Source organism: Aotus nancymaae, unplaced genomic scaffold, assembly GCF_030222135.1.
Source record: "Aotus nancymaae isolate 86718 unplaced genomic scaffold, 86718_ANA_hifiasm-v0.15.2.pri h1tg000011l, whole genome shotgun sequence".
NCBI lineage: Eukaryota > Metazoa > Chordata > Mammalia > Primates > Aotidae > Aotus > Aotus nancymaae.
The window spans coordinates 77,976,918-78,048,706 of record NW_026988422.1 but is presented as its reverse complement, the minus strand read 5'-3'; the positions used below and the strand labels follow the sequence as shown (position 1 = coordinate 78,048,706).

Here is a 71,789-nt window from a genome sequence, read left to right as displayed (position 1 = left end):
ATCCAGAGCCTGGCTTCGAGAGAGGCGCCCTATTTTATAACAGAGCTGCTGTCTAGAAATAGTCCTGCCCTGTGGATGCTGTTTAGTTTCTGGCCCGACATGCCAGGGATGTGAAATAGGACGCAGTCCCCTGGCCGACGGCGGCTGCTCCAAGGCGGGGGCAATGTGCCCGCCCGCCACAGGGTGAAATGGTCTTGGTGATGTGTGTGTTCTCAAACTGGCATTTGGGGGCTGGGATGGATGGGTACTTATGAAACTTGAAAATTAGCCATAGTCTGCACTTTGCCTAAGAGGAATGCTGACTGCCCTTCCCGGTACACATGAAGACGGGCCGGGACGTATTAACGGTGGGGGCAGCTGGGATGACTTGGAGCTCTCCCCTTTCTCCCGGCTATTGGGCCTCCCTGGGCCTTCCTTCCAGACTGTTATTAACACAGCACCTCTACCCCTCCATAAGCAGTGCTGTGTGGTAGAGGGAGCACAGGTCTGGAGAGAGTCCTAGCTCTCCCCTCCTTACGTTCTGAGGGATGTGGTACAGTTTTCTTTTCTTTTCTTTCTGTTTTTTCTTTCTTTTTTGAGATGATGTCTCACTCTGTTGCCCAGGTTGGAGTGCAGTGGCGTGATCTTGGCTCACTTCAACCTCTGCCTCCTGGGTTCAAGCAATCCTCCTACCTCAGCCTCCTGAGTAGCTAGGACTACAGGAGCTGGCCACCATGCCTGGCAAATTTTGTTTTGCTTTATTTTGTTTTGTTTTGAGAGGAAGTCTCGCTCTGTTGCCCAGGCTGGAGTGCAGTGGCGTGATCTTGGCTCACTGCAACCTCCGCCTCCTGAGTTCAAGCGATTCTCCTGCCTCAGCCTCCCAAGTAACTGGGATCACAGGCACGTACCACCATGTCTGGCTAATTTTTGTATTTTTAGTAAAGACGGGGTTTCGCCATGTTGGCCAGGTTGATCTCGAATTCCTGACCTCAGGTGATCTGCTTATCTCAGCCTCCCAAAGTGCTGGGATTACAGGTGTGAGCCACTTCACCCAGCAATTTTTGTATTTTTAGTAGAGACAGGGTTTTGCCCATGTTGGCCAGGCTGTTCTTGAACTCCTGACCTCAAATGATCGGCCTGTCTCAGCCTCCCAACGTGCTAGGATTACAGGCGTGAGCCACCGCGCCTGGCTGTGGTACAATTTTCTTAACCTCATTGAGTCCATCATCATCACCCCATGGGATAAGTGCAGAGAGAGGCAGGGCTGTGCAGGTTCAAATCACATTTCTGCCACTCAAGTCTGTGGACTTCAGAAAATAATTTGACTCTGTAGTGGTGGCAGTATAGAACAGGTACTGCTCTATGTGCTTTTCACGTCTTGACCTATTTGACCTTTGCAACAACCTTGGCAGTAGGGCAGGGCACAGTGTGAGCACTTAGTCAAAAGCAGCGCTCGAGATTGTCATTATTTTGGATTATGGCTACCGTGAGCATTTCCAGTGAGGGGCTGAGCACCTGCCGATGCCTCAGAGGAGCTCATGGAGTAGGACGTGGTATTGGCATTTAAGGATCTCAGATTAAGCTCCTCTGTGATGCCTGGGATTATGGCTGGAGGGACCTGGACAAGGCGGAAAAGGGCCCAGGCATTCTGTGTGGACAGGAGTCCAGCCTCAAGGTTCTCTGGAGCAGGCGTGGGGCTTGCCCAAGGTCACACAGGGAATGGTGGTGGAAAGAGGAGTAGCTTCAGGCCACCTTCCCTTGTCCCAGGCGGCCTCGGAGAGCAAAGGAAGTTCCTTTTAATCCATAGCCCCAACTCCTTTTTTCAAAGGCGATTTGAACAGACACCCTCTGCATTCCTTCCTGGGGTGGGGACTGGAGATTCTCACTCCAGTCCCCCACCCACTACGGGGCACCAGCAGCCCTGAGGAAGCAAACCCAGCCCAGAGCCCAGCTGCTTCCAGCACCATCTGAAACATGAAAATAATTTAATACTTGAAAACGCAGCCCTCATTATCTCTCCCAGCAACAGGATCTGTCTACAAACCTGAGAAGTTCAGATTACCGTTTCCAGGCTATTTTATCAACTTCATCCAAAATCAATCCTGGTTTTATAACTCAATAAAAAAGGACCCAGGCTTTAATAAGCAAGTAGTGCAGGCAAGCTGAGGGGCAGAGCAGGGGAAATGATCAGTCCCCTGGAGTGGGGTGACGGCAGGGGGCAGAGGGGACTGCCAGGTGGTGGGACAGAGAGGGGGCAGAGAGGTGGGGCAGAGAGGGCACTCTGTAGGCCCAGAATCCTTGTCTGGGGAGAAAAACCAGAAACGCCTGCATCCATGTGCTTGGTAGGTTTACCCTCAGGACAGGCCAAGGGGCAGTAGTAGGTAACGCTCCTCTCTATTTGACAGATGGGAAAACCCAGCCAGGGTGGGGGCAGGTGCCAGGCACCATTGTGCGGGCCTCCTGGCCAAGGTGGGCAGTGGAGGCGACACTCACTTTGCCCGGGGTGCAGGGCTGCCTCCTCCTGGCTGGGGCGCCCACCTGCTCTCATTCACACACAGATGCCCTGGAGCCACCCACCTGCTTCACCTCCTCTGCTTGGGCAGCAAGTTTTTCTGCAGGTTTTCCATGGATTCCCCAGGTCTGGAGCTCAGGATGCCCACAGCACCTTTCGTCTTATGCTTCGATGGTTTTTTCTGCAGCCAGATGCCCCCGGTGGGCAGTTGAGTGGTAGAATCCACGGCTGTAAGAATGGAGCCTGTTTTCTCAGGGCATTGTGGGAAATGCCACTTTCTCTTTCCGGGTTTGGTGAAGATTAAATGAGGTGGCTGTAGCACAGGGTGCAGGAGAGGTCATCTCCTACCCTGGTGCTGAGTGTGGAAACTGGTTCTACCTTAACAACTTGGTGATTCAGATCAACAATAATGCCCATACCTTTTGACCCAGCAATTCCACCTGGTAGATCGATCCCGGGGAGTAATTTGAACAAATGGAAAAGATACATGAACGAGGAGGTTTGGGGTTGCCTTGTGTATAGGAGTGAAAAATGGCCAATATATCATCCATTGAGAGAGATTTGGTTCAGCAAAGTACCCCTCCCCAATAAAAAAAAAAGCTGCACCCATTGAAGAGAACCAGGTAGATCTACATTCAGTGACTTGGAGTGAAGTTTAAGGTTTTTTTTTTTTTTTTTTTTTTTTGAGATGGAGTCTTGCTCTGTCACCTAGGCTGGAGTGCAGTGGGACAATCTCAGCTCACTGCAACCTCCACCTCCCAGGTCAAGTGATTCTCCTGCCTCAGCCAGGATTACAGGCATGTACCACCACGCCTGGCTAATTTGGTATTTTTAGTAGAGACGAAGTTTCTCCATGTTGGTCAGACTGGTCTCGAACTCCCGACCTCAGGTGATCTGCCCGCCTTGGCCTCCCAAAGTGCTGGGATTACAAAAGTGAGCCACCGTGCCTGACTCTAAATTTTTTTAAAGTACTCACACAGATGCAGGGAATTTTGAAGGACTATGGAGGGAAGTATTCAATTTCTGTAAAATCTTTATAATATACATTTTTGTATATATTTTTCTTGATATACATAGATAAATCTGGAGGCACACATCAAACTGTTAATTAACAGTGTTTATTCCTTTGGTATGTAAGCGTGTGGCACATATTTAAAGTGTACTGAATTTGTTTTATCTTGTTTGATCTGTTTTTAAACATACCTGACTTTAACTTTATAATCAGAATGAAAGGTATGCCACCTCGTAATCCCAGCACTTTGGAACCCAGGAGTTTGAGAGTAGTCTGGGCAACATGGTGAGACCTTGTCTCTACAAAAAAACAAACAAAATTAGCCAGGTATAGTTGTGCACGCCTGTAGTCCCAGCTACTCGGGAGGCTGAGCCTGGGAGGTCAAGGCTATGGTGAGCCACGATGGCACCATGCACTCCAGCCTGAGCAACAGACCGAGACTTGTCTCAAAATAACAACAACAAAAAAAACACAAAATCCACACACACGCATGCACACACACACACACAGACACAAAACAAAAGAAAGATATTCCCATTTAGAAAGAAAGAAAGAAAGAAAAAAGACGAGAGAGAAATCAAAGAAAAAGCATTTAGAACAGGTGCACACATAGTAAGTGCTCAGTAAACAAAGTTCTGTTCATGGGGTCTCCTGAAACCGTCACTATCAGCCAGCAACTTAGAAGTTGATGTTTGTCTCATACTGAAAGTCCACGGTTCAGCTCAGCACTACTTAGCCAAATTAAAATGGAAATATACAGGCAAAGCGAATCCCACTGGTAAAAAAGAAAGGAGAAAACCTGACTGTACATGTATATAAAATACATATTACAACATGCCGGGCTGGAACCCATAAACTGGAAACATGTGAAGTTGCCCTGTATTGGCCTAAAAATCAATACATTTTTAATACACTGACTTGGGACTCCAGCCATCTTCATGAGGCACCTGCGGATGAGAAGGTGCGCACCGCATTTGGGAGCTGGGTGAGCGAGCAGGCGGCTGCCGGATATTCTCAGTCACATTTGTGGACTAGCACTTCAAGGCAAAGACATCACAAAGGACTTACCCAGCAGCAATTCCCTCCCCAGTGGTATGAGGCAAATGTCAAACAGATGTCCTCAAAGGGTGGAAAAATGAAATGAAAGGCATATTTAGAATATATAGAGCCGAAAACCACCAGTGGAAATTAGGACTCTGATGAGCACAAAGCTTGCCATTAATGGGTTTTTTTTTCACTATAGCACTTGCGAATTGGTTTCCTGATCCCCAAGCACACATCTGGAGATCTGCAGGGGGCGTGTGGCCACGGTTTGATAAAGTGATGGGTCTCAGCCAGGCATCCACAGCCCTTCAGGGTCTGGCAGTAACCCCCTTGTCTAGCCTTGACACCCACCCAGCCACCCTCTAGCCTCCCATCTTGATCTCCCCACAATATTTCTGTCCTCGATTCTCTCCTTGAAATTGCACTAGCTTCAAATATTCCTGTCCCACTTCCCTTCACTAGCCAGCATTCCCATCCTTGGTCCACCCATTCACTAACATGATCAGTTTTAACCCCCTCCTATCCAACATAACATTCCCTTTTTTTTTTTTTTTTTGAGATGGAGTCTTACTCTGTTACCCAGGCTGGAGTGCAGTGGTGTGATCTCGGCTCACTGCAAGCTCTGCCTCCTGGGTTCAAGCGATTCTCCTGCCTCAGCCTCCCGAGTAGCTGGGATTACAGGCGTGAGCCACCGCGCCCGGCCACATTCCCATTTTTGATCCCCCTTCCTGCTATCACGTTCCCATTGTTTTTCTGCGCCCTTCACTCTCTTTTCTATCCCTCAACTTTCCATGCTCTCCTCTCTTAATGTTCCCATCCATTACAGCTCAGCCTTTGAGGCCCTGCAGGACGGGCCCTTTACGTCTGTGTAGTCCATGCTGAGTTTCACTTATGCCCATTCCTGAAAGCTTCGTGCATTTGCAATGCTGTGCCATCTCTCTGGACTGCTCCCATTAGCTCTGACAACCTCTACCACCTTTAAGACCCAGGAGAAAGCCACCTCCTCCCGAGGGCTCTCTTCCAGCACTGCCTGAAGCATGTTTCCTTCACCATCAGGTCCGGCTCCCTCAGACTGGAGCCCCTAGAGATTGAGCTAGTAGTTATTTTAGCTTTGGCCAGATTCAGTGATGAGTTTTGGCAGACGTCTCCTTCCCTCAAGGTACATAGAATGTACCTGGGTACTTTTTTTTTTGAGATGGAGTCATGCTCTGTCACCCAGGCTGGAGTGCAGTGGTGTGACCTTGGCTCCCCCTCCCCATCCCGGGTTCAAGTGATTCTCCTGCCTCAGCCTCCCTAGTATCTGGGATTACAGGCACCCACCACCGCACTGGCTAATTTTCGTATTTTTAGTAGAGACAGAGTTTCATCATCTTGGACAGGCTGGTCTCAAACTCCTGACCTCGCTATCCACCCGCCTCAGCCTCCCGAAGTGCTGGGATTACAGGTGTGAGTCACTGGGCCCGGCCATAGGATGCATTTTATAGAATGAGTAGTGAATGAGTGAATGAGATGGGTTCCCTTCCAGATGCACTTTCCACGAGACAGCACCTTTGGGTGGCAGAAATAAAGGCATTGCACAAAGGGAGAAACTATTATTTCCCTAGACCTACTATGTACCACCCTTCCCTGCAGGCACTGAGCAGACATTATCTCATTTAATTCTCCCATTACTGTTTTATGGATGTGAATGCAGAGGCTCAGAGAGATGAAGGTTTTGTCCAAGGTCACATGCTTTTTATCAGGACTCAGGAAACTTGGGTTGGAGATGGAGGTGGGGAGAGTAGGACCCTGGACTGGGTGTGTCGGAAGTAGAAGCAAAGGACAGTCAGCAGGTTGGTCTCGGGAGACAGCCGGCTGACACCGATTGAATGTTCATTTAAAATTCATTATTGTATTTGTGAGCAAATGCCTGCTTATCTCCCGAACCCAGGATTCCCGGAATCCTTGAATTTGATGTGATTTTCCTAAAAATAGCCTGATAATCACCCAATGAAGTTTTATCCCCAGAAACACCCAGAGGTGTAGGTCCCATTTCAGATGGCGAAACTAAACTGAAACACAAAAGAATTGAATTCAACACTTAGGTTCCGCGGTGGCCATGGACGGTTAAGCCTGGAATGAACCTGGGACACCTGACTCCCAGCCCATTTGCCTCCAACTGTCTGGCACAGCTTTTCTTTCTCTCTTCCAGTTTGGTGACCCTGGTCAAGTTGAAAGTCACAGCTTGGTCTGACAGTTCACGTGATCCTTCCCTTGGAATGAGAGTCAGATTGACATGGGTTCAAATGCCCACCAGGGCCACAGAGTCTTTCAGATTTCAGCTGTCAAAAAGAGGACAAGCGACTGAACCAACATACACATGAACAGGATCATTGCAAGAGCAGCGTGTGCTACAAAGGCATTTTAGCCCAAGCAACCCAAGCGATGACCTGATGAGTAGAAAGTGTTGCCACTGTGCCTGCCAAGGGTCACCAGTGTGCCATTCTGCAAGTCTTAACTCATAGGCAGGCTAATTCAAAAACCTGTCTTTCAGGTCACTCTTCAGGACTTCTCCTGCAAGTACTGCATCAGTGGAGTGTGTCCAGGAGAACAAGCCACACGAGACATTGCAGGGAGGGGACTGATGTGGAGAGTGACTCCCCAGGTGACGAAAGAGTAAACAGTGCTGAGCTCAGCCAGAGGCCAACTCAGGAAGCAGCAGTCACGAGAGGGGAAGAGGACTGAGCGTGGGGACCTCCGATGCCCTGAACTTGGTGGAGGGGCTTGTGGAGTTGGGGACTCCCAAGATGGGATGGGGCTGCGTTGCTGCTGGTACTTCTCAGGGTATTCCACCACTCCACCTTGTGCAGTTGGGGTGAAGGACTAGTGCCAAGAAGTGCTAACGGGAGCAGTGGGCAGAGGGGGAAGGAGGCAGTGCCGCTCACTTCTTCCTGCCATCCAGTTTCCCACTAGTGCCCCGTCTTGGCAGATCCCAGCAGGAAGCTCAAGTGTCTGGAGAATGACATTTGCACACCCTGGCCCCAGATGGTGCAAAGTGCCTGGTACCTGATAGGCCCTCACTGAACAGTAGCTATTGTTCCTTTTAATTGAAAGGGGCCCAAGTACCCGGCGCAGTGGCTCATGCCTATAATCCCAGCACTTTGAGAGGCCAAGGAGGGCAGATCATCTGAAGTCAGGAGTTCAAAACCAGCCTGGCCAAGATGGTGAAATCCCATCTCCACTAAAAATACAAAAATTAGCTGGGCACAGTGGGAGGTGCCTGTAATCCCAGCTACTTGGGAGGCTGAAGCAGGAGAATCACTTGAACCTGGGAGGCAGAGGTTGCAGTGAGCCGAGATGGCGCAAATAAATAGTTTGAGACCAGCCTGGCCAACATGGCGAAACCCCATCTCTATTCTATAAAAAATAAATAAATAAATAAAAATAAAAATACATAAATTAGCCAGGCGTGGTGGCAGGCAACTGTAGTCCCAGCTACTCTGGAGGCTGAGGCAGGAGAATTGCTTGAACCCAGGAGCCGGAGGTTGCAGTAAGCCGAGATGGTGCCACTGCACTCCAGCCTGGGTGACAAGAGTGAGACTCCGTCTCAAAAAAAAAAAAAAAAAAGAAGAAAGGGGCCAAAGCAAAGTAGCATGCTATGTGTGGGATTTTATAGCTGGAAAAAAGGTGCTTTGAGGGCACAGATCAAATCAATTCCTGTCCTGTCCAGTGCTGTGACCGAGGTGGGGGATAAATTGCTCTGTGCCCTCATTTACTTGGTGATCAATTCACCATGGGCTATGCAACTCACTTAAACGTTTCTGGGTCTAAGATTACTTGTCTATGAAATGGGCTTAATAATACCAGTTGTCTAGGTTGCTGTGAAGAAAAGTGCCGAGACAAGTGGCAAGGGACACCCCCATGCCCGAGAACAGTGACCAAGAATGGGCTGTAGTTTTGGGCAATGTGAAAGGCGATGTAATTAATTAGTTAGCTAGCAAACCTTTCATAGCACTTACCAAATGCCATCTTCTAGGTGCCACTGAACTCTCATAACAGCCCTGAAGTAGGTACACTGCTGTTATGCCCATTTTACAGATAAGAAAACTGAGCATATGAAACTTGCCCAAGTCCACACGGAAGTAGAAGGCAGATTCAGGATTGCAAAAGAGGCTGCCTGGCTCCAGTTCTCCCATGTTTTACATTTTTTTTTAACAGATTTTTTTTTTTTTCAAAATAGAGTCTTGCTATGTTGGCCAGGTTGGTCTTGAACTCTTGGCATCAAGCAATGCTCCCTCCTTGTCCTTCCAAAGTGCTAGTATTACAGGAGTGACTCACTGCCCTAGCCCAGAGTTCCTGTCTTTTTTTTTTGAGACGGAGTTTTGCTCTTGTCGCCCAGGATGGAGTGCAGTGGTGAGATCTCAGCTCACTGCAACCGCTGCCTCCTGGGTTCAAGTGATTCTCCTGCCTCAGCCTCCCAAGTAGCTGGGATTACAGGTGCATGGGCCACTACGCCCAGCTAATTTTTGTCTTTTTAGTAGAGACGGGGTTTTGCCATGTTGGCCAGGCTGGTCTCAAACTCCTGACCTCAGGTGATCCACCCGCCTCGGACTCCCAAAGTGCTGAGATTACAGGCTAGAGTCTAGGCGCCTGGCTCAGAGTTCCTGTTTTAACCATGATGACATGCTCTGAAGAACAGGGACAATGGGGCTCCATACTTCTTGTAGCAGGATTTGGGGGGCAGTCAGCTGGAAGTATGGTGTTTGCAGGGGCTTGGACCTTCCCTTGTATCACTTTAACAAGACTATAAAAGGTCCATACCGAAGAGAAGAGGGGTCATCAGGGGCGTCTAAGGGAGACTCTAGCCAGTTCTTGCCACACACTTCTACCCCGTGTTAGTGCTAACGAAGGATCTGGAGGAAAGGGCTAGAAGGGAAGACTCAAGGCCAAGAGCTCTGTGGAGGGATCCCGGTACCCCCTGCCCTGCTCAGTGCAGTCCGCAGACCAGCAGCTGCAGCCGCACCCAGGGGCTTGGAAAGAATGCAAGATCTCGGACCCTGGACCAGACCCACTGCCTTAGGCCTTCCCTTGACTGTGGTCCCAGGGGACAGATGTGCACCCTGGGATGGGGAATGGCTGCCCCGCAGTGAGCACGACAGTCCCAGGCACGAATGCCTCCTGGTGGGGGGCAGGGCAGTGTCTCAAGTCAAGTCTGGGAGAAGGTGATCTCTGCTTTTGTATCACCTCCTGGGATAGGCCTTCCCTGACCACCTTCTTCAAGGCCCTCCCCCTTTTTATTTCCTTCTTTTCACTTCTTGCGTACACACACACACACACAGACACACACACACACACACACACTCCCTGGGAGGGCAGGGACATTGACAACTTTGTTCGGCATGGACTCCCCAGCTTCTTTTTTTTTTTTAATCCCTGGAAAATTAAAGCGATTAATTCAAGGACTCCACAGCTTCTAACACAGTGTAGAATGCAGTGAAATTCTTGATGTTATTTATTTTTACTTTTAGATTTTTTTTTTTGAAACAGGGTCTCGCTCTGTCACCCATGCTGGAGTGCAGTGGTGCAATCTTGGCTTATTGCAATCTCCACCTCCTGGGTTCAAGAGATTCTTGTGCCTCAGGCTCCCAAGTAGCTGGGACTATAGGCATGCACCAACATGCTTGGCTAATTTTTGAATTTTTAGTAGAGATAGGGCTTTGGCATGTTGGCCAGGCTGGTTTCGAACTCCTGGCCTCGGTCTCCCAAAGTGCTGGGATTACAGGTGTGAGCCACTGTGCCTGGCCAAAATTCTTGATTAAATGTAAACTTTGGAAAACATCAGAAATTTCTCCTTTGAATTTCATATGTCCTGGGCAGGGGCCCTGGTGATTGACTGGCCCCACGAATTTGGATGCAGGTGGAAGGAAATGCTGGGAAAGTGTATCTGAGCTGGAGTTGCTCAAGATGGCACCACTGGGCAAAAGTAGAAAAAAAAAAGAAAGAAATACAATAATTCCCTCTGAGGCTTGGTGGCATCGAGGGAAGCGGTCACAGTCCTGCATTCTGGATTAGACTTGCCACTTCCTTGCTGAGTGATCTGGAGCAATCGACTTAACCTCTTCTGAGCCTCAGTTTTATAATCTGCAAAATGGGGAGACTAGTCTGGGTCTTAAAACTGTCTACCTCAACAAATTTTGGCAGGCCTCTGTCTCCTCACACTGAATCTGAGCTCCTGGAAAGCAGGATGATGGCTTTCTGATAGCATTTCTCTTTTGTTTCCCTTATCACCTACATTCAGATTCAGTTTCAAGTCACATTTATTAAGTTCCGTTTCAGTTCATTCATCCAGTGAAAGCCTACTGCAGAAAGTGTCCTGACTTAGATGCTGGGAGGATAAGGAGGAGAGGAACCAGATTGTGGCCTCAGGGAAGAAGAAGTAGGTGAGTAATAAAGGGAGGGGTAAAGTGGTGAAACTGATTTAAGATCCCATAGAAAGGTCATGGAGGACTTCCTGGAGGAGGTGGCCCATGCAGAGGAGTAAGAATTAGGCATGAGAATTGAGATCAGTGTGGTTGATGATGATGATGGTTGCTGATAAGAGAGTTCCTACTGTTTGCCAGGCAGCCTGGGCTAAGCACCTCACTGTGTTATCTCATGTAATATTACAACAACCCTAGAGGTTGGCACTATTCTATCACCATTTATAGATAAGGACTTTTTTTTTTGAGACGGAGTCTTGCTCTGTCGCCCAGGCAGGAGTGCAGTGGCTTGATCTTGGCTCACTGCAACCTCTGCAGTGAGGTTCAAGTGACTCTTTTGCCTCAGCCTCTGGAGTGCTGGTATTACAGACATACGCCACCACACCCAGCTATTTTTTTGTATTTTTAGTAGAGACAGGGTTACATCATGTTGGACAGGCTGGTCTCCAATCCCTGACTTCAGGTGATCCACCTGCCTCGGCCTCCCAAAGCGCTGAGATTACAGGTATAAGCCACCAGGCTGGCCTAGATAAGGGAATTAAAGCACAGATAGGTTAAATAAACTGCCCAGGGCCACATAGCTAATTACAGTAGCCACAGGCATCATGCATCACAGGCTTTTAATACACCAGTTACAGGTTAACTATTTCCAACTCTACATCATTTAATGTTTGTCACTAACCCTGTGAGGTAGGTGCTTTCATTATGGTCCTTGTTTATGATTCTTCTTTTTTCTGAGACATGATCTCGCTCTGTCACCCAGGCTGGAGTGCAGTGGCACAGTCCCAGCTCGCTGCAGCCTCAAGCTCCCATGCTCTAGCGATCCTTTTACCTCAGCCTCTTGAGTAGCTGGGACCATGGGCACATACCTCCACATTTGAATAATTTAAATTTTTTTGTAGAGAGAGGGGTCTCACTATGTTACTCAGGCTGGTCTCAGACTCCTGGACACAAGCAGTCCTCCAGCCTGGTCCTCCCAAATTGTTGAGATTATAAGTGTGAGCAACTGGGCCCCGCCAATCCTTTTTTTAAACAAATTTTAAAAATTATAAATAAGGAATTTTGTTTTTTTAGACGGAGTCTTGCTCTGTTGCCCAGGCTGGAGTGCAATGGTGCGATCGCAGCTCACTGCAACCTCCCCTCCCATGTTCAAGCGATTCTCCTGCCTCAGCTTCCAGAGTAGCTGGGATTACAGGAGTGCACCTTCTGTAATCATTTGGAAAATGAGGTTGAAAAGGACAGCACTTCTCCATGATCACAGCTAATGAGCAGGGAAGACAGAATTCAAAGCCAGGTTCTGTTGCCCAGAGCTATTGGCATTAATCACACTGCCCTGCTCCGTTGGGAGGTCTTATGCTGTGCAAGGCACCTTCCCCGGACAGCGCCCTACAGGCACAAGGTGGCTGCTCACTCATTTAAGAGCCATTGACGAAGTGCCCACTATGGGGAGCCTGAGGGCAGCAGCATCCCGACTGCTCCCTCCTCACTGCACTGACTCTGCCGACTCTGGTGGATTCTCTCTCTCTCTCTCTCTCTCTCTCTCTCTCTCTCTCGATGGTGTATCACTTTTGTCATCCAGGCTGGAGTGCAATGGAATGATCTTGACTCACTGTAACCTCCACCTCCTGGGTTAGAGTGATTCTCCTGCCTCAGACTCCCGAGTAGCTGGGATTACAGGTGCTGGCCGTCACGCCCAGCTAATTTTTGTATTTTTAGTAGAGACGGGGTTTCACCATGTTGGTCAGGCTGGTCTTGAACTCCTGACCTCAGGTGATCCACCTACCTTGGTCTCCCAAGTGCTGAAATTTGGGAGGCCAAAATTTCCCCTCCTCTCCTCTCCCCTCCCCTCCCCTCCCTCCCTTCCCCTCCCCTCTCCTCTTCTTTTTTTTTTTTCCTTTGGAGACAAAGTCTTGCTCTGCCACCCAGGCTGGAGTGCAGTGGTGCAATCTCAGCTCACTGCAACCTCCACCTCCCAGGCTCAAGCTATCCTCTTGCTTCAGTTTCTAGAGTAGCTGGGTCCACAGGCACGCACCACAAGTGGCTAATTTTTGTATTTTTGGTGAAGACGGGTCTCACTATGTTGCCCAGGCTGATCATGAACTCCAGTGAATTTCTGGCTATACCAACAGTGATGGGGGAGGCCCCTTTCACACCTTCCTGCTGTTTTTCCCAGCTGTCTGTGGATTCATTCATCTGAGTGGTCCTGAAGAGGAGTACCTGAGTGTTTCACAGCCAAATGCTCAACAGATGCTTCTGCCTGTCTGGAGAAACGCAGTGAGGGGTGCACACGGGTAATGATGCTGAAAGCTCCCAGAGTCGGTGGCCTTTGGGGCTTGATTATCAGAGACTCGCACTTTGCCACAGAACTGGCAAATAGAATGGCTCTTGGAACAAAAGCAGGACAGCTTTCAAGGACTTTGAATCTTTTCAGTCAGGCAAAGCAAGCATTTCCCTGCCTGGAGGCGACCCAGCCAGAGCCCCAGGGAGCCTGGCGACCCTCTTACCGTCTGCTGGGAAGGCGAGATGAGAGGGAGTAGGAAGACTTTAAAGATGGAAGTCCCATGATTGTTCCCATGACTCTTTGCTGGCATCTTTTGGCCAAGTGTCCTACCCTCTCTGAGCCTCAGTTTTCTCATCTGTGAAAGGGGGAAATGTCTCCTACCTTGGAGCATCCTGGGGGATTAACTGAAACACTGCACATAAGGCGCACACCATGGCGGGCTCTCATGCTCTCGTGCTTTGTTTTGGGCTCACCCTTAACCCTTGGGGTCCCCCTCCATCCACTGGGACCCCTGCTCCACCCCTCGGATGCCCCCTCCACCCCTTGGGATTCTTCCCCTGAGGCCCTGTGTCTGGAGAGGTTGCCACATGGATGTCACTACCCAGGCTCCTGGGTCTGTGGCTTCAGCCAAGCTTGGCTCCCATCGGGCTCCCACCACAGTCCCTCCACGTGCCCCTGTAGCACCGGGGTGGTCACGCCATCCCCTCACTAGTCTGCGATGCGCCTGTACCCCTTGTCTTGCCAACTCTGGGCCCAGTCGCTGGGTTACACTCTCCCCGGAGGCCAGCTGTGCAGGAGGCTGTCTTTTTCTTTCCAGGCTTCTCAGCATGTTGTGCTCGGTAATGTTTCTCTGCCTCTCATTCCAACTCCGCCACCAGCAGTCTACATGTGTGACCGGAGACAAGTCTCTTCTGCTAATTCCGCACTCCTGGAGACCCCAACAAAGTAAGAGTTTGCCCTCCCCTCTGCAGGATAAAAGAGTGAGAGGTAAACAGTCTGGCCTCTTCTCTCACCAGCCCCTGACTCAATCTTGTCTCTGGAAGAAGGAGTCACTTAGCTGATGGTGACTTTGGGGTGGGGAACTGAGCAGATGCAGCTCAGCCCCTCTTCAGGGTGGAAAGGGCACTCAAGGCAGTGTGTGAATTTAACTCTGCACAGGAGGTCTTAGGGATTTGCATTTGGCCTCTAATCTAAGCCTAGCTCTCCAATCAGTTGTTCCAGTAAGGCCGACGCCGCGGTCTGCAATGACACTGCTCCTGCACCCAAACCCGGGAAGGCGTGAGTCCTGGGCCCCTCAATCCCCACACCTTCCCCTCTCTGAGACTAATTGCCTCCACAGATGGCAGGGCTGCAGCCAAATGCTCACTAGCTTCCGCTGCAAAGTTCTGCAAGCCCCTGAATGTTGGAATTCCCAGGGCACGTGGAATGTGGGTGAGCTGATCATCCCTGGGAGCTCTGCAAGTCTGCTGGCCAGTTCTGCTCTTCTTCAGGTGGATGGGCTCCACCCTCCAGCTCCCAACCCAGTGCTCCTTAAACACCAGGCACTTGATGCATACTGAGGAGTCTGTCCCCGTGGTTCTGGTCCTGCAGAAAGTAGTTGTGTGGGGCCGGGCATGGTGGCCCACGCCTGTAATCCCAGCACTTTGGGAAGTCGAGGCAGGTGGATCACTTGAGGTCAGGAGTTCAAGACCAGCCTGCCAAAACCTCATCTCTACTAAAAATACCAAAATTAGCCAGATGTGGTGGCACGCTCCTGTAATCCCAGCTACTCAGGAGGCTGAGGCAGGAGAATCACTTGAACCCAGGAGGCGGAGGTTGCAGTGAACTGAGATCGCGCCACTGCACTCCAGCCTGGATGACAGAGCGAGACTCCATCTCAAAGCAAAAAAAAGAAAGTAGTTGTGTGGAAGATAGAAGTGCGAGAGGTTTGTTGCAGGCCAGCTCCATGTAAGCAAAGGGAAAGGAAGCAGGGAGACAGACAGGTCCTGTGCGCATCTCACAGGTCCTGGTCAGCCCCCTGGAGAACTCAGAACAAAGATCACTCATTAAGGAAATCCTGGACTGAGCATAAGTGGTGAGGCCCTAATACTGGAAATGCACAACCTGGGCTGAAAAGAGGAGGGAGGTCCAGAAAGCTCCAACAGCTGGCACTGTCGCCAGCTACCCTCCTTGCAGCTGAATAGTAGATTCCTTCTTAGAGAAAGATCTGCTGGGCGCAGTGGCACGTGCCTGTGGTCCCAGCTACTCGGGAGGCTGAGGTGGGAGGATCGCTTGAGCCCAGGAGTTCTGGGCTGTAGTGTGCTATGCCGATCGGGTATCCGCACTAAGTTTGGCATTAATATGGTGACCTCCCGGGAGCAGGGGACCATCAGGTTGCCTAAGGAGGGGTGAACTGGCCCAGGTCGGAAATGGAGCAGGTCAAAACTCCCGTGCTGATCAGTAGTGGGATTGCACCTGTGAATAGCCACTGCACTCCAGGCTGGGCAACATATCGAAACCCTGTCTCTAAAAACATTAAAAAATTAAAAAAAGAAAGAAATTAGAAAAAAAATTTTTAAAAAAGGAAAGATCTGAGGGGCATGGACCTGAGGGACATGGGTCTGAGGGGCACGGATCTGAGGGGCACAGATCTGAGGGGCACGGATCTGAGGGGCATGGATCTGAGGGGCACGGATCTGAGGGGCATGGGTCTGAGGGGCACGGATCTGAAGGGCACGAATCTGAGGGACACGGATCTGAGGGACACGGATCTGAGGGGCACGGATCTGAGGGGCATGGATCTGAGGGGCACGGATCTGAGGGGCACGGATCTGAGGGGCACAGATCTGAGGGGCACGGATCTGAGGGGCATGGATCTGAGGGGCATGGATCTGAGGGACATGGGTCTGAGGGGCACGGGTCTGAAGGGCACGGATCTGAGGGGCACGGGTCTGAGGGACACGGATCTGAGGGGCACGGATCTGAGGGGCACGGATCTGAGGGACACGGGTCTGAGGGGCATGGATCTGAGGGGCACGGATCTGAGGGACACGGGTCTGAGGGGCACGGATCTGAGGGGCACGGGTCTGAGGGGCACGGATCTGAAGGGCGCAACTTCATGACTGCCGTGGCCCTCGAGCCATCTGCTGTATGGCAGCTGGAGGAAGCACGTAGGTCACAAGCCTTTGTGGTGCCCCCGGTCCACAAGCTGTGATCGTGGTCTTAGATAATCAAAGGCGGCAGAGCTCTCAGAAATGCATTCATTCAATAGGCATCTATCTACTGAAAGACTGCGGGGGCTGACCCTGTTCCAGGCTCGCCAAGAGCAAATTCAGCAAACAAAACAAGATCTCTGCCCAGATCTTCCAGGACAGGGGCTGGGAGACGCTGGAGGGCCAGAGTAACTATTTTAGTGTCTGTCGCAAGGACTCAACCCCGCTGTTGTAACAGGCAGCGTCTGATTTGGCGCAAGGACTGTAGGTTTCTGACTCTTCATCGGGATCACATCCACCTGTTTACAGAGGCAGCGTGTGAGGCCCAGAGAGGGTAGGGATGAGACCGAGATCACACAGCAGGTGGTGGGGGAGCCAGCTGGAGACGTCCAGAGCTTGGCCCCGCCTGGCACTGTTTGCGATGCTTACATGTTTTTTCAGTGTGCTTCTGGTGAACAGGTTAGGTGAGAGTGACGGTGAGGCCCTCAGGAGTGAGAAGCGAGGGAAGGGAGGGAAGACAGATGAGCCTTGGTGACAGAATCACCCACCCTGCCAGGCCCCGTCTGCCTGCTGTCTCCTGCCATCCTGCCACTTACTCTCGGGGTGTGCACATCACCGTATTAACAGAGGAGGACACTGGCTTGGCGAGCACTCTGACACCGGCCCCCTGGGTACAGTGCGGGCACCGCAGGCCTTCTGTCCAGTGCAAGGGCTGGCTGCAATTTCCAACCTCAGATGTTCACCGCCATGTTGACAAACATCACATCTGATCCACTCCTTCCTGGTTGTCTGACCTGAATCACTCTTCCTCAGCTTCCCCATCTGTGAACTGGGTAGACCAACAGTACCTCCCCTGTTGGGCTGTGATGAGGATTAAATGAGTTAGTACTGGTGAAGAGCTCAGGGCCCAGAAGAAGCATCCTATAATTGTATATTCAGTAGAAGAAACGGCAGGCTCAGCTCCAGGGGAGACAGAAGGTGAGTCACCCAGAGCACGTGGGCCCTTCACATAGAGAGTCACCACGGCCACCTGCCTCTAAAAAAGAGACCTGTCTCTAAAAAAGAGGATCAGAGAGGCCAGCGATGCTCTCCTCGACAGTTGGAAGCCAGCCCCTGGAACCCTGCCCCGAAGTCCCCAGGGAAGAGGGAAGGTCCCCTCCCCATGATCCCACCTGGGCATGAGACACTCGACCCCTGCTTTGATCCCTGGGAATCAGGTAAACCAAGTTGTGCCGTCACCAGGCTCAGAGCTGCACAGCACATGATGTGGCCTCAGCGGGGGTAGAGCGCTGTCTGTCCCCCATCTGGGTCAAGTGTAGTCTGAGCAGGAGCTGTGGGGCTGAATGGGGCTCGCTCTCCAGACGCCTGCAGGAGCCTCGTTCAGGCATGGCCCAGAGCTGCAGAGCTCCTGAGCTCTTGTTTATTTAACAATGTTAAATTCAATTTAAATGAAATACAATTTTAAAATTAAATACATTTTATGTCCACGGTTACTAATCATTTCTCTTAAAACTATATCCTCTTTTCACTTTTACGTTTCCTTCAGGAAGAAACCATATACTGTGTATAAACAGACAACCATACCTCTTGCTGTCAACAGAAAGTATTCTCAAAAGGAAACTTTAAAGAAGCATTCTCAAACACGGACACCATGACACTGTTCCGTGTACTTTGGTCTCTGGTCTGCTGGAGGATGTGGCCTTGAGACACACTGAGTTGGCAAATAGGGGTGAACAGGTGTCAGAGAGGTGTTAAAAACACTTGCAGGCCAGGTACTGTGGTTCATGTCTGTAATCCAGCACTTTGGGAGGCCAAGGTGGGCAGATCATGAGGTCAGGAGTTTGTGACCAGTCTGGCCAACACAGTGAAAGCCCATCTTTACCAAAAATACAAAAAATTAGTGAGGCATGGTGGCATGCACCTGTAATCCCAGTGACTCAGGAGGTTCAGGCAAGAGAATCTCTTGAACCTGGGAGGCAGAGGTTACAGTGAGCCAAGATCGTGCCATTGCACTCCAGCCTAGGTGACAGGGCGAGACTCCGTCTCAAAAAGAAAATATAAGAAGATGGACACCATCACATTTTGTTCTGTGTACTTTGGTCTTTTGTCTGCTGGAGGCCCTGAGACACACAATAGGGGTGAACAGGGGTCAGAGAGGTGTTAAAAACATTAGCAGGCCAGGTGCTGTGTAATCTCAGCGTTTTGGGAGGCTGAGGAGGGCAGATCACTTGAGCCCAGAAGTTCTAGACCACCCTGGGCAACATGATGAGACCCATCTCTACCAAAAATACAAAACTTAGCTGGGCGTGGTGGTGCATGCCTGTAGTCCCAGCTACTCCGGAGGCTGAGGTGGGAGGATCACTTGAGCCCAGGAGGTTGAGACTGCAGTGAGCCATGATGGCAGAGCGAGACCCTGTCTCAAAAACACAAACAGAAACATTAGCACCAAGCTGAGTCCTTCTTCTTCTTCCACACAATTAGCAAGACTAAAAAAATTCTGAGACAATAACCTTCCCAGTGGGTGACTTTCTGTTCTTCAAGGTGGAATGCCTCCCCGGGGGCACAGTCCCACCTTTAGGTAAAATTGCTCCGGCCACTGCCAGAGGCTGGGCCTTAAGGGACAGAAGGACCGGGAGCTGCCTTCATGGCCAGAGGACATGCTCTCGAAGCATCTCTCAGGCTAGCCAACTGGCCTTTGGGAACCCTGGGTGCGTCCTCCCACCCCACAGGCTGGAACGCAGGCCTGTGTGCCCTGCTTGAACTCGCCATTGAGTGCAGGGAGACGCCTCTGTGTGGGGTTTCCAAGCAGAGTGAGCTCAGGTGCCCGGTCTCCCTGTCATGAACATTGAGGACAGCTACCTCGAGGTGGGCCCTGGGCAGGGGGCCTGGCCCATGAGCCAGCAGGCTGTGGCTGCAACTGGGACACAGTAGTGCAGCAGCGGGCACAGACCTTGGAGAACACTCATGACCTCTACCGGCCTTGGGCAGCAATGCCTGGGAACCACCGCGCTGGGCCCAGAGTCTGCACAGGTGATAGTGAGCCAGCCCCACAGGGAATGTGGCGCTGCCCCACCTGTGCTGCCGCAAGGCCTCAGCAGGCTGCGGAGCCTGGGCCTCCTGCTACGGAGGGGAAACTGAGGCCCAGGCAGGGAAGGGGGATCACCGAGTTGCAAATTTGGGATTCAAGGTCCCCTGAAATGTTAACTTCATGCTGAAGGCCAAAGGCATCCACGTCACTGAGTCAAGGACACTGTCATCTCCTTATGGGTCATCCTATACCTGCAAACTGGCTCATCAAGGAGGCAGGACAAAGCCTTTTGTGACCTGTGAAGGTGGTTACACACACACACACACACGCCCTCTCCCACCCTCCTGTGCTCTCTCCCAGCCCTAGGTTGTTGCAGGGCCTGAGTCCTTTCGAAGCCCACCTCGAGGGCACATGGCTTCATTTCCATAGGAAGTCCCCACAGAAACAGTGTTTGGGTTGCTGTGATGTAAAAAGAAGCAGAAACATCCCCAGCGCTGACTGCTTTGTCTTCCTTTTCCCTCCTCTCTCTTTTCAAGCAGGCTTTTAAGTGCTGGCCCTCAGACTGCCCATGGTCTTACTGCAAAGCTATTCAGAAACTTCCTGTTCCACATACTAATTAACAGTCTATGAATTTTAACTTCCACCCAGGGCCATGTAGCTGGGACGTTCTGCAGAGGCCTGCGTTTGCCATTCCAAGTCCTTGGCTTGTTTTTTCCTTCCTTCCAACCTGGATGCACACGGGGGCCTCAGCAAGGATTATCAGTGACTCAGGCGGCACTGTGGTGTAGGCCAAGGAACTGGAATTGGATCCTTCATCAAAGCCCATCTGAACACAATTCACCAGCCACAGCTGCATGCCAGAGGGCCTTTGTGGAGGCCAGCTTTCGCCCCCAAGAGGCCCCAGTCTTGAGAGAGGGTGTGCAGGTAAATAAACAGCAGTAACAGTGGGGATCTTTACAACAACCCCAGTGAGGCCAGGGCCCTTTTATAGACAAAGAAACCGAGGGCCAGAGTGGTCAGCAACTTGCTCAAAGACACAGAGGTAGTAACTTGCAGAGCTGGGATTTGAGTCTAAGCAGTTGTGTTCATCCATTTTCATGTTGCTAATAAAGACATACCTGAGACTTTAAGAAAAAGAGATTTAATAGACTTGTAGTTCCACGTGGCTAGAGAGGCCTCACAATCATGGCGGAAGGCAAGGAGGAGCAAGTCACATCATACCTGGAGGACGGCAGGCAAAGAGAGAGCTTGTGCAGGGAAACTCCCATTTTTAAAACCATCAGATCTTGTGAGACCCATTTACTATCAGGAGAATAGCATGGGAAAGACCCACCTCCGTGATTTGATCACCCCCCACCAGGTCCCTCCCACAACACGTGGGAATTATGGGAGCTACAAGATGAGATTTGGGTGGGGACACAGAGCCAGCCCATCCATATCAGCAGTTGATGTCCTGGGCTTTTTTTTTTTCCTGTTGAATTTTTGGTCTTATTGATTTGTAGGGAGTCTTTACATATTAAGGAAACTGTCTCTGTAGCTGTGATAGGAGTTACAAATATATTCCCCTGCTTTTTGCTTGACTTTTGACTTTAAAACTTATGAGACTCTAACAATCTTTTATGTTGTTGGAGTTTTATGTCCTCCTTAGAGACAGGAGTTCTGCATTCTGAGATTATATACGAAATGTTGTGCTTTCTTTTGATGTTTTTAGAGCTTTTTTGTATCTAAATATTTTCCCCATTTGGAATTTATTTCGGCGTATAGTATAAAGTGTGATTCCCACCTTAGTTTTTTCCCGGTGGCCAACAAACCCCTCTAAGAATGCCCATGAGTGCTCCATCTTCCCCGCTGCTGATGTGAAAACCACCATCGCTACATCTCCATCCCCGGGTGCATTTGTGAACCAGGGTTACCAGCGATGAAAACGCAAATGCAAGACAGGAGTTACATGAAGCAGTGCACAAATGAAGAGGCTTAAGATTACCATGAAGAGGCAGGGCATGGTGGCTCATGCCTGTAATCCCAACGCTTGGGGAAACAGAGAGAGGTGAATCACTTGAGCTCAGGAGAGCAGCCTGGGCAACAGAGTGAGGCCTTGTCTCAAAAACAAAATGAAACAAAACAAAAAGTTGTCATGAAGAAAAATACATTTGCAAGGTGATTTAGCATGCATGGCAGTTACAGTGTCACATGTTGCACATTTTAAGTGGCTTTTAATGCACAGGCATGCCCCTGTCCACAGGAACACACATGTGCACGTGCAGTATGAATGAGCGTGATGAGTCAGAGACTCTCTTATGGTAGTTTCTGGAGAGAGAAGGCACCAGCTGAGTCAGCAATGACATAGCCTCCTTAATTAGGGGACCCACAGCTCAGCACGGAGGAGTAACCATGAATATCTAGTAATTGGTGGCCCTGGGATCCTAGAAAAATACACAGAGGAGATTGTCCAAGGCTGATGTCATAACGTAGATGAGGCCTGCCCTATTTCCTGAACTCTTTTGCCATCTATAGCAGCTAAAATCTGAGGGTCCCTGAGCTGGGGGTCTGCACCTTCCATTGTGCCAAGCCTGGGACAGACAATGGACATCAGAGGATGGTTGAGGCAGCCTCCCTGCCCTGCAAAGGAGCATCCAGAGTAGTTCAGGGACAGGCAGCCTCAGTGTGGGGAGCCATCCATAGGGGACCTGCCCAGGCCACTTCTGCATGCCCTGACCAATTGGGGGAGGAAGTGGAAAAAAATATTCAGCCATTAGAAAGAGGGGTGCCCACTCCACTGGATAATAGTCCTGAGGGATGTGGATGGCAGGGGCCGGAGAAACGTGGATGTGCAGAATCCAAATGGGGACGCAGAGGGAAATGTGGCTGGCATGTCAAAGGAGGCATGGCTCTTATCCTGGTGAGTACACCAGTGCTGTGGGGAAAATGGATGGACAGTAAGCATGGAGGCTGGCTAGTGGGATTCCCGTGTGAAATCCCCGTGTGGGATTCCCGAGTGAGATCTCCGTGTGGGATCCCCGTGTGGGATTCCCGAGTGAGGTCTCCGTGTGGGATCCCCGTGTGGGATTCCCGAGTGAGATCTCCGTGTGGGATCCCGCTGTATCCTGTGTGTGCATGTTGCATCCCTTGCGTGCCGTCACCCTGCCGACCTCATCCGGATGCACCCTAGAGAGGCAATCGCCACGCTTCCTTCCAGCTCCAGCAGCCACGACCTCCCTTGTTGGGGGACGGCGGCCCAGCCCTGCAGGAGGAAGCCCCGGCCGCCTCTGTTCTTAGCTGTGTGGGTCTGGGCGAGTCACGTTGCCTCCCCAACTATTTTCTACTCAGCAGCATGGAGATGACAGTCTGTACTTTTGCAGGCTCATTGTGGGACCAGAAGTGACAACTGTCAAATGCTGGGCAGGGGCTGGAGAGTTAATATCAGCGGCATTAATGATGCCAGACAGCTGTGATTGTCTAATCGATGTTCCAAACGTGGGTGTCTGTGTCGGCCCTGGGTTCACGGCTCCTGGAGGAGAAGGTCTGCTGCTTCCCTGGGCAGAGGAGAGAAAGATACCAGGATGTGGCCCTGCCCTCTGCAATGCGGCTCCCTCTGGGATGGCATCGCGCTCTCCCCTCTCCTCTTCCATTCTCCTCCTGCCTCAATTTCCCCCCATTTGTCTAATGAGCTTCCTGCAGGTGAAGGATGATGAAAGGCATTTCTGCAGCCCCCAGCCTCGACTGAGAAGCCCCCCTTAGGTGACAGCTTCATCTGTTGGAAGTGAAATGCATTTGCTGTGTGGCCCAGGGCAGGTACGCTGGTCCCCAGTCGGTGGACTGAGTTTTGGGATCCGACGGTCGCAGAGTTCCCTTTCAACGCGGATTCTGCAGCTGCTCCGTGGAGGACGCCCCGCGTGCCCTCCTGACATCCACGTGGCTTTTGTCTTAAAGATTTTTTAGTGCCTTCTTCCGACCCCAGGCATAAAGGTGTCCGGAAGAGCCACTCAGAAAACTCGCCTTTGCATATCGCGGGGACTCTAGTTATTCTGAACGACGTTTCACAGCGGGGGAGGCAGGCGGGGCGGCGGGTGCAGTTGGGAGACCTGCGACCGGCTGCTTCTCTGCAGGTCCCTGCGGGAAGAGGAAATTCCAGTTTCTGGGAGAAGACAGGGACCCAGGGTGGCTGTGTGGCCTCAGGCTGGTCGAAGACCCTCTCTGAACTCGCTGTGAAGGTGCGGGACTGGACTCAGGGGCTGCCCGGCTGGGACATTCTGTGGGAATGGGGCGATGGGAAACGCTTGCTCTTTAGAGGATTTCCTACAATGAATACATCTCATTCCATCCTTCTTCCTGGCTGACAAATGAGGTCCGGGAAGCTCAGGGGGCGTAGGTAATTTCGGATGCTTTAGGAGGGAAGGCGGAGTGGAGCGTGTCTGTGGAAAGCTTCTGATGGGCTGCCAGAGCCTTCTCCTACCTGGTCTTTGCAGGAAGCCTGGGTGGAGGCCTGGTTTGTCTCCGCGACCCCTCCCGCAGCCCCAGCCCTGCGGAGCCGTGGGCGCTGCTCTGGCGCCGCCTCGTGGCGGTTGCGGATGCGGCGCCTCCCTGGATCCCGCGCGGAGGCGCCCCGCCAGGGTCCACGCCTCGTGGCTCTTTCTGCTTTGTATTTGCGGAAGCCAACCACGGAACACCTTCCTTCGTCCTCGGATGTGTGTTTCTTTATTGCCTCAGCAGGGCCTCTCCCCCTGCTTAATTTCCCTGGTGTTCGTATTTTAGGCTCTTGGCTACCTCGCGTTGAAACTCCAACCCGAGGGGGAGGAGCCGGGCCAGGTCGAGTTGTGCCTTCCTTGCTGTTTTCTCATCAGCAAAACAGAAAAATAAAATCGGGGTTATATAGCTCCTTTAAGCGTAATAACTAGGCAGGGATTTTAACGATGTGGCATTTAAAGTGTTGGCAAAGCTAAGATTTCATTGGATATGACGAAAATTATATTAGTTTTTATTGATTTCATTAAAATTTAATATATTAATTATGTAACAGAATATGATAGACAATATATAGTATATAAGAGTTATTACTATTGAGATGTATTCATTGTAGGAGATCCTCTAAAAAGCAAGAGTGTCCCAGCGTCTTCATTCCTAATAGCCCCAGTGTAGAACAATCCAAGTGTCCATCAACAGTGGAATGGATGAATTAATAATGGTGCACCCTTCTAACATAATAGCAGACCCGTGCGATGGCTTGCGCCAGTAATCCCAGCACTTTGGAAGGTTGAGGCAGGCAGATCACCTGAGGTCAGGAGTTCGAGACCAGCTTGGTCAGCATGGTGAAACCCTGTCTCTACTAAAAATACAAAAATTAGCCAGGCATGGTGCCGCACGCCTGTAATCCCAGTTACTTGAAGGTCTGAGGCAGGAGAATCACTTGAACCCGGGAGGCAGAGGTTGCAGTGAGCCAAGATCGTGCCACTGCACTCCAGCCTGGGTGACAGAGCAAGACCCCATCTTAAAAAAAATAAATAAATAAAAATTATAAATAAATAAAATAAAATAGCAGACATCAACAAGAAGCACAACCGCAGACACAGGCAACGGCAGGAAGAAACCTTGCAGCTATTTTGTTGAGAGGAAGAAGCAAGATAACAATGATTTCTTTAAAAAATTCGAAAGTGGCTGGGCTTGGTGGCTTACACCTGTAATCCAAGCACTTTGGAGGCCAAGGTGGGCGGATCACCTGAGGTCGGGAGTTCAAGACCAGCCTGATCAACATGGTGAAACTGCGTCTTTAAAATAAATAAATAAATAAATAAAATAAAATAAAAAATAAAAAATTCTAAAGCAAGCAACGCTAACCTATGGTGAGTGATGGTAGGACAGCAGTTGTCCGGGCCAGGGGTGGGTTGGGAGCCTGTGAAGGTGCTGAAATATTTCTGATCTGGATCTAGCTAGTGGCTGAACACTTAGGGAGCTGTACATTTAAGACTGTACACTTTACAGTGAAAAAAAAAGTAGCAAAGAAAATACAAGGAGGCCGGGCCCGGTGACTCACCCCTGTAATCCCAGCACTTTGGGAGGCCGAGGTGGATCACCTGATGTCAGGAGTTTGAGACCAGCCGGCCAACATGGTGAAAATCTCTACTAAAAATACAAAAATTAGCCAGGCATGGTGGCACAAGCCTGTAATCCCAGCTACTTGGGAGGCTGAGGCAGGAGAATTGCTGGAACCCAGAAGGTAGAGGTTGCAGTAAGCTGAGATTGTGCCACTGCACTCCAGCCTAGGTGACAGTGAGACTGCATCTCAAAAAAAAAAAAAAAAGAAAGAAAGAAAAAAAGGAAATATGTCCACATGTTAATAAAAAGGGTTACTTCTGAGGGATTGTATTTATGGAAAATTTTCTATCTTTTTATGTATTACTGTGCTTTAAAGATTTAAAATCAGAAAAATTACCCTTAACAAAGATTACTTATCTCAAGACTTGCGGTAAGGAAGCACAAATCATACATATATATATATGTTTCGCAAAGTGCAAAGCGTTTTAAGAACTGTCATGTTTTTAAAAAAAGTGGGAGGGTGGCAGGTGGGGTGGCTCGCATCTGTAATCCAGCGCTTTGGGAGGCCGAGGCAAGAGGGTTGCTTGAGCCCAGGAGTGCAAGAACAGCCAGTGGCTCTGCGTCCACCTGTCCCCCAGCACTCAGTAGGTGCTCAGCAAGTGCTTGCTGAATGTTGCCCTGGACAACATAGTGAGACCTTGTCTCTATATTTAAAAAAATAAAGAATTGTCAGGTCCAAAGTGTGTTTTAGGGAGATGTGTGTGGGTGGGTGGGTGGGGGATGGAGACTTGGTAAATACAGATAAGAGCCCACTGGGCCCCAAAGGGCATCTCTACTTTGCCCACTGGTGTGTGATGCCCATCTGACAGCTTGGAGGGTTCTCCCTGATGGGGATAAAACAGGACACTCAGGGGCGACTCCACCCCAGCCCGCTTTTCTTCTTTTTTTCTTTTTCTGAGATTGAGTCTCACTCTGTCGCCCAGGCTGGAGTACAGTGGCACAATCTTGGCTCACTGCAACTTCTGCCTCCTGGGTTCAAGCAATTATTGTGCATCAGCCTCCCGAGTAGCTGGAACTACAGGCACCCATCACCATGCCGTTAATTTTTGTATTTTTAGTAGAGATGGGGTTTCACTATGTTGCCCAGGCTGGTCTCGAGCTTCTGATCTCAAGTGATCCACATGCCTCTGCCTCCCAAAGTGCAAGGATTATAGGCGTGAGCTACCACCCCCGTCCGCCAGCCCCCTTCTCCTTTTCCTTTGCTGTGTGACCTTGAGGAAGTCACTTTCTGCCTTCCCTATCCATCAGATGTTCCTCTGGGAGCTCCTGAGGCTGCAGCCTCCCTTTCAGCTTCAGCGCTGGTCTGCTTCCTCTTGACCTGTCCCATCCAGTCTAGTGTTCAGGCCAAAAGGGAGAGCCTGTGGGCAGGCCCTTGCCTGAGGGCCCCAGGAGCCCTGGCACAAGGTCCCTCAGTTGTCGTGGCATGGGAGGTGAGCTGGCTTAGGATGAGGGCTCTGCATCAGACAGAGCTGGGTGTAAGCCTCAGCTCACCACCGACAGTCACATGGCCCAGGGAAGCTCCTTCTCCTGCCTGGGCATCAGTCTCCTCATCTGTAATGTGGTGATGACCACCCCATCTTGCAAGGCAGTGTGATGAGGGAGCAAGCGTCCCCCAATCGGGATCCAGCACATGTGGGCGCTTTGCAGCAGAGGAGACCCCTCCCTCCCTGGGCTGTCCCGGTTCCCCTCAGCCTGGCTCAGTTCCAGAAATCCCAGCTGATGGTGGCTCTTCTTCCATCTGCACCCCCTAGTACTCAGTAGGTGCTCAATAAGTACTTGCAGAATGTGCTCAGAATAAAAAGCCAGGAGAACAAGCAGAGCTCCCACTGCTCCTCTGTGGGGACCAAGAGGAGGGAGGTAGAGGAGCCCCAGGCACAGAGCAGCCACACATCCTGGAAAGCGCCCTGGGCTTCCCTCTGGCCCCTTCACCAGCCAGAGAAAGGGACCAAATGGCAGCTCCCCAGGGCTCCTCAGGCAGAGGCCCTGGGTCTCAGCCCCTTTCTCAGGCTGGAGGAGGCAGGGGCTTAAGGCCTCTCCCAAGGGCTCATGTGTGTCTGAAACTTGCAGTGATGCCCAGGGCCTGGCCTTGTCCCGGGGCCCCAGAAAGCCCACTGCTGTCTGCCATACCCCTGGCAGTGCTGCTGTCCCAGCGGAGGATGGGGACGGGCCTCCCAGGTGCCTGGGTCTCTCAGTGCATCAGCTCTCTGAGTCCTCACGACCCTGGAAGGAGTCTTAGCACCCCCATTTTACAGCAGCAGAAACAGAAGCACAGAGAGGTGAAGCGACCAGCCTGTCACACAGCTCAGGTTCCAACATGTAACTTCAGAGCCCATGCTTTCACCTACCTTGCTTTGCTGGAGAAACTCCTCCGATAGAAGTCAGCGTCAATGGGCACAGACTGTGCCCTCTGAAACACTGGTCTGGGCCCACTGGGAATGTGGGGGGATCCCGCTGGGCCCCGCTCTAGGCCTGGAGATTGCCACCCTTACTAGGGCTGCAGTATGGCTTTCACTGGTCCCTTCCTCCATAAAACACTAACAATGATCTTTTACAGTGTCATCAGTGTGAAGACAAATATAACTCAGGCTACGTTAGAGTCATTATTTTCTTCTGATTTTAAAAGAAATCTAAGACATTTTGAGGGTCCGCTAAAAGTAGCGTGGGCTCTTGGCGTGGGGTCTGTGGTGCCTAGTAAAGAAGTCGGCCTTGTGTCAGGCACCCAGCTTGGGGTGAAGCCACGTGGAGCCCTCCGTGTGCAGGCGCGGTGCTGGCAGCCTCTGCACACTTGTTCAAGTGCTTCACGCAGGTACATCAGCCCCACCTCGTGGCTAAGCCAGCAGGTTCTGAACAGTGGAGGGCCTGCCTTGGTAATGCATCCGGGCAGCGTCTGCTGGCCTCCCATCCTGTGCTCTCCCCAGACCTGCAGCCCTATAGTGCCAGCTGCTTACACTTTCACCTGACAGAAGCCTGCTGGAGACGAGGCTTAGACAGGAGGAACAGGAAGCAAGCACTTGGTCCTCGGGGGTCTGGGTGCCCAGAGCTGGGAGAGAGGCCTAGGGATTGGAGTAGTCAGGCAGGCCTCCTGGAGGAGGCAGGTTATGCTAGAGTGCAGCCATCCACCAGAGGAGGGTAGCAGAATCAGTGAACACCTCCGCAGCTAATGACGGTAGGAAGACACCCCCACCCTGGGCTTTCTTTTACCCTTCTGGAAATTTGGAACCACATTGTGGAGAAAGACTCTCAACTCTGAACTCGTCCACAAAGCAAACGGCGCTGCTAAATCAGGTAGTGAGTTCCCCGTCACGGGACATTCACTCATCAGGGGTCCTGTAGACCAGAGATTCCCAACCTCGGCTGCATATTAGAATCACCTGGGAAGGTTTTCTAAACCCAGATGCTCAGGCCCCACCCTAGACCAAGTGGATCAAAATGTAGGGGGTGGGACCCAAGCCCCTCAAAGCTTTTTTTTTTTTTTTTTTTTTCCTGAGACAGGGTCTGTCTCTGTCACCGAGGCCAGAGCACAGAGGCACAATCACAGCTCACTGCAGGCTCCATCCCCTGGGCTCAAGTGATCCAGCCACCTCAGCTTCCCAGGTAGCTGGGACTACAGATGTGCATCACCATACTCCTCTAACTTTTGTGTTTTTAGTAGAGACAAGGTTTTATCATATTGCCCAGGCTGGTCTCGAACTCCTGAGCTCAAGCGATCTACCCACTTCAGCCTCCCAAAGTGCTGGGATTATAGGCATGAGCCACTGTGCCTGGCCCCTAGCAGGCTTTTTTTTTTTTTTTTTTTTTTGAGATGGAGTCTCACTCTGTTACCAGGCTGGAGTGCAGTGGCATGGTCTCTGCTCATTGCAACCTCCAACTCCTGGGTTCCAGCAATTCTCCTGCCTCAGCCTCTCAGGTAGCTGGTATTACAGGCACCCACCACCACACCTGGCTCATTTTTGTATTTTTAGTAGAGACGGGTTTTTATCATGTCGGCCAGCCTGGTCTTGAACTGCTGACCTCAGGTGATCTGCCCGCCTCAGTTTACCAAAGTGCTGGGATTGCAGGCCTGAGTCACTGCACCCAGTAAATTTTCTGATATTTTAAAAAATAACCTTTTTCTTTTAAATTTCTTGTTGGAGGCAAAAATACTACAGAAGCTTTTCCATGCTCAGGGCCTCTTAAAAGTCATAATGTGACCCCTCACACACAGGTGCTAGTGCAAGCACACCCGAGCATGCAATGAACACACAGGATGTTTAGTCCATCAGCGTGAGCTCCCATGTGCACACATCTCTGTGTGCACTTGCATGGGGTGTGCACATGTGTGCACGTGTGTGTACATGTGGTACAGGCAGAGGCGAGGGCTCTTGTGTGTTGCTGTGTGTACCTGGACATGCATGAGAGTGCTGATGGAATTTGTGTGGGTGCACGAGCTTGTGGGTATGTGCTTTTCTGCCTACAGAGAAGAAATCTTTTGTCACTCACCATCTCTTAATTGCAAGTGTAAAAGGCAGGAACTAAATTGCTTGGAATGAAATACACAATTCTAAAGCTAGGCATGTGTTCTTTTTTTTTTTATTTTTGTATTTTAGGTTTTGGGGTACATGTGAAAAACATGCAAGGTTGTTGCATAGGGGCATGTGTTCTTTAACTCTGCATGGCTCAGGCTTGGGTGCCTCTTCCTTTGTCTCCAGCCTTATTCATGCATTGGTCCAAACACTGGGAACAATGAGCTCGTACATAATTGTCAATAAAGCAAACAGTGGAAAGCGGGAATCAGCCATCCAGACTATTGGGAGATTTGAGACTTCTGGTCATCCAGTAAAGAATGAACATAACTCAGTGAGAGAGCGGGAGGAGGTGATGCCAGGAGGGCCAGACTCCCAGGTGACTTTCCAGCCAGGAGGGTCGCTGCTGTCTCAGTAGGAGAGCTGAGCTGTTCTTCCTCAACCCTGAGCTTTAAACTGGCTCCCTCTGCAGGGGGTCCTCCCTTCCCCTCTCCTCCTGGTGACAGCGCTCCTCTACCCTTGTTTTAGAGGCACTCAGATGTCTCCTTCAAACAACCTCTGGAGTGCTCCAGTCTCAGTGCTCCCCCATTCCCAGTGTTTCCCTAAATTGTAGCATTTTTCTCCCTAACATCAGAATTTTCTCTTCAATTGTTACTTGGTAATTTGTAACAAACAACTAAACAAGTAACAATTAAACAAGTTACCAAGTAACTCTTGTTACTCTTTATTTATTACTTGTCTGTCCCTATAGACAGAAAACTCTTTGAAACCCGGACTCTTTCAGCTCCCTAACTCTTCAGCAGGGCAGCGTGGTCTCGATTCTTGTTTGCAGAATGAAGGTGCGGCTGTGTGCATGCTTCTGCGGGAGGCCTTTTTGGGGGCTCCAAGCTCGTTGCCCCATTCCAGGGCACAGGCCTCAGGCAAGAAGATCCTTGCTCACTCTTTAGTAAACTTGTTGGAATTCTCAAACCTTGGGGAGACTTGGCCCTACCACTGTGGTCTTCAGCAGGCCAAGGGAGCTATGACTAACCGGCCATCCTCAGAATTTCAGGGGACTTCTTTGTGGGCAGGCATTTGGGGCAGGTGTGCAGGCCACCAGAGCAATCCAGGCTGGCTTCCCCTGAGTCAGGCCTTGGTCCCCATCACCCTGCTTTCACCAGCCCCATCAGCATGCAGGTCTCTCTGAGGCTCCGTGTGGCCTGGCTTGTATATTAGACAGGGTCCTAACAGAAACCAAGAAGCCAGATTTGCGCAGGGGCTAGGGAAACCCCAAGACAGAGATCAGCACCCAGGGGCTCGCAGTAGTGAGGAGCGGTTACAATGTAACATAAAGGGGTGAAGGGATGGAGAAGTTACCAGAATACAGAGTTACGTGCGAGGGGCTGCAGCTAGCCCCCAAGGGTCCCACGGGGAGGGCGAAGTCACCCAATCTAGTTATATTCTCTTGACTCGACCTGCTGGGTTCCCCACCGGCCAAACCCAATGGGAAGCTGGGGACCAGCACACGCAGAGCAGAGAGGTCACTGGGCAGGAACAGCAGCTCTTGATGGGCTCATGGGAAATACTGAGGTCAACGCTAAGCATTGCCTTCCCTGGGACTGGTCAAAGAAGAGGCTGCAGGCATGGAGTCCCCATGCAGAGGGTCCGGAGGTGGCCGGTGGTGGCCTCCTGCATAGAAAACTGCACACTGCCCGGGGCCCAGTAACATGCACATGAGACCTTCTGGGAGGGTGGGTGGGGTTACCTTAGTCCGAGTCACACCGCAGAGTAGGGACATGAGAGGTCATACAGGCCAAGTCCCCTCCATCCTCCCAGAGAGGAGAGCCACGTGGCCGGGTCTCTGGGACACCAGTGGGACAGCTGTGGCAGGCATGCCTCTCCCAACATCAGATCCCAGCCTGTTTCAATTCCCCAAGTGGCACTGGTGACAAGAGCCTGCAGGAGGGTGACTGTCAGATGCACACAGGTGGTTGCAGGGGTGTGGCGCAGCGTTCCCCCTTCCTCCTGCACAGCAGTGATGGGGTCTCTTTGTGCCTCCTGCTGGTGACTCTGCCCCCTGAGCCAGATTTGAGTGAGGGAAGAGGAGGACGCCCCCTCCATGACTCACCCCAGAAGGTCCCGACTGCTAGCTATGGAGAGGGCCTGGGGACCCCCAGCTTCATCCCGTGCACCCAGCCAAGAGAGATGTGTGGCACACCCTAGGTCACCTGGTTGGAAGCAGCACAGCGGGACCAGGTGCCCTTGCCCTGACCTGGCCGAACCAGCTCACACCCACAGGACTTCCTGCATCCTGGCTCTCTCGGTGCCACCCTGGTCCCCAGCCAGAATGTAGGCAGAAGGCCGGAGCAGGTGCCAACTCTGATTTCGAGGTGCCTGGATGCAGGGAGTTTCCAGTGTTTGTGCTTAGCCATCATCTCAGAAGGACCCCATTAAAATAAAGTTTTCCCTAAGCCCGGGCTCAGCAAACTTTCTGAAAAGGGCCAGATGGTAGCTTTTTAGACTGCAGGCTAGATGGACAGAGTCTGTGACAGTGACTTAATTCTGCCACTGCAGTGCAAAAGCAGCCCCAGGCAGCCTGTGAATGAATGGCATGGCTGTGCGCCAACAGAACTTTACCTACACAAACGTGTTGGGCTGGGTGTGGCCCCCAGACCCAGTTTGTCCACTCCTGGCCTAGGTCGTAGGCCCCTGCCCTTTTCCTTCCTAGCATCTCCCGTTCTGCTTCTTTTGATCAAACGAGTCTCCCCCTGGGGAACGGCCCTTCCCCTCTTTTTCAGCGTATGGAGTCTGTGGACATCACTTGCCTGCTTGGCTCCAGTTACTCAGCGTGTTCTGCTCTCCTCCACACCCCTCTGCTGGTAATTAGTTTAGCAACGGACAGCCGACCCAATGGGTGCCAGTCAGAGCTGGGGCCTTCATTCAGTGCTTGGCAGAAGGAGGCAGTCTTTCTTCCCTGAGGCTGTGAGAGCTGAAACTCCTGCAGCCATTTGTCTTCTTGAGTTAGAACCCTGGAACTGCCAGTGAGTGGCCACTGAGTGGTGCCCGAGGTGCAAAGCAGAGAAAAGAATGGAAGACGCCTTCTATCCGATGACATCATTTGAGCCTCTGGATCAAGCCTCACCTGAAGCCTGATGATCTTTGGACTTTTCAGTTATGTGAGCCAATAAATTCCCCCTATAGTTTAAGCTATTTGACCTGGGTTTTCTATCACTCATAGCCCAGCCTCCTAGCTGATATACCATCCTTCCACTCCTTGGGGCTGGTGCAGACCCACCCTGCTGTATGAAGATGGCGAGGGGTTTCCGTAGGTTTGAGATACTTTGCAGTTGCTCCCTCAATGATGCCTCTGGCCTCCAAGCCTCCAACACACCCTGCTTTCCTGGGCAGCCTACACATGGGCCACTCCTGAGTCCCTGGGCCTTAAGCCAACCCTCTGGTTTTTGCCTCCAACCAGAATTGAGCTTTGCCATGAGTGTTGGGAAGCCTGGATCCTCCAGCCCACGAGCTCTAAATTCTGCAGAGGAAACATCTGGGCCCTTGGCTGGCCCCAGGGTGCACACCGCTAAGTCTGCCATAAGTCACAACAGCATGTGGAGCGTTTTATTGCAGTTATGAATTATGGATATGGCCTGGGCTGTGCACTTCTCATTATTTTTTTCCTGCTGCAATTAAGCCACAAATCATACTTAAGAAATGGAAGGGTGACCGAATTAGTCAGGATTCGTTCATAATAGGCTGACCCTGGAAAAGTCATCCAGGAGAGGTCAGATGTTTGCCAGGTCCCAGGAGCACAGACCAGGAGACAAACCGTGTCTCCTCACCCAGATTTCCAGGTTAATGGACTTTGTGCATCTGAGATGTTCTCGCTGTGTAGCTGCACAATTAACCCACTCGGTACCTGTATCCAGCCTCAGCCAGACAGCAGGGAGACCCTAAGGAGACTGGATGAGAACGGAAGCTGACTTGGTCCTGCTTCCTGGACCAGCAGCTGTCAGGCTGAGGATCAGCTTTTTGATTTTGAGAGTGAGCAGAGCTGAGGAATGAATGGGACCAGTCCCAAGCGCTGAGACTCTGGGATAAAAGGGTTTTTACCCTGCTGGAGTGAGTGGGCCTTTCCCATTTTTAAATTAACTTTTTATTAAAGTAGAATATATACATAGAAAAAGCACACACCTGATGACTTTTCAGTCTGTGTAACTGGCAATCAGATCGACGCGAGAGCACGCTGCTAGAGAGAAGAGGGAGACAGGCTTTCAGCCCTGAGCGGCTCACTTGGGGACAAAAGACGCATAAATAGTGCTAACCCAGATGAAGCCAGGGTACAGAGGCACCAGCACCCTGCCCTGTAGGCAGGACCACCCACACTATCATCTACTGCTGACCACCGGGACCTAGCTCTTACCTCCCGGGATCTGGTTGAACTTCCTGGCCCCCTGGCAGTTGTGGAGGTCAGGTGACCTGATCCTGAGCTGGCCAATCAGTGTGAGTGGTTTCAACCTGGGTCATTTCTGGGGGAAAGATCTAATGGCTGGTCTGAGACTCTCCAAACCTCTCTCACGCTCTGCAATGGTAATCAGCAGTGGTTGAGAAGGGGGCCACGGATGGGGGAAAATGTGGAGCAGAGCCCTTGGCTGACCTCAGGGGACAGACGAATGAGTGTAGTTCTCTTTTAAACCTCTGGGATTTTAGGGTTGATTGTTGGCGTGGCACAACCACACATATTTCTACTGACACACGTCCTAGTTCTGCTCACCCCTGGGGATGTGTTTTCTGATAACTGTGATATTAGCTGGTACCCAAGGCTGATCTTTGTGAGTGATAACATACCGCATTTAGCAGTTGCTGAAATCAATAAGATAAGTGGTGGCTGGTATCTTTATCTTCCAGCCACCACAATAAACATGGTGACAATTGACAATGTGCCATCTCTGAGCCTACCCCTCCCCATTTTCATGACCTAGCCGGTGATCCGCCCCTGAGCTCTCTCTTAGATCTGTTTCTGGTTCTCCATTCTTCACCCCCACCTGGGGTGAGGCCTTGCTGAGGGCTAACCTAGATGTCGCCGTGGCCAGGGTGACCTCTGCCTCCAGCCTTGCCCTGACACCTGCCCTCAATCCCTCCCCAACACCACATCTTCCTAAAACACAAATCTGACCATGGCTACCCCACTCCACTTCCCTCCTTAAAGTCCTCTTATGACTCTGAGTTTACAATAGGGCTTTTCAAGTGAGGCAGCGTGCTCCCGTAGTAACATAGGCTGACTCTAAGGCCAGACAGTCTGTGTTTGATCTGAGCTCCACCACTTGTCACCTGTGTGCCATTGGGAAAGTTACTCACCCTCTCTGTGTCTCTCCTCCTTCATTTATAAAAGTGAGGCTACTACTAATAACAGTGGATAATAATAACACCTGCCTCATAGGTCATGGTGAATATTAAATGTGTCAATTAGTTAAGGTGCTTAAACAGTGTGTTCCAGTTATCTATTGCTGCAACTATAAAATACTTCAGGCCAGGCACAGTGGCTCACGTCTGTAATCCCAGTACTTTGGGAGGCTGAGGTGGGCAGATCACCTGAGGTCGGGAGTTTGAGACCATCCTGACCAACATGGAGAAACCCCATCTCTACTAAAAATACAAAATTAGTTGGGCATGGTGGTGCATGCCTGTAATCCCAGCTACTCAAGAGGCTGAAGCAGGAGAATGGCTTGAACCCATGAGGTGTCATTGCATTGCACTCCAGCCTGAGCAATAAGAATGAGACTCCGTCTCAAAAAAAAAAAAAAAATCCCAAAACATAGCAGCTTAAAACAAAGACAATTATTTTATTATTGTCCTTCACATTTCTGGGGATTGTTGGGGCTCATCTGGGCAGTTCTCCTTTAGTCTCTCATGGGTTTAGTCAGAAGCTGGCTAGGGCTAGACTCATTTCTGGGCTTCCTGGCTTGCCTGCCTGACAGATGATGCTGACTGCATACTGGGGTCTTAGCTGAGTGTCCAGACCGTAACACCCATACTTGGCCAAGACTCACTCAGCTGCAGCACCCACACTTGGCCAAGACTTCCTTCCAGCATGGCGGCTGGGTTCTAAGACTGAGAGTCCCACGAGAACTAGGTAGAAGTTGCATCCACTTTTATGATCTGGCCTTGGAAGTCACACAGTGTCACTTCCACAGTAGCCACAGATTCACGGCCCTCTTGATGCAGGAGCTGTCAAGGTCACGTTGTAACAAGAGCCTGTGTGATAGAAGATTCTACTTCGGCCACCTTGGATAATACAACCTGTGGCACAGTGCTGAATGGCAGGGCTATTCTTATTGTTGTTTTTTAATTAATTAATTAATTTATTTATTTACTTTTGAAATGGAGTCTCATTCTGTCACCCAGGCTAGAGTGCAGTGGCGTGATCTCAGCTGACTGCAACCTTCACCTCCTGGGTTCAAGAGATTCTCCTGCCTCAGCCTCATGAGTAGCTGGGACTACAAGTGCACACCACCATGCCCAGATAATTTTGCATTTTTTAGTAGAGACAGGGTTTCACCGTGTTGGTCAGGTTGGTCTCAAACTCCTGACCTAGTGATCTGCCCACCTTGGCCTCCCAAAGTGCTGGGATTACAGGCAGGAGCCACTGCACCCGGCCCTTCATTGTTTTTTTTGAAATGCAATCTGCATTTGAAAGTTCAGCAGTGTGTGAAAGGGTTAAAGACAGAACATCCTCATCTCAAAAAGTACCCTCTAGGCTAGGCACAGTGACTAGTGTAGGAAGTGGGTGCAGAAGCCCCCAGCTCAGCCCTCAGGAAGCTCCATGAAATTGTTGGGTGTCTGCAGCACCCAACGGAGAGCCACTGGGCTCCAGAGTCAAGTCTGGACTCTAGGGCTGCATACGGATGCTGGCACTTGGCTCCTATCTGTGTCTCTCGTTCTAGCTCCTGTTATATCCCGACTATACCAATCAGAATTTTTGGTTACAAGTAATAAAACCCACTCTTGTTAGATTAGAGAGAAAAGGAGATCATTAAAGGATGTTAGCAGCTCTCAGAGCCTTCAGGAGAGCCAGGAGTGCAGGCCTGGAGTCTCTTGGGTAGGAACAACAGCCATATTCCAGCCCAGTGGAGGGCCCAGTGCCTCTGCTGCCAAATAGAGACAGGAGGCTGGTGTGGGTGATGGTGGACATGGCGGTTACCACTGGGATTGCAGCCACCCTCGCCGGAGGGAGCCTGCAGGGCGAGTCCAAGAGCCACCTCTGTTATTACACCACTGGCTTCTAAAATGAAGCCTCCCTTCTCTGAGTCTGATTGGTGGACTCAAGGCCACATGGCTGTACCCTAGCTGTAAGGAGAGCTGGGAAATGTAAGGCCGGTTGCCTTGCTGGGAGCCAAATCGACACACCGTTCTCTCTCCACACCTGAAAATTACGTCACCATTCTGAGCGCATTACTCAGCATCTGGCCTCTCCACGTGGGCTCCCCACACCCATTTCTGCATTCCAATCTCAGTCCTGCACTCATCAGCAAACTATGCACTCGGCCCCGCTGAAATTTTGAAAAATCCCACCAAAGACCTGCCCTATGGCAGCTTGCCCCATATGTCCTCAACCAGCCCACTTGCCAGTAGCCCGGCTTGGCTGCCAATGGCAGCTCGCCTCGTCTGTGCCCAGTCCTTTCATAACCAATGAGACTACCTCTGCTTTGTTTCCCCCACAGCCGATCAACTACCTCCACTCCCTATAAAACCCCACGCCCCAAGAAGAGAAGCGTGACTTCTAAAGACCATAGAACCTCGCCTGGGAACTGAATAAATTGGCTTTTAATTTCCTTACTCCGGTCTCCGTTTCCTCATTTAACTCAGCAAGAAACCTTACAGGAAAGAGCTGCTGGCTTCTACCTTGGGAAGGCTGGGACTCCTAAGAGGGGAAGCTGAAATACAGGAAGTTTGTGCAAAGGCTCTGGGAAGTTAAGGAGCTGCACACAAACGTCCTCCATTTCCACATTGGTCCCTTGCTGGTCCCAGGAAAGTTGTAATGTCTCTTCGCCGGCCTGGCTCCCTCTCGTGGCTCCTTCTTGACCTTGTTTCCTGGCAATCTCAGATCTCTTTCCTCCTCAGAGCTCTGCCTGTTCCTCCTCCTGCCCCTCCTGTGTTTCTGCCCCACCATCCCTATGTCTGCCTGTTCCTCCTCCTGCCCCTCCTGTGTTTCTGTCCCACCATCCCGATGCAGACCTCCATCCCAGCATCCACAAAAGCCACCCGGTCTTCCACATTTTCATGTCTGTCCTTTCCCCAGACTGAGCCCTTAGGGCAGGCTACACCTTTCCCCTCTCCAAGTCCGGCATGGGTAGCCACGGACCGGTGCACAGTAGGTGCTCTGCACGTGGGCAGAGGAATGAATGGTGAAGTCCACGTCAGAGAGCCTTGTGCTCCCACCTCAAAGGCGGGGACCTGGAAGCGCTTCCTGGGTCTGAAATCGGGGGCTTCTAAGTGAGCCCACGTTTGTGATGCTGATGTTCTTTCCGTTCTCCACGGAAAACTATTCCAGGAGGTCTTTCCACCTAAGAGAATATTTGAGGCTCGAACCAAAAGGAAATATCCCAAAAGGAAATGGGAGCTGCTCCCTGGCTCAGTCAGGGCCTCTCGATGGAGGGGCGACCCTGCTTTTCTGACAGTTTCCTCCCGAAGGGTTAGGGAGTCGGTAAGAGGCTCAGGCTCATCTGGCTTCCTCTTGATTCCTTCCGACCTCTCAAAGAGAAGGGCCTTGCTGTTGGCAGGAACTAGGAGTGAATGTGCCACTCCATGAGTGATTAAAAGCGAGGCCTTGGATATTTGTGTAATGAACTGGGAGTGCTTTCCACTAAGCTGTCAGGCGGTTTCTCCAATCAACATCATCTTCACATTTAATGGCAGATGACAGTATTTACATAAAAGAAAGGAGAAAAAAAGAAGGCATATGGACGCCCCATCCCTGCAATCTGTCTCCCTTTCGCTCCTTATTTTCCATCTCCTTTAGCATCCACTGCTGGGTACTAGGATGAGCCAGGCTGGGCCTGAATTTGGGTTGATGTGGCCGATGGTCCAGAGGTCGGTAGTGCCTGAAAGCTGGAGATGGGATCAGAGGACAAAAGGTCAGCCTTAAAGGTGGGGAACAGGTGGGGTATATGTGTGTGTACAGATGTAGATATTACTTGTCCCGTAATTACTCCAGTGATGCCTGTCTATGCCCTCATCTCAAAAAGTACCCCCTAGGCTAGGCACAGTGACTGACCCCTATAATACCAGCACTTTGGGAGGCCAAGGTGGGTGGATCACCTGAGATCAGGAGGTTGAGGCCTGCCTGGCCGACGTGGCAAAACCCTGTCTCTACAAAAAAATAAAATTGGCTGGGGGTGGTGGTGGACATCTGTAATCCCAGGGAGGTTGAAGCAGGGAGAATTGCTTGATCTTGGGAGGTAGAGGTTGCAGTGAGCCAAGATCAGGCCACTACACTCCGGCCTGGGTGGTGGTGGGAGGGGGGCAGAATGAGACTCTGTCTCAAAGGAAATATAAACAAATAAATAAATAAATATGCTGTTTAAAGTAATCCTGCCTGGGCAGGGCCTTACCTCCAAAAGCCCCCAAACTCCTTGGGCATCAGATTGTCCCAAAGTGCGTGGGTCCTGAAGCTGGTGGTCACACCGGTCCAGCCTTAAGCCTCACAGAGCAAACTCCATGAGGTGGCCAGGCTTCCTCAGTTTAACCCCGGCACATTCCCCCTCACTCCCGCTGTTGCACCTTCACAGTGCGGGCGCTACTGCATGGGCCGGCCGGCCCTGCCTGGCCACCCCGTTCCCCGGGCATCTACAGAGCACCGTCTAGGTCCTGGGGAAATGGCGCCTTCTCCAACCACCTCCACCCTCCCTCTCCCCCGACTCCCCATCCCTCCCCCTCCCCCGCTATGGTTTCTCCGTGACAGTCATCTCCATCTGATACAGTGTCTGGTCCTTCCCTTCATGGTTTTCTTTGCGGCTTGTCTCCCCGCACTAGGAGGCAGACACCCCAGAGGCAGAGGGGTTTGGCCGTTCTGCTCACTACAATAACCCCAGCTCCTAGACATTCCTGTTTTGCAGCAGGAGTTCAATAAAGACCAAAGAGTAAAGAAATACAAGCCGTTCCAAGCCCCAAAGATTTTCAGCTTTCTTGTGTCGCCAGCCTCAGTGGCTGCAGAATTCCATTTTCTCCCACGTGTTTCCTACCTGATGTGGCAGGTGTAGGTTCTTGGTGATGAGTGCCTCCTCCCCGTTCGAGACAGGCTCTTTCTAGGCCCAAGGTAACCACGCTGTAGACTTTAAAACATTCTGTGTTACTTTCTCTTTAATTCCTTCCTTCCTTCCTTTCTTTCCTCTCTCCTTCCCTCCCTCCCTCCCTCCCTCCCTCCCTCCCTTCCTTCCTTCCTTTCTCTTTCTTTCTTCTTTCTTTCTTTCTTTCTTTCTTTCTTTCTTTCTTCTTTCTTTTCTTTGTCACTCTTGTCCCCCAGGCTGGAGTGCAATGCTGCAAACTCGGCTCACTGCAACTTGCACCTCCCGGGTTCAAGTGATTCTTCTGCCTCAGCCTCCTGACTAGCTGGGATTAGAGGCATGCACCACCATGCCCGGCTAATTTTTTGTATTTTTAGTAGAGAAGGGGTTTCACCATGTTGACCAGGATGGTCTCGATCTCTTGACCTCGTGATCCACCCGCCTCGACCTCCCAAAGTGCTGGGATTACAGGCGTGAGCCACCGCTCCTGGCCTAATTTTTGTATTTTTAAATAGAGACAGGGTTTCACCACATTGACCAGGCTGGTCTCAAACTCCTGACCTCAGGTGATCTGCCTGCCTCAGCCTCCCAAAGTGTGGGATTACAGGCATGAGCTACTACGCCCAGCCCCTTTAATTTCTTTTTAAGGCTGATTTAAGTTCGGACTTTCAGAAGTTGATGGTTCAGTTTTTTGCTTTTCTCTATTTATTTTGTTTTTCCAGGATTGGTGACTGCAAGAACGAGGACATCCTCCTCTGTTTTTTTTCCTCTGAAATTACTGAATTTTGCATCACTAGACCTGAACTCACCTCTGAATTCCTGACTATTATTTCTAGCTGCTAATAGCACATCCCCACCTGCATGTGCAGACTACAAGATCGAGGCGGGATTTCGACCTGGAGTCCGGACGAAGGTGGAGCTGCCCCGGCCTGCTCCTTTCCCTACGCCCCGCCTGGGAGTTCCTCGCCTGTAATTCTATGGAGCCCAGGGCTCAGAGTTAGAAAAACAATATTGTACATTTGTTCCCAAGATCAATTCCAGTTGAATTAGAAATCTCAACCTAAAAACAAGGACAAAAAAAAGTTAAAGTCTGTAAGAAAATAAGTGCTTACTCATCTGATCTCAGAGTGCGAAGGCCTTTCATACACATTGATCTGCATAGTTGATATGTGGTAAGCAACCCAACAGGCACCTGTGCATGTCACTGAGAGGTACATTTCTCATCACTCCCAACCCCCACACACAAACTCTGCACCGCCTCCCCAACCTCTTACCCACAGGGTCATTGTTTTAACAATTATTGCCAGCTTTTGTGTATCCTTTTAAAGGCATCATATGTGCTTTTTAAAAAATTTGGATGCATATTGCATACACTGTTTCATGTCTTACCTTTTTGCCACTAAAATCTATCATTTTTTCTTTTCTTTTCTGAGACGGAATTTCACTCTTGTTGCCCAAGCTGGAGTGCAATGGCCGATCTCGGCTCACCACAACCTCCACCTACTGGGTTCAAGCGATTCTCCTGCCTCAGCCTTCCGAGTAGCTGGGATTACAGGCATGTGCCACCATGCCCGGCTAATTTTTTGTATTTTTAGTAGAGATGGGGTTTCTCCATGTTAGTCAGGCTGGTCTCGAACTCCCAGCTTCAGGTGATCCACCTGCCTTGGCCTCCCAAAGTGCTAGGATTACAGGCATGAGCCACCACTGCCAGCCCCATTTTTTTTTTTTGTCATGTATGGAGATTGGTATCTTTCTTTCTAAAATACAGTTTAATATATTTTAATAGCAAACCTGCAGGAAGAGCACAGAAGGCAGACAACATTAAAAACATGTACTTGCAATGTAGGACAGCTCAGTTAAAAAGGCATAGTGTGTAGATGGAACTGCTATATGATAAAGACGCTACAGACATCGCTTAGTGGCCATCAATAAGAAATTTACCTGTTTTAAAAAATATAAATGCTCTCATTGTCCAGGAAACTTTGACATGTTTGTTTATAGTTGATGCTAAGTTGAGCTACTGAAATTTATTCACCGAAACACTCTGATTTGTGTTAATGCTTTACTTCTCTGCATTTATGTTAAATATTCACAAAGAAATAAAAATCGAAAAACTGCCAATTCTTGATTTCTGACCTTGTTTTTCCACAGTTGCCAAGTAACCATATACTTAGGTACTTTTAACCCCATGGGAAAAATATTGAATGCTCAGAACTACCTACAAAAAGGAAGAAGATTTTTTTTAATGAAATGTTTGCCATCTTAGTGGATTCTTAAGTGTGTTATTCGGGAAAACCACAAGCTAGCTGACTGTCTTTTGGCATAATTGGTACAGATTGGTGTCTTCAGAAAGGCCAACCAACTAGTCATAATAGCAAATACATGAAATCAACTTAAAGGCTCATCAATGACAGATGGAATAAAGAAAATGTGGTACATATACACCATGGAATACTATGCAGCCATAAAAAAAGAATGAGGTGGTGTCTTTTGCAGGAACATGGATGGAGCTGGAGGTTATTATCATAGCAAACTAACACAGGAAAAGAAAAATCAAATACTGTGTATTCTCACTTATAAGTGGGGCTAAATGAAAGAATCTGTGAACACAAAGAAGGAAACAACAGACACTGGGGCCTACTTGAGGATGGAGGGTGGGAAGAGGGAGAGGAGTAGAAAAGATCATTGTTGGGCACTGGGCTTAATACCTGGGTAATGAAATAATCTGTACAACAGACCCCACGACACTAGTTTACCTGCATAACAAACCTTCACCTGTACTCCTGAACATAAAAGTTAAAAAAAAGGAAAAGAAAAAGTCTCCCAGTAAAGAAAAGTCTGGCAGTCGATTCGCTGTTGAATTCTACTAAACATTTAAGGAAGAACTAGTACCAATCCTACTCAAACTATTTCAAAAAATGGAGGAGAGGATATTTTCAAACTAATCCTATGAAGCCAGTGTTACCCTGATACCAAAACCAGACAGTCACATCAGAAAAGAAAACTACAGGCCAATGCCTCTGATGACTATTGATGCAAACATTCTCAACAAAATACTTCCAAATTGAATTCAAGCATACATTAAAAAGATTATTTATCAAGAGCAAGTGGGATTTGGCTATGGGATGCAAGGATGGTTCAACATACGCAGATCAATCTATGTGATGCACCATACCAACAGAATGAAGGATGAAAACCATATGATCATCTCAATTGATGCTGAGAAAGCATTTGGTAAAATTCAACATTCCTCCATGATTAAAACCCTCAGAAACCTGGGGATAGAAGGAACATACTTCAACATAATGAAAACAATATATGACAGACCCACAGCTAGTATCCTACTGAAGGGGGAAAAATTGAAAGCCTTTTCCATAAAATTTGGAACACAACCAGGTTGCCCACTTTCACCACTGTTATTCAACATAAGTCATGTTTCCCAGGCTGATCTCAAACTCCTGGCCTTAAACAATCCTCCCATCTCAGCCTCCCATTTTTGTTTTAAAAAGAGCCGTGTGTGGTACAAGCTTGTAGTCCCAGCTACTCCGCAGGCTAAGGCAGGAGGATCATTTGAGCCCAGGAATTCAAGGATGCAGTAAGCTGTGATCATGCCACTGGCCTGCAACTTGAGTAATAGAGCAAGGCTCTGTCTCAAAAAAAAAAAAAAAGAAAAAAGAAAAGTAAAACAAGTATTGGCAAGCCAAAAAACAAACAAACAAACAAACAAACTCCCCCCCAAATGCATTTATAGCAATATTCTCCTGAATCAAGTAGAGAAATTTGAAAAGTAAGTGGTTTAATGGTAGACAGTAGAATACTTGATAAAATTTAATATTCATTCTCAATTTAAATTTCTAAACTTCTTTTTAAATTGGGAAAATTAGAACATCACACTTACGTCCCATTCCATGGTGACTGCTGTATTTCAGATACTGTGCTTAAATTTGGGAAAGAAAAGGATACCCGGGGTTATTTTCATTTGTCAACATTGTTCTTGAATTCTCATCCAATGCACTTCTGTATAAAGTAGAAATAAGATACATAATTGTGGGAGGAAGAGACAAATTTATATTATTTGCAGCCGGTGTATGTCAAGAAAACCCAAGAGAGCCATCTGAAAAGCTATTAAAAAATAATAAAGTTTCAATAATACAGCCAGATACATAATAAATATGCCAAAGTCAATAGTTTTTTTATATATACCAGTAATAACAGATGAGAAGACATAAAGAGAAAATGAGATTCCTTCCCTAATAACAATAAAAAATAAAATATCTAAGAATGGCTCTAAAATGATAATGGAAGAATCCATATGAAGAGAAATATAAAGGTTTAGTATGGTCTATAAAAGATTTGAAACAATGGAAAGAACATGATCCCAGATAGGAAGACCCAACGAGAAAAAGATGTCAATTCATCCCAAATTAAAGAAGGAGCTAATGCAATAGCAACCAGACAAACAGAAGTGTTTTATAACTTGACATAAGTGATTATAAATTTACACTCCTAAAAAGTTAAAATAGCTAACAATTTTTCAAGCATACAAGGGTAAAATATAGCCAAGCTCCATTACTTGGGAGGCTGAGGCAGGAGAACTGCTTGCAACTGGGAGGTGGAGGTTGCGGTGAGCTGAGATAGAGCCACTATACTCCAGCCTGGGTGACAGAGAGAGACTCTGTCTCAAAAAAAAAACAAAACAAAAAAAAAACCACACACATTATAAATCATTATCAATTAAAAGACTGTAGTGATGGTGTGAGAAATCCATTCAAGAAAAAGCGAGCGTCTATTTATCTGCAGCTCTTTAATGATCTTGCCTCTGTCTTCCTCCTTCTCTCAATTTCTGCTAATCTCCGTGATAATCCTTAGCACCAATTCAACAAAAGCACAATCTACACACGTCCGCAAGAGACTGCTTGAGTTTTTAAATTGGTTTCTGATTATAAAATGTTATATATTTCAATAGCCAAGTGCGGTGGCTTACGCCTGTAATCCCAGCACTTTGGGAGGTCAAGGCGGGCATATCACTTGAAGTCAGGAGTTCAAGACCATCCTGGCTAACATGGCAAAACCTCATCTATATTAAAAACACAAAAATGAGCCAGGTGTGGTGGCGGGAGCCTGTCATTCCAGCTACTTGGGAGGTTGAGGCAGGAGAATCACTTCAACCCAGGAGGCGGAGGTTGCAATGAGCCAAGACATTGCCACCGCACTCCAGCCTGGGTGACAGAGTAAGATTCTGTCTGAAAATAAATAAATAAATAAATAAATAAATAAATAAATAAATGTATATATTTGGAAAATGCAAAAATTAGAGCGATGAAATATTCACCACCAATATCACTACCTGGAGACAAAGCCTGATATGCTTTTGTAGATGTTTTTCATGTTTGTTTCCAAGTAAAAAATAAAACACAAGTGATACAGCTATATGCGGCAATAATTAGGATTACAGTGTTTATACAATTTCGGCTGGGTTTTTTTCATGAAACAATTATTTTACAGTACTTAAAATGGTCTATTTATGGATATCATATAATATGAAGCAATAGTGTGCTGATAAATGTTTAACAACAGACAAAAAAAAAAAACCAAATAGCAAGAAACAGAGGGTGGTCTCTAACTCCAGCAGCCACTCCTCGAGCTTGCTGAGCTCCCACTGAAGGAGAAGGGGTAAGAAAGGGGATCTCTATACTGTAGCTTGCACAAAACCGGTTGCCCGCAAATCCACCCGCAGTTAAGCACCCATGAAGCCTCTGGCTACAAAAGCCTCTCTCAAGAGCGCGCCCTCTACTGGACAAGTGAAAAAACATCAAGCTCACAGGCCCAGAACTATGGCATTCCGTGAAATTAGAAGTTATCAGAACTTTATATTCGCTAACTTTCTTTCCAGCATCTGGTGCGAGAAATTGCTCAAGACTTCAGATCAGATCTGCACTTCCAAATCCAGCCATTGTTACTTTGCAGGTGGCAAAGGAGGCCTTATCTGGTTAGCCTTTTTAAAAAAAATTGTAGGTACAAGATAGGTGTATATATTTGTAGAGTACATGAGATATTTTGAAAGAGACATGCGATGTGAAACAGTCACATCATGGAGAATGGGGAATCTCTCCCCTCAAATACTCATCATTTGTGTAACAAACAATCCAGTCGTATCTTTCAGTTATTTTTTAAATGTACAATGCGCACGTATTATTGACTATAGTCACTCTGTTGTGCTATCAAATTGTATGTCTTATTTACCATTTCTACCTATTTTTTTTCTAACCTATTAATCATACCCACCTCAGCCTCACACTACCTTTCCCAGCCTCTGGTAATCATCATTCTACATTCTATGTCCATGAGTTTTTTTTTTTTTTTTTTAGATCTCACACACAAGTCAGAATATGAGATGTTTGCCTTTCTGTGATTGGCTTATTTCCTTTAACATAATGATCTCCAGTTCCATCCAGGTTGTTGTAAACGACTGGATCTCATTTTTTTTTTTTTTTTTTTGAAACAGAGTCTTGCTTTGTTGCCCAGGCTGGAGTGCAGTGGTGCAATCTTGGCTCACTGCAACCTCTACTTCCTGAATTTAAGTGATTCTTCTGCCTCAGCCTCTCAAGTAGCTGGGATTACAGGTGTGAGCTGCCACATGTATTTTTTGTAGAGATGGGGTTTCTCCATGTAGGCCAGGCTGGTCCTGAACTCCTGACCTCAAGTGAGCCACTGGCCTTGGCCTCCCAAAATGCTGGAATTACAGGCATAAGCCACCATGACTGGTCTCTGATTTTTTTTTTTTAATGGCTGAATACTAATCCATTGTGTATATGTACCACGCTTTCTTTATCTGTTCATCGGTTGATGAACACTTAGATTGCTTCCAAATCTTAGCTGTTGTAAACAGTGCTGCATCAAACATGGGAGTGCAGATATCACTTCACTATACTGATTTCCTTTCTCTTGGGTACATACCCAGCAGTGGGATCGCTGGATCCTATGGTAGCTTTATTTTCAGTCTTTTGAGGAAACTCCAAACTGTTCTCTATACTGGTTGTACTAACTTGCATCACCACCAACAGTATACAAGGGTTCCCTTTTCTCCACATTCTCACCAGCATTTGTTATTGACTGTCTTTTGGATATAAACAGTTTTAACTGGGGTGAGATAATATCTTACTGTGGTTTTGATCTGCATTTCTCTGATGATCAATGATTTGAGCAACTTTTCATATGCCTTTTTGCCATTTATGTGTCTTCTTTTGAGAAATGCCTATTCACATCTTTTGCCCATTTTTAAAATCAGATTATTAGATTATTTTCCTATAGAGTTGTTTAAACTCCTTATATATTCTGGTTATTCATCCCTTGTCAGGGGGTAGTTTGCAAACATTTTCTTCCATTTTGTGGGTTGTCTGTTCATTTTGTTGATTGTTTTCTTTGCTGTGTAGAAGCCAAAGCATTTAGATCATAGGCACGAGCTACCTTGCCTGGCCCTTAGTTGGTTTTGCATGGATGTTTTATATAAATGAGACACATGCATGTGTGTGTGTATCCAAAGTTCTTTGTGTGCAGGTCTGTCCTAACATTTTGGGATCTTAAGACTATGAATAGAGGCCCTCGGATAAGAGTATACAGAGAAGTCATAAACCATGTGTGTAAACATTTAAGAGCTGTATACTGGCCAGGCGTGGTGGCTCGCACTTGTAATCCCAGCACTTTGGGAGGCTGAGATGGGAGAATCACTTGAAGCTAGGAGGTCAAGATCAGCCTGGTCGGCATAGCAAGACCCCATCTCTATTTATATGTTAAAAATACTTAAAAACAAAACAAAAAGAGTTGTATACAAAACTAGGGAACCACTAAATAACATGGGTTTTATCCTACCTTCTCAAATGTACTTGTACAATGACAGAACAAATATTCTACGAAGCTATGATTTTCTTATGACTGAAAGTTGGCAAAATATTTAAGAAACTGAATCTAATTGTTATAGTTCACATCTGGCTGTTATGATGATGAACTGTCAAGGTTTGGATGAGAAATGTAATGTATAAACACAAAATTCTTACATTAGCATATATTTATTTTAGAAAGTATTTTACTCTTTCATTTTAGTGAAATCATTAATTACATTGCCATAATCAATATTACCACACATTATTTTCTATTGACAGTAATGAGCCAAAAGATTAAAAAATAAAATAATTGAATTCAAAATATACAAAATGTGAATATATTTTCATGAAAATGTAAATGAAAAAATATAAAAATATGAAAAGTTAAAATAACTTTCAAACTATGATTTTTCCTAAATTATTTTAAATGATCTTTTATTAAATGAAAAATGCAAATAATATTAATAAAAATAACACTTAAAATCAGTATTATTCAAATAAAGCAAAATTTATTTACTTGTAAATTTAATTAAATCTTATTAAATATTTTAATAACTATAAAACCATTTGCAATTCTACTGTAACTGCCCAGGTGAGTCGTCCATCTCACACTTCATATGTAGTTTGTTTAGATCTATTTTTATGCAAATTTAGGAGTGATATGCATTCTTTAATGTGGAAAGATATTCTTCAGCTGTCATGAGCAACTGTTCAGAAATATCATGCTAACTTGTGAGTACCTTCACAAGAACAAATTGTAGCATAAAAAGAGGCAAGAAAATAAATGTGTGTGCTTCTGGAAAACGACACATCATTATGTACGAATCTATCGCATTCTTGCTATCTGAGAGGAAGGACTTGGGGAAGTCAAAGTATCTGTCTTTCCTCTTGCCCAAACACTCAAGCCTCCTCATACTCAGGTTTTGTCTGCCTCCAAAATCAACAGAGACACAACCCACAATCCTTCCCAGCATCTGGACACACTTATCTTTTGTTTTGATGACATGGGCAAGAGCTGTGGAGGAACATTTATGTTTCCACAGCCTGAACGATGTTAGAGGGCATGTTTAGGGTTGACCGGGAAGCCCTGAGCACCCAATCTGCAGAGACAGAGATGCCTGCCTCTGTGTTCTGCAATACATTCCTGTGTGTGTGTGTGTGTGTGTGTGGTGTGTGTATAATCACAGATATGTGTATATATGTGTGTAGACATATAAGTATATATACATGCATTGTGTTTTTATATGTAGTGTGTTTTGATGTCTAACTTATTTTCACATGGGTTAACAAAAAAGTATATACATGCACACATATACACCAGGTGCGTACATGTGTGACAGAGAAAGAGCAAAGAGGCAAAGTGGATGTGACAAAATGCTAATGACTGGTAAGTCTAGGAGAAGGGTATATGGTTGTTAGTTATGCTATTCTTTTTATTTTTCTATGTATTTGATAGTTTATCAAAATAAAACAGGGGAGGAACATTTCATTTTCTTTCCTCTTATTCTATTTGTAGCATGTGGGAAGCTTCCGGTTTGATTTCAGACCTTGCACTGAACAGAAGTAATGTTGACTTCTGCCAGCCCATAAGTGGGTACCTCTGTCCAGATGTTGGTCAGCCTCAGGGTTGGCCCCAGAGGCCTGGGTCTGGACCACGAGCCATGCCAAGGCACCGGGAAACCCTGAGTTCTGAAGGGCAGGAGGAGACCCTGGAGTGGCAGTGCGGCCTGGGGAGCGAGGAGCTGAGCCACTGCAGACACCTTGAGAATGGGCCGCGTAGCCAGTTCCCCAGGGTGATGGCTTCCTGGGCAACCCGTTCTGAGCCCCCGAGGACTTCTGAGTGAGGCCGCTGCTCCACTGTGGGAGAGAATGCCATTGATGATAGGGCTACCACCAGCGCAGGACGTTCTTCCTTGGTTTGGCAGCTTTTTACTTATTGTTCCGCTTCCTATTGAATTTCTTTGTCAAGACTCAACATCAAATAAAAATTTGAAAACAAACTTTGTATGCGCATGAAGGCATTGCATCAATGTGGCAGGTGGCTTCCATCACGGCATGGGATAAAAATGTCATGTCATTGGTTTTTGGAGGTCATTTGGCATGTTTACTTTACTTTGGAGGAGCTGAAAGAGAACGTGGTGTTTTTTAAAAAAAATTTCTTAGAAATAATAGAAATTTGCTGAGGCAACTCCTGTGTGCTGGGTGGGAGGAGATGGCACAGACATGGGGTAATAATAATAATGATTATAATAACAGTTATATTTTATGGAGCCTACCATGTGCTAGGTACTGTGTAAGACACTCTGTTTGATCTCATTTAGCACCCACAAAAACCCCTTGAGTCATGGACTCAGAAGACAGGATGGAATTTGAGAATATATCATTCCATTACTTGCCTATGAATAAATTTGTAATAGTGATTTGAAGTGATTGAACAGCCTTGGTTCTGAGCTAGTAGTGCCATGAGGAAGTTCACTGTGTTACACAGAAAGTGTCAATGAAGGTACCTGGTAGCAACAAATTTTAGTTCCGTTTAGGAAGTGAAGTTTTTGCTTGTTTGTTGCTAAATATTATGGATTCTGTAGCACTCCTTATTGGTGCTGCAGGAGCGAAAGACAGAGAGAGGGAGATGGAGGAAGGAGAAAGGAAAGAAAGGAAGAGAGACAAAAGTAAAAAGGAAACAAAATGAAAAAAGAAACACTCATCAGAGAGACCAGGAAATCAGGCAAAGCCATCTCCAAAGTTTAAAAAGAGACAAGAAAGCAGAGAGTGAGATAAATTTGCTGAGTGGATGAATTACAGCAGTATACTGGTGCACTAGGGCTGCCATAAAAGCCCCACAGACTGCATGGCTTACACAACAGACCTTTACTTCCTCACAGTTCTGGAGGCTGGAAGTTCAAGATCAAGGTGTCAGCAGCGTTGGTTTCTTCTAAGGCCTTTCTGTTTGTCCTGTAGATGGCCATTGTTCTGTAGTGAGTAGGTCTATGCAAACTTACCCCCAAAGGCCAAGGGAGCTGAGAGGCTGAAGAAAGAGGCTGAGAAATCCAGTTTCTCAGAAAGGAACATTTAATAAGGACTTAGGAACAGATACTATGTCTGAAATGGCTATGAAATTGTGGATCCACACCTGCCCTCCGTAAAATACCCTTTATGTAGCAAGCTTTTAGGGTAAAACATGTGCAGCTGGTCATGCCTCAGGTGTTCTTGCAAACCTAGTGGCCACTGGGGAGATTATGAGGTTTATCTGTGCTACGGGTACACCTTGGTAGAACATCGGTTATCATAGCGGTTTTGCTTCAAGATGGCGTCACTCTTGCTATGTAACAGGCTGTTCCCCCACAGCCATCTTCTCAGTGTGTCTTCACGTGGTCTTCCCTCTGTGTCTGTCTTGTCCTAATCTCCTACTCTCATATGGACAGCAGACCTGTTGGATTGGGGTCCACCTCAATGATCCCATTTTAACTTAATTACCTCTTTAAAAGTCCAATCGTCATACACAGCCACATTCTGAGGTACTGGGGGTCAGGGCTTCAACATATGAATTTTGGGTTGGGGGGCACAATTCAGCCCATAACAAGCAGGCAGTCAGAATTTTAAGGATATGAAAGAGGGAGGTGGGGCCTTCAATAACATTCTACTTGGAAGGCACTTCAGTGTTTGCAAGTGCACTTGATGGGAACTTGGTCATAGGGGCTTCCATCAAGATGGCAGCCAAGTGCTGAAAAGGAGGATGAAAGGGCCAAAGCATATTGACAGAGGAGCTGCAGTGCAGGGTCCAGGAGTGAGAGGAAAGAGGTGTACGTCCTTTCCCCAGCCTGGGTAAGGGTTCAAACCATTTCCTTGGTGGTGAGGCTCTAGAAGCACCATAAGAAACCCATAAACAAAATTCACAACATATATACTAATGAGTTCACTGAACACAGTTCTTATGCACAAGCACAGGGTCAATAATTCTCAAGGAATCTTTTTCTCATATGCATAAAATTACAATTTAGACAACTCTCCAAGTGGATGGCATCCCCCTTACACGGTTAGTTTAGTTGAGATTTTGCTGCTCAAAATGGGCAAATCACAGTTTGTATGACCCCTCTGGACACAACACCGGGTCTAGAATGTCCACAGATGGGAGTGAGTGGGACCAACCCATACAAAAATAGGGGATGGAGCTAAGAGAATGGGGTAAATATTGCATCCATAACCAAGCACAAATGTTAAGAGGAGCATTGATCCAGAGGACCTAGGCAGAAAGCAGAAGGCAGGGGCTGAGTAATGCAGTGGCAGAAACACCAGCTCAGAACAAGTAGGCTCAGCCTGGTAGATGGAACAATTTGAGAGAGTCCTATGGGTGGAGGAGGTAACGTTATATGAATCAACAGGCTTAGACATCAGAAAAGCAGCATCTTCTGCTTTGTATCATCATCATCATCATCATCATCATCATCATCATCAATATAGATACTTATTTTACTCCACCAACTCGGGTGTACAAGAAATGTTATGTTTTGTTAGATGTTTTTGAATTTAAATTAATCTGGCTCTGAGTCCCCATTCAATTGGCTGGAAATTCATTGTCAGTCATTACCAGGAAATGAGTATGGGTGGATATCCCTTTCTCTTACATAGTTAAAGAATACAGGAGGCTTGAGGCTTATTAAGTTTTTGACAATCCCCATTTCATCTCTCTTTATGATGCTTCTGGAATGTTTCTTGTCCATACCTTTATTGTCATAGTTATGGTGCCTGATTCCCCAGCGTTCATTCTAACAAGAATCCCTTGTTGCCATCTCAGCCTCTTTCCAGGGGTGGTTTTAAATCTGTGTGTCACCCTGCCATGGATCATTAGAGGGGAAGAAGTCTCCTGTGAAAGGTTTCTTTGCAGCTGAGTGCAGTGGCTCATATCTGTCATCCTAGCACTTTGAGAGGCCAGGAGCTCAAGAACAGACATCCAAAAGAGAGGGTCCTCTGCTCCTGGATATGGTTGTGTCTGTATGTGACTGCTAGAGCTGCTGCAGCCATCTAACAATCACAGGGGAAGTAGCCTGGCACCCAGAGGCAGGTAGTTACAAGATGAAAAGATTCACTGAACCATTATTTGAGAAGATACATCTTTCTGTTGTTAAACCAGTTCATGTTTGGGTTTTCTATTACTTGCAGCCCAAAGCACCCCAATCGATGCAAGTGGGTTCTGTGATGGCAGGTGGTTCTACTACTGTTGTGCCAAGCTTAAAAGTGGGTGATTTTGCTGAGATAAGGGAACCCAGGCCATCTGACAGCCTCTGAGTGACGAGCAAGTAGGAAATAGGTTCTCACTCCCCGTGGAGCCACAGAGCACCACCTCCTCCCCAGCTTAGGGAGATCTACCTTTCTTTCTTCCTGCTCTTTCTTCTCCCAACTTATTTCTCCAAGCCCATGATTTTCTGCATTCAGCCTTAAAATACAAATATTCCTCACCCCTCTCCCCACTGCCAAAGAATAAAATAAAACAAACTTAGACCTGGCTACTTCTTGGGAAAGGTTAGAGGAGATGCAAAGGTGGCAAAACCTAAGTTTGTATGTCAAGAAATCACCCTGCCACGCTAACTGTGGTTTAAGCTGTGGCTTAGAGCACTATCTTCTAAAGCTCTCACACCAGCTCTTAGGAAGTGGGTGTTGAGAGTGTATCCAGGAAGTTAGCTTTTGACCATGAGCCCCCCATCCCATTTCAAGCCATCTCTAGAACATCTTCAATGCATGTTTCTTGAGTCCTGGATTGAAATTATTCAGGGAGCAGGTGTTTCCTTCAGCCCCAAACTACCCCTTCCTTTGTGTGGCAGCTCAACCATTACAAAGCTCTTCTGCTTCCAAGCCCTACGTCTTCCCACAAGTCCCCTTGAAACTGATCAGGTCCTTCTTCCTCATGACAGACACTGGAGAAAGACTCCTCCCACCCAGAGCATCCTCTCTTCACCAGGAGCAGCATTCCAGGGCCTTATTCCTGCCTCTGTAGGACTCATGCTGCTGCCAATGAACTTCCACAGGAAACTGCCACAGTTCGAGGTTCTCTCGAGGCTCACAGACCAAGAAATCCTCTGGGATGACCGGTTTCTCTCTCCAGCAATGCAAGGTTCAGTGGCAATGACCCTTTCTTGGCTTATACTTGTCAGCTCAGCCACGAGTGGGTCCAGATTGGAGGCAGCCTCTTTAGGGGCAATGTGGGAGGATCTAGATTTGTTCTAGATTGAAGTTTCCCAGCAAAGGGACTGGAACTTTCCCAGCAAGGGCTGATGAGAGCCTGTCGGACAGCAAGATTACCCTGCCAGGGCAACCGATGAGACATGCTTTCCAAGAGAAAGACAATGTAATGACATTTTGAATATGATGAATTCTTTCTGGAATGTATCTTGGAAACTGGAGGCAGGTTGGGAAGGTGATAAATGAACGAGATGAGGTGCTTTATGTAGGGCGGTGGATGAGGTGCTGGTGGAAAGTGTATGCAGGCTACTGCGTGACAGATTTCCAAAAAGATCAACTGCATGATTCAAACCTCACCACGTCATCTGCAGACAGGCAGGCACTTAGAGGAGGAGAGAGTTCTGTGTGGGGAGACAGAAATCCTGGGCTTCTGCATAAATCCCTAAATGAAGCGTGGATTCAAATCTAGATCTTCCTGATTTAAAGCTTATTCTCAGGCTGACCCAACGTACAACTTTCCCAGAATGTGCAATGTAGGGCCGCGTGGACCTTTGAGAGGGAGTCCCAATTTTGTCCCCTACCCACCATTAGGGCATCGCAGGTAATTGATGTGTCATCATCACTCTTCCCAAGTGATCTCAGGTTGATAATTCTTACCATGAAATGACTGAGTTTTTTGTTGTTGAGACAGGACCTTACTGTCTCCCGGGCTGGAATGCAGTGTTGCAATTTCAGCTCACGGCAGCCTCACTCTCCCGGGCTCAAGCAATCCTCCCACCTGAGCCTCCCAAACTCCCCAGTAGCTGGGATTACAGGCATGCGGCACCATGTTTATTTTTTGTAGACTCTGGCGTGGGTGGGTGGGTGGGGTCTCACTATGTTGCTCAGGCTGGCCTCCAACCCCTGGATGCAAGTGAGCCTCCTGTTTTGGCCTCCCAGAATGTTGGGATTACAGGCGTGAGCCACCAGGTCTGGCCTGAAATGATTGGTTTAGAAGAATAGAAATTTACTTGGAAAAAGACCTTTTTTTCTTTCTCTGTTGAGGACGCTGTCACTGAAATCTTTATGGGATCTTCTATCTAAGATAAGAAGACACAAAACACGATTGGCATTCTGGAGCAATCGGAAAGCTGTAATCAAGCAGGGAAACCTCTTGGCTGAAATGGAATTAGAGTTGACCTCCTGAAAAAAATTTTGGTTTTAGACTTTTCTGAAGAAATGTCTTTCAATTCTGAAATATACAAAACTCAATGCAGAGGGAAATTACAGTCAATTGCCTCGAACCTTCTTGGTATGCGATTTCAGTTGCATCTAGGGTTACATAATCGTTTCCAATACTCAGAAACACATAAACACTTAATTTCATTGTTTGATGGGTCCTAGCTGTGGTCTTGTGCTGGGAAACTCTAGAAGGGCTAGTTACATTCAGAGAGATTTTTCATTCTCTCTCTTATTTAAAGTTGTTCTTTAAATAGGTAATGTAATTAATATGGTTCAAAATTCAAAATTAATAAAAGGAATACAGTAACGTCTTCCTCCAAACCTCTCTCAAGCACCAAGGTCACTTCCCCAAGGCAAACATGTTATAAGTAGCTTGAACTTTTTTCCAGAAATATTTTATTTTATTTATATTTATTTATTTATTTTTATTTTTATTTTTTTTTTGAGACAGAGTTTCACTCTTGTTGCCGAGGCTGGAGTGCAATGGCACAATCTCAGCTCACCACCACCTCCGTCTCCCAGGTTCAAGCGATTCTCCTGCCTCAGCCTCCCACGTAGCTGGAATTACAGGCGTGCACCACCACACCCGGCTAATTTAGTATTTTTCGTAGCATGGAGATGGGGTTTTCCATGTTGGTCAGACTGGTCTCAAACTCCCAACCTCAGGTGATCCGCCCGCCTCAACCTCTCATAGTGCTGGGATTACAGGCGTGAGCCACCGTGCCTGGCCCAGAAATATTTTGTTAACATACAAAAGGTAGCATAATATTCACTCTGTTCTTTACTTTGCTCTTTTTTGTGTGTTTAATATTTATGGTGATCTTTCTATATAAGATCACAAAGAATCACAAAGAGTTTATTCATTCTTTGCGTCTGCGTCATATTTCATCATATACATGGACGGTTGTTATATAAACAGCTGTTTATTAATGAGGATTTGAGTTGTTTGCTTTCTTTTTACTCTTTCTTTTTTTAAAAAAAAAAATTCTTACCTTTTTTTCCTGCAATTTCAAATAATACTACAATGGATACTTTGCATATATATTATTTCTCACCTATGTAGATTTACCTATGGAATACATTTTTAGAAATTGAATTTCTGGGTCAAAGGGCATATGCACTTATTTTGAGAGATATTATCAGATATTCCTCCACAGAGGGTGTTCCAATCTATATTTCCCCAAGGAATATATGAGAGCCTGTGTTTCCCACGCTCTTATCCATACAGCACGCATTTTCTTAAATCTTCACCTTTCCGTCAGGTAAACCAGAATTTCGATTGTAGTTTAATTTGCTTTTCCCCTAATCTGAGTAAGGTTGAGTATATTTTTATATGTTTGAGAGCCAACTTATTTGCTTTATTATGAACAATCAACATTTTTGCTCATTTATATATAAATTGTATATATATGAGGATTAATTCCATATATTTGATTATACAATATATACATATATACTCTCTCTATATATACAATCAAATACATGGAATTAATCCTCTTTCTTTTTTTTTGAGACGGAGTTTCACTATTGTCACCCAGGCTGGAGTGCAATGGCGCGATCTTGGCTCACCGCAACCTCCACCTCCTGGGTTCAGGCAATTCTCCTGCCTCAGCCTCCCGAGTAGCTGGGACTACAGGTGCGCACCACCATGCCCAGCTAACTTTTGTATTTTTTAGTAGAGACGGGGTTTCACCATGTTGACCAGGATGGTCTCGATCTCTTAACCTCGTGATCCACCCGCCTCGGCCTCCCAAAGTGCTGTGATTACAGGCGTGAGCCACCGCGCCTGGCCTAATCCTCTTTCTAAGGTGTAAATGCTTCCTTCAGTTCTTTCTTCTATTTTCATTCTGCTTACAGTAGTATTCGTCATGCAAAATCTTAAAAAAATCCTACATACTTAAAAATCTTTGAAAAAATGGACTTTGGGTTTTATTTCTTAGGTATTTCTTACTCCAAGGTTTTAAATGGTTCTCTAGTGACTTTAGTACTTTTAGGTTACATTGTTTTTTATTTAAATCTTTGATGTCTATGAAACGTGACTGAAATGTGATGCTGTGACTGCATCAGTTAGGATACGATGTTTTGTGCTGCAGTAACAAAGAATCTCTACATCATAATTTTGAAATAAATAAAAGCTAATTCTTGCTCATGTTCTGTGTTCAGTTTTTATTATCAGCGTGCTTAGGGGCCCAGGCTGACAGAGCACATCACTGGGAACAGTGTTGGTCACTGCAGCAGAGGCGTAGATCAGTGATGAATCATGCTCTGTCTCCTAAAGGCTTCCTCCTAGAAGTGATGTGCCCCCCTCATATTTCATGAATCAAAGGAAGTCACATGGTCAGAAGGAGAGGAACACTGGAATCCTTGTGAACAGCTCCAGTAATTACTAACAAAAATTATGGATCCAATATTTTACTCCCAGATGACAACTTTATTGTCTCGATTCTAATTAATGGCAAATCTACTTTTTCTTCACTGATTTGAAATACCTTTTTGTAAAATCATATCTAACTTCTACTTTGTATCTGAGACTATTTATTTCATTCCATTGATGGGTCTTTTTATTCATGTACCATATAGTTTTAATTATCTGTTATATAACTAATAAATTATGATTTTATTATTTATAACTTATTAGAGGTTTCAGAATATGTTTTGATATCTTATCAGTCTAGCCCTCCTCCAATAGTCTTTTTTTTCAGAATTTCACTATTCTTGTTTAATTTGATTTTGCATGCACATTAGAATCATTTTGTCTAGTTGAAATAATTTTATTTCTTTCTTGCTCCAGCCTGTCCACCTCCCACCCCTTGTGTGTGTGTGTGTGTGTGTGTGTGTGTGTGTGTAAGACCAAGAATACTTGTTGGTGTTTCTATGACATTCCTGTTAAATTTATATCCCAGCTTAGAAAGAGCTGACATCTTTATGATGTGGAGTATTCCCATCCAAGGCCACGATGTGTCTTTTTATTTGTTTAAGCATTCCTTTTGTTCTTTTGCAGCTTTAAAAATTGTTCCTCTGCCTAGAGCTTGCATAGTTTTCAAGTTTGTACTTGGTAATTTATTTGCCATCATCATTGCTGTTGTATACAAAGCAGGCCTTCCTTTCTCCTTTCTTTTTTCATCCTGCTCCTCCTGTTCTTCCTCCCTTTCTTGTCCCTCTTCTTCCTTTTCTTCTCCTCCTTCTCCTTTTCGTCTTCCCTCCTATTTCACTTTTTGTATATGTGAAGGTTATTAATTTCTCCAACTTTTTAAAAAAAGTATTAAACTGAAGGCGAAGGCAGAGTTGAACGGGCATGACCCAGTGTCAACGTGAGGGTAAGTTAGAGCTGCCCAAAGACAATTTCTTTCTCGTATTTAACCTACAGAGATTGTGGGGCAATAAATTTCAGCTGTATGGTTACTGTTTTCAAAGTTAGTTTATTTGAAAAGTTGGCAAGATGGAGACAGTTTAATATTAAGAAAAGAACGGCATCTCATTTGAAAACTCCCAGCTGCAGCCACATCAAGTCTTTCCCAGGCAATGAGACGTAGCTAGGCCAGGGACCTAACCCAGTGCTCCAAACACACGAGGTGCCCTGTCAGAGACTTTTGGAATCAAGATCAGTCCAGCCTCAGAGCTTTAGAACTGGGAAGGGCTTTATAATGAGCTAAAGCAGGAGTTCTCAATTGCAGTGGCAAGAGCGAATTGCCAGAGAACTTATGAAAAATACGGATGCCCAGGCCCACTCCAGAGCAATGATGTCAGAGACTGTGGGAGTGAGACCTGGGGTCAGTGTCACTTCAACACCTCCCAGATGACTTCACTGTGCAGCCCAGGTGGGGAAACACTGCTTTAGACCCATGTCCTCGCTGAGCTCTTGAGAAGATAGTGGGTGAGTCAGAGAAGTGAGCTGCCTGTGGTCCTGTGGCTAAGATCAGCACTATGTCTCCAGGGTCCCCTGTGAAGGTCACAGCAGCTGCTGCCTCCCCAGGCTGCAGGTGCCCCGCATGCTCCTAAGTGCTTAGGGGTTGGTGATTCATTTTACTGTATCAACAACCCCATGAAGGAGGCTGTATTATCCCAATCCACAAGGGAGGGAGGAAGCCATTTCGGCAGCATGCCTGAGGTTACACAGCTAGACAAGGTCAGCATTCAGGCAAGAAACCAAGGCCCCCTGACTCAGATGCCCATGTTCCCAGGCCAGGTTCTTATCCACTTTGCCATGAGGCCTGGGGACATTAACAGCCACTTTCTACTCCCTGGGAAATAATGAGTTATGTAATATGATCGTAGGATGATTTAAATTTACAGTATTTTTAGCAGCCCTCTCTTTTTTTCTCAGTTAAAATCTTCAGCCAGGCATGATGCCTCATGCCTGTAATCTTAGCACTTTGGGAGGCCTAGGTAGGTGGATTGTGTGAGCTCAGGAGTTCAAGACCAGAGTGGGCAACATGATGAAATTCCATCTCTACAAAAAAAAAAAAAAAAATTAGCCAAGTGTGGTGGTGCATGCCTACAGGAGGCTGAGGTGGGAGGACAACTTGAGCCCAGGAGGCAGAGGTTGCAGTGAGCCATGATGGTGCCACTGCACTCCAGCCTGGACAACAGAGTGAGACTCTGTCTATGAAAAAAAAATTGTTAAAAGGTAGATCCATGTTAAATGCTTTTACTACAATAAAAGAAAAATCAGAGATAAATTTGGGGGAATCGCTTTGCTTCAAAATGCATTTTCTCCAGAGCAGCATGCAAGCATTTTGTGTTTTACCTTGACCCACCTGAGACCCACAGACAGAGTCCCCTTTGCAGAGCAAAGTTCTACGGGCCACACATTCGGGACTCTCGGGTTACCCACCTGGCCTCTCCTAATGAGCTTGTGGGCATCTGGGGCCCATGCAGACCAGCCATATTGGACCACTTTTCTCTGCCACCCCTCCACCCCCCCACCCAGGCACAGGGCCATGGGGAGCACAGATGCCAAGCCTGGTTTGGTGAGATTTTCTCCAGCAGGCCCTGTCTGCCCTGCCCTGCTTGCTTTCCCTCCTCCCAGTCCTGGCAGCTGCAAGGGGATCTCTAGACCTGCTAAGTGATGGGGCTGTAGGGGCCGGGGGGCCAGCTCTGAACAGCCTCTGGAAACAATTTTTTCTGCTCTGCTTTGGGAGTCTGTGAAATCTTCTCTCCTGTCTCCCTGCTGCCTTTCTCGGCCACATCCCCGGGGCTCTGCTTTGCCTCTTCCCCAGCCTGCTCTATGTGTGTGTGTGTCTCTGTGTGTGTATGTGCCTGTGAGTGTGTCTGTGCCTGTGTGTGTGTCTGTGCGTCTGTGTGTGTCTGTGTCTCTGTGTGTGTCTGTGTTTCTGTGTATGTGTCTGTGTGTGTGTGTGTCTCTGTGTGTGTGTCTGTGTGTGTGTCTGTGTTTCTGTGTGTGTCTCTGTGTGTGTCTCTGTGTATCTCTGTGTGTGTGTTTCTGTGTGTGTGTCTGTCTGAGTGTGTGTTTCTGTGTGTCTGTGTCTCTGGGTGTGTCTGTGTCTCTGTGTGTTTGTCTCTGTGTCTGTGTCTCTGTGTGTGTGTTTCTGTGTGTGTGTCTGTGTCTCTGTGTGTGTCTGTGTCTCTGTGTGTGTGTCTCTGTGTCTCTGTGTGTGTCTGTGTCTCTGTGTGTGTGTCTGTGTCTCTGTGTGTGTCTGTGTCTCTGTGTGTGTGTTTCTGTGTGTGTGTCTGTGTCTCTGTGTGTGTCTGTGTCTCTGTGTGTGTGTATCTGTGTCTCTGTGTGTATCTGTGTCTCTCTGTGTGTGTGTGTATCTGTGTCTCTGTGTGTGTGTGTGTATCTGTGTCTCTGTGTGTGTGTGTGTGTATCTGTGTCTCTGTGTGTGTGTGTGTGTGTGTGTGCCTGCCTGCTGTCTTTGGTATGGCTCTAGGACGGGCATCTAGTAAGAGCCAGGTGTAGGGTAGTTCTCCAGGTAACCTTGGATGATCCAGCTCTCCTCCACTTCTTTCTCATTTGTAGTTCTCAAGAATAACTGTAGCATGTGCTGGGAATGCAATACCCTGAGACAGGGAGAGACTGGCCAGGACAGCCCAGGGTGTTCCCATCCTCCCTAGAAACATGATGTTCTTCAACACTTCAGCCCAGCAATCATGTTGCCCCCAGGTATAAAACCCAGTGCTAACGATTGGATGTGGTTTGTTTGGCCCCACCATGTCTCATGTCAAAATTCGATTCCCAGTGCCGGAGGCAGGGCCTGCTGGGGTCCCGTTTGGATCATGGGGGCGGATCCTTCATGAATGGCTTGGTGCCATTTTTATAGGAGTAAGTGATTTCTCACTCAGTTTCTGAGAGCACCGATGTTAAAAAGAGCCTGGTGCAGCCCAGCCAACATGGCAAAATGCCATAAAAAATTAGCCAGGCATGATGGTATGTGCCTATAGTCCCAGCTACTTGAGAGGCTGAGGTGTGAGGATTGCTTAAGCCTGGGAGGTTGAGGCTGCAATGAACTGTGATCACGCTACTGCACTCCAGCCTGGGAAACAGAGCGAGATTCTGTCTTAAAAAAAAAGAAAACAAGATCCTGGTGCCTCCCTCCCCTCTCACGTGCTTCTGCTCTCCCACCATGTGATCTCTGCACATGATGGCTTCCCTTGTCTTCCACCATGGGTGGAAGCAGCCTGATGCCCCCACCAGAAGCAGATGCTGATGCTATGCTTCTTGTATAGCCTACAGAACTGTCAGTCAAAAAACTTCTTTTCTTTACCAATTACCCAGCCTCAGGTATTCCTGTGTAGCAATGCAAATAGACCAAGACACCCAGGGAGGGCTGCCTTCTGGGGTTCCTCAGCTGCCGTGCAAATGGAGCACACACAGATGAGACCCCATGTTCCCCAGGCAGCTTTCCTGCACCTTGGAGACCCAGCTTGCAATGAATCCTAGGCTTCTGCTGTCCCTTGCTTCCCATCTGTCAGTAATAAACCAACTTAACTCATGTGTGGGGCTCATTGGACTCAGGCAATTTGGTCACCAGTGTACAGTGAACCTGCTTTGCACCAGATGTAGTATTTGGTTTCAGATGTGCCTGGCCCTAAAGCCCACGTGGGTCCCTTCTTTTGTGCAGTTGGAGATCCAGGAACGTGAGCCAGCTGACAGCCAAAGTCACAGCTACAGTAACTTACGTGGAAGATGATATGGCTTTCGGCTCTGTGTCCCCACCCAAATTTCACCTTGGATTGTAACAATCCCCGTGAGTCATGGGAGGGACCTGCTGGGAGGTAACTGAATCATGGGGGTGGGTTTTTCCCATGCTATTCCCATGATAGTGAATAAATCTCATGAGATCTGATGGTTTCATAATGGGCAGTTCTCCTGCACACACACTCTTGCCAGCCGCTATGTAAGACGTGGCTTTCTCCTTTTTCATCTTCTGCCATGATTGTGAGGCTTCCCCAGCCATACGGAACTGTGAGTCCATTAAACCTCTTTTTCTTTATAAATTACCCATTCTTGGGTATGTCTTTATTAGCAGTGTGAGAACAGACTAATACAGAAGGTAACTCAGAGTTACAAATATCCACTGTGTGTCTAGACTGGGAAAAACATCTTTATTTAGGATACTTGTTTTCCCCAATCTACTCATTAATAGGTGATCCTAAAGCAAGCTTTGTCTGTAGGCTTCAAAGAGGTGTTGCTCATATTTTTCTCAACTCCACACGTGGATTAAGGGGCCAGTGTCACTCCTCTGCCCTGCTGGCCACACCAGCTTAACCCTTCTGGGGATTATGGGGCCAAGTGTGTTTAGCAACCTGTTGCTCAACGTGTGGCTACCCTACCAGCAGCCTCAGCATCACCGGGACCTTATGAGAAATGTGGGACCTCAGGCCCCATCCCAGACCTACTGAATTAAAATTTGCTTTATAAATAGATCCACAGGGAATTTGTACATATTGTAAAGTTTGAGATTCATTAATTTAGCAAAATGGATAAGACTGGAATGGAGCTCGCCTGCTTTCTAGCTCAGTGAGCCTGAGCACGTCTATAAAATTCTCTGATCCTCAGCTATGGTAAGGGTTGAATCATAAGAAGTTGCCTTTTTTTGCATCAACAAAATACAGGTACAACCCAAATGTAAGCAATTTCATATGGTTCAACCAAATATTTATTTTGTTAGATTGTTGTGGTAATTCATTTTAAAATGAGACAAGAGATAGAAAGCATTTGGTGCACAGTAGGTGTTTGCTCAATGGTAGCTGCTAATTGTGTGCAAGAAAACAGCCTTGTTCAATGTTACTATCCTCATCCCCATAGGTTCCTGTGAAAACCAAGCAAAAAACCCAGGTATATGTAACTTCTCATTAAACTTGAGCCTGCAATAGAAGTTCCCTGTTGTGCAGACCATTCTGTTCCCTCTCAGTCGCCCAGCATGTTGGAGAGCGCAATATCCCAGTGGGTTTACAATCTTCCCCAGAAAAAGCATGCTTCCCGTTTTCGTGTGGAAAGTCATCATCAGGAAGGGCCGATTGAACTCAGTGCCTGAAGCGGGTGGGAGGTCAAGGTCTGGGCGAGGCCCTGGGGTGAGCTGGACGCTGGTGGCTGCAGCAGCTTCAGAGCATTTCTCATCCAGAGTCATCATGGCCTTATGAGTGACCTGCAAGGAAAATTCTAGAATCATCAAGCCACCCCATACGATGCAAAAACCAGGGCTTGATATTGGGGCAAATTTTTTTTTCTATTCTGTTACTTAACCTCATATGTATCCATCTATTCACTTACACAGTCAGTCATTCTTCTATCTATCCTTTAAAAACTTCACTATCCATCTATTACTCTTAAATACTCCTATCTGATGCCTATCTGTCATTGATCCATTCAACCAGCCAGTCAGCCAAGCATACTCCACACCCTCTCAGTCATTCACTTATCTCTGCATGCACCATTCATGTATTCATGTACCTGTCCATGCACCACTCACTTACACACCCATCCACACATCATCCAAGCACCCCGCTACCCACGCATCTTTCCATCCATGATTCCAGCTATTCACTTCTCACCTATTCATTCATCCAATCACCAACATCCTCATCTATACCCATTTTTATGGCTGACATCTGCATGATACTGGTGGCAATTTATTTTGAATATCACACCAGCATCTATCTGTCTACCCACCCATTACTCCATCCTTGGGTCCATGCATTCATCCAACCACTCTTTCACCCAATCCTAATTGACTTATTCTTTCATTCACTTCATTTCACTCATTTCTCCTCACTCACTCCATCACTCATTTAGTCATGAATTTATTCATTAAGCATTTACTGACCACCGATGCTATGCAATCCACTGTGCCAGAGATGGTAGGGGATAGAAACATGGATTAGACTGACTTTGAAGGAGCTCATCATCTGATTGAGAAGATAAGACAGGTAACAAGAGCAAAAAGTGGAAAGTTATCAGGATAGATTTCTTTTTGAGAGTGGGGGTGAAGGATGAGAGCAGAGAAACCTTCATGGAGAAGGTAACATTTGTGCAAGACCTTAAAGGCTTGATATTATTTGAATATTCAGAGATGGGGAGAACATTCTGGGTGGTCTAAATATAAAAAGTCTGAGCCAAAGTAAGAAGGTGAAAACTATGGTGGCATGTGGGGCGCCAGGAAGCTCAGTCAAGCAGCGCGCTATGGACAGTAGGAGACATGCTGTGGGCAGGAGGGTGATGACTAGATCATGGAAGACTTAGAAACCTGCAGTTCCCTGTTCCCTCTCAGTCTCTTCTTTCATAGCTTGTCCTTTAGGCCTAAAAGCAGGAGTGACCTCCCCAGGAAGCGTCCTCTGCTCTTTCAACCTGGGACATGATGTCCACATCTACTGCCTTCCCTCTCCTTATTCCCTTCGGGATTCCCAGTGTCTTGACAAAGGCAGGTTGCAGTCATGGAATAAATGGAAGGAAGCAAATAGCAACTTGCAAAGTTAAAGGAAACAGCATCTCCTTTCTCTAAGGAGGTCCTGGACCTCTCCCTGCAGTGTTCATCAAAAGACACCGAGAGTTCCTCTGAACTCACCATCCCCACCTTACTTTAAAGATGTTCAGTCCAGGCTGCCCGGGGAAGCCTCCACCCACAGTCACTCTTGGGAGGAGCATCTCCAGTCTATAGGTTCTGGAAATGGAAAACTTGGGGAAGTGGAAATCGAGTTCTCTGTGGAGAGACAGAATTTGCGTTGCAGTAGAGATCCTGAAACAGCCTCTCACCTTCTTCCCTGACTTGGGTCTCTCTGCCCCACACACCCCCTCCAGCCCATTCTCCAAAGGGCAGTGGGTGTGAGATTTCTAAATGGCATACCACCCCCAGTTCACCTCAGTGTGGAAAGGGGGTTGTAGGTACAATGACACGGAAGCCCTCTGAGGAAGGCACTGTTATTCCCATGTGATAACAGCAGGTGATACGATGAGGCTCCCAGGAACCCAGAGAGGGCACACTTTGCCTGTTCCGTCGATCCATCAAGCCTTCACAGAGCAAGTGATAGCTCTGCTATGCCATGAATAAATAAGAATCCCAAAGAGGACTGGGTCAAAAAAGGGCACACCAGGATGAGAATTTACACACACAAAAGCCCAGGGCTGAGGGATAGCCTGGCAAATGCAAGGAACTGAAGGGAGCTCAGTGGGTTCCAGAAACAAGCATTGAAGGGTTGGGAACACAGAAAGCAAGGCAGAGGAGGGAGAAGGCTGAGACTGGGACAGGCCAGCGCACCAGGCTCTTAAACAGCGTGAGGGGCCCAGGGAGCCCATGACAGGGACCAGCTTCCAGACTCCTGGGCCTGTGCTCTCTCCAGACCTTCCTTCCCAGGACCCAAACTGATATCTTCAAGGAGGCCAGTGACAGTGTCCTGGAGGGTGACAGAGCCCTGAGGGGTGACAATACCATGGGGGTGACAGCATCCTTGGGCGGTGACTGTGTCCCTGCAGTGACAGTGCCATGACAATGTGTTCTGGAGGTGATGATGCCGTGGGTGGGGGATGATAGTGTCCTGGGGGCAACGGTGTCTTGGAGGGGTGACAATACCTGCAGGGTGACAGTGTCCTGGAAATAACAGTGCCCTGGGGAATGACAGTGTTCTGGGTGTGACAGTGCTCTGGGAGGGTGACAATATCCTAAGGGATGACAGTGTCTTGGAGGTGAGAGTGTCCTGGGGGTGACAGTATCCTGGGGGATGACAGTGTCCTGGGAGTGACAGTGCTCTGAGTAGCAACAGTGTCCTGGGGGTGACAGTGCCCTGGGGGGTGACAGTGCCAGTGCCCTGGGGGTGACAGTGTCCTGGGAGTGACAGTGTTCTGAGTAGGGATAGTGTCCTGGGGCGACTGTGCCTGGGGGTGACAGTGCACTGGGGGTGACTGTGCCCTGGGGACACTTTACAGTGGATGAGGGAGACGGCAGGGCCCAGCCTCCATGGGGCTCTGCTGTGTGCAGGCTACCTGGTCCTGAGCAAACCATCCCACTTAACCAGTGTTTCAGGCAGCAGAGCATTTTCCAGCTGCCTCACCTTGCCCCTGTTGGGGAAGATGAAGAAGGTGGTGGTGTTCCCAGCATGGTCCATCTGCAGCACAGAGCACTGCAGCTCAGGGTCATGCAGGAAGCGGTGGCTGGCCTTCTCCTTCATCATGGGCACCCACACAGCCCTGTGCTCATGTAAAAAGAACTCCTTTGGGCTGGTGGCAGCTGAGTCAAAGGGCTTCATCCACTCAGTTGATGGGAAGAGCAACATGGATGTCATCCTCACAGAGAACTGAGAACGGGCTTGGGGTCACCCTTCTGGCAGCTTGTGGGAGGGGGGAAAGCAGCTTGGATGCTGGAATCTTGGAGTCCACACTCAGGAAGCCAAGCCCCACTCAATAACTCACTCCTGAGAGGCAGGTACCTTAGTATTCGTGTGGCCCTGGGCCTGAGCTCTCAGCCTCCCTGAGCTTCTGTCTCCTCATTTGAAAATCATCAATATTTGATGCTATTACAATAGGATAATAAGATTATAATCACATAAACACCAATGCTCTCTCCTTAATCTCTCCTGGAGGCAGTTAATTTTTTAAGAAAAAACATATCACTGTGGCACAAGCTTCTTGAAGGCAGGTGTGGATTTGAAGGCTAGGCTCTGCCTGGCTTTGAAATCTAGGGCGAGTTTCCCGACTTTGCATCAGTTTTCTCATCTTTCAAGTGGACATGATAATATCTACCTTGTTGAGTTGTGATGACAATTAGAAACTAAATATGCACAGAGTTGGCATATGAATAAGAACTACCTACTCAATATGTGTGTGTGTATATGTGTAAACATGTTTACAAATACACACCTTCAATAGTCATAGACGCATATTTGAGTGATGCCTACTGGCTCAGGGAAATTTTTTTTCTTTTAAAAAAATCTGTTTTCTCATCTGTAAAATGGGAACATTGATCTTAGGCATATTTGCTAAGATAAGCCTGATGTGCTTCGCCCAGGCGAGAGAGTCAAGGGAGATTGTGGGGTCCACACACTTTGAGACCCACAGAGCACTGTACAAATGTGAGGACGGAGTTCACCTCCTGAGTCCTGAATGGAAACAATGAAATAACAACACCCGTCCTCTGCCTGCCCCCAAATGGCCACCATGACATCAGTATGGTCTGACTATTAAACTAAGCCAGACATTAACAGCCATGGGTTGAGCGTCATGACTGTATTGTTTAAATACACACAGGGGTGGGGCCATGTGGCCTGTTTGCTCTCTTGGAAAAAATTTAGGGCCTCCCTGCTTCAGGACTCTTCCTGCTCTGATTCATGCCTCCTAAGGCCTGCCAGAGGAAGGAAATTCATCTTCCTTAGTAGAGCGGTGGTTTCTAGAGTTACTCAAAGGGGAGGTCATAGCCTTCCATTAGCAGAATCACCTGTGTGGGGAAGGGAGGTGAGCTTCTTCAAATGCAAGGTCCTGTGTCTTGGACTTACCCATCCACTGAAAACAGAATCACTTAGGATAGGTACAAGATACCTGCATTTTAAGCAAACTCTTTGGAGAGTTCATATGCACATTAAGTTTGAAAAATTCTTTAAAAACAAACTCTTCAAGTATCATTAAAATGGAGAAGGTGATGAGTCGCCTGTTACGGGAGGCATTCAAGTAGAGGCATGAAGGATTCAGGGGCAGACACTCACTGAGTGTCATCTCTATCCAAGTCCAGAGGGGCACTTTCCAGATGCTGTGAGGGCTGGGGCTAGGGTGTGGTTGAAGCTTGCGTTCTGGAAGTCTGGGAAGGAGATTTGCGTGGGGCACACACCCTCTTACCTCTGAGGAGCGTGGGATTCACCGGAACTGCTGCGGTTTCACTGCCGACGTCCTTCTCCCAGGCCGCGAGCTTCCTCTGGGTCTGCTTCTCTATGTATTCGTCAATGTGTTTTGGGGCCTCCTCTAGGCTCTGGTTGGTCCCTGTGCCCAGGCCACTGAAACTGCGCTGGGCTGTAGTCAGGAGGGGCCGGGGACTCTGCCCCGGGAGCCTGAGCAGCAGATCCCAGAAGTCCTCCTGGATCTCTGCCTCAGACACCACAGTGAGGCTGAACCCCAGACCCTCCAGGAGTTGGGTCCTGCTGGTCACTGGGGCCCTGAGAGAAAGCATGGCCAAGGCCAGGGAGATGCTTGCTGGGGAGAAGAGAATGTTCTCTCCAGGGTCGTTCAAAGCCAACTGTCTGCAGAGGTTGAAGGCAAAGTCTATGCTGCTCATAGAGATTTTGTGGCAGGGCAGGCCCAGGGTTGCTGTCCTTGGGGCCAAAATGGATGAGATCAGAAGCTTCTTGGTAAACCAGGGCCGCAAAATGAGCCCTAGCCGTGAGCACAGTGACTAGCGGCCACCACTGAGGGGCGTCCATATCCTCTGGGGTCCTTGGTCTGAAAGCAGCGTGACAAAGAGGACAACATCAATTTCAAACATTAATGATAATGATAATGTGTGACATTCAGAAGGCGGCTGCTGCTCTGTGCCAGGCACCCCACAGATACTTCAAGGCGCCCCTTGCCTCTCCTGGGGGCTCCTTTCTCATCCCCTCCTCCTCACCCCTCAGTTTCCTGCTCACAAACAGACAGGGTGGATCTCTGGACCAAGTCAGAGCCCCTCCTCATGGGGAGCTCATAGCCTTCTGTTAGCAGAATCACCTGCGTGGGGAAGGGAGGTGAGCTTCTTCAAATGCAAGGTCATGTGTCTTGGACCTACTCATCCACTGAAATGAAAATCACTTACAGTAGGTATGAGATGCCTGCATTTTAAGAAAACTCTCTAGAGTTCATATGCACATTAAGTTTGAAAAGATCTCTTTAAAAACAAGCTCTTCCAGTATCATTAAAATGGAGGAGGTGATGAATTCCCTGTTACTGGAGGCATTCAAGTAGAGGCATCCAAGTAGAGGCATCCAGAGGACCCTTCTATGAATCCTGCCATACCAGATCCCAGATCGGTGACCTTGGGTAATTTGCTTAGCCTGTCTGAGCCCCATGTCTTATCCCTGGTCTTAGATTTGCAGGAAGCTTGTGAGGAGGGGAGGGGTGGGAGGCGCCTCATGGTACAGGGAGGAGTCCAGGGCTCTGCTCATAAAAGCCCACTGACCTTAGGCAAGTGGCTTTGCCTCTCAGGACCTTGGCTTCCACTCTGTGGGATGCTGCTAAGAATCCCCACATCACAAGGTTACAGAAATTGAAAGCAATCATGCAGGGAGCACACTCAGCCCAGGACCTGGCGCAGAGCCGCAGGCGTGGCAGTGGACTTGGGGTCTCCCTTCCAGTCTGACTCAGCAGGCCTGCATGGAGCGTGGAATCCATTTGCCAAGGGTCTGAGCTGGTCCTGGGCCCCACTTAGGGAGCCTTTTGAAAGGTAAATCAGATGTTTTCACTTCCTGCGGGAGGCTTACGATGGCGCTATAGCAACTAAGAGAAATCCTGTGTTTCTCACCACACCTTAGGAGGTGCTAGAGGACAGGGCCCGCTAGTCTTTCTCCTGCTCCTTTTTGTTTGTTTGTTTGTTTTTGAGGGGGAACAGATTCTTGCTCTGTCATCCAGGCTAGAATGCAGTGGCAGTATCTAGGCTCACTGCAACCTCTGCCTCCCAGGTTCAAGCGATTCCCCTGCCTCAGCTTCCCAAGTAACTGGGATTACAGACATGTGCCACCACACCCAGCTAATTTTTTTTTTTTTTTTTTTTTTTTTTTTTGGTACTTTTAGTAGAGACAGAGTTTCACCATGTTGTCCAGGTTGGTCTCAAACTCCTGACCTCAGGTGATCTGTCAGAAGTGCTGGGATTACAGGCGTGAGCCACTTTGCCTGGCCTCTGACCTCCTTCTGACCATCCTTTCCCTTCCTCCCCCTGCTCCAACCATCCTGGCCTTCTTGCCAGTCTAGAACGTGCCACGTTTCTTCCCGCTCAGGGCCTGTGCACTTGCTGTTGGCCGCCCAGAGCAGCCTTGCTCTCGCCCTTTCCGCAGCTCACTTCCTCCCTTCACTCAGTGTCTGCTCAATGGTCACCTCCCCAGAGAGACCCCACCTGTGCCCTTGCCACCCTCATCCTGCCTGGTTTTTCTGATGCCCATCTGGCATAATAAGATACATTTGTCTGGCTTCTCCACTAGAGGATAAGCTCCACGAGAGCAGATACTCTGTCTCATGCACGGTTCATTCCTAGTGCTCCGGGCAGAGTGGACACTCAACAAATATTAGTTGAAAAAATCAGTGGTTCCTGGGCTAATCTTTGGGGGCTCCTTCTAGGGCTTCAGACTTTACCCGGAGCACAGGCATTTCCTGTCTCTCTGGGACCTAACACTGGACCATCCCCAGCTTTCTCTGCCACAAGTGCTTGGCCTCATGTATCCAGTCTGGGTTTGGGTTAATTACCGACAGAATCGACATCTGTGTAAGAAACAATCAGCTCAGCCTTAGCCTCCAGGAATCCTGTGCTCCCTGTGATTTCCTTATCGACAGAGAAGCAACCATCTCCATTTGCCCATTTTCCTGGTCATCTGCTCTGGTGAGTGTCTTGGTTTTGCTGAAGTTTGCACTTTCATTCTCTTATACTTAACCTTCACTCACTCACTCACTCATTCATTCATGAACAAACATAGAAAGTCTGCTACGTGTCCGGACTTGAATTGCATGCTGGGGACCCAAGATGAGGGTCACAGCAG

At 47.9% G+C, this 71,789-nt stretch overlaps 1 protein-coding gene across 1 annotated transcript; it reads right to left on the bottom strand.

Annotated features, from left to right (window-relative positions):
- Positions 1-40,017: 40,017 nt before the first annotated feature.
- LOC105721265 (putative serpin A13) lies at positions 40,018-69,491 on the bottom strand. The gene is given in 6 exon segments (XM_064374532.1): positions 40,018-40,104; positions 64,052-64,243; positions 65,674-65,794; positions 67,072-67,337; positions 68,906-69,365; positions 69,367-69,491. Coding segments are annotated over 6 exon segments (1,251 nt in total).
- Positions 69,492-71,789: the final 2,298 nt, after the last annotated feature.